At 42.7% G+C, this 71,718-nt stretch overlaps 3 protein-coding genes across 3 annotated transcripts in view; 1 reads left to right on the top strand and 2 right to left on the bottom strand.

Moving 5' to 3' along the window:
* Window positions 1-1,750, bottom strand: part of CNDP1 (carnosine dipeptidase 1) — an 11,758-nt gene extending 10,008 nt beyond the window's left edge. Inside the window, exons 1-2 of the mRNA XM_074897780.1 lie at window positions 1,673-1,750; window positions 707-850 (exon numbers count right to left, since the gene is read on the bottom strand). Coding sequence (XP_074753881.1) covers window positions 707-850; window positions 1,673-1,750 — 222 coding nt within the window. The remainder of the gene's footprint in view (window positions 1-706; window positions 851-1,672) is intronic.
* A 19,553-nt stretch (window positions 1,751-21,303) lies between these two features.
* CNDP2 (carnosine dipeptidase 2) lies at window positions 21,304-37,252 on the bottom strand. Its single transcript, XM_074897779.1, has 12 exons — window positions 37,209-37,252; window positions 34,657-34,746; window positions 33,563-33,706; window positions 30,962-31,124; window positions 29,352-29,440; window positions 28,265-28,465; window positions 27,658-27,742; window positions 25,959-26,119; window positions 23,837-24,001; window positions 23,160-23,301; window positions 22,421-22,568; window positions 21,304-21,982 (listed from the first exon to the last, which is right to left on the bottom strand). Exons 2-12 carry the CDS (start codon window positions 34,714-34,716, stop codon window positions 21,913-21,915), a joined length of 1,428 nt encoding a protein of 475 aa, XP_074753880.1. The 5' UTR covers window positions 34,717-34,746; window positions 37,209-37,252; the 3' UTR covers window positions 21,304-21,912.
* Window positions 37,253-55,369: 18,117 nt separating this feature from the next.
* Window positions 55,370-67,122, top strand: DIPK1C (divergent protein kinase domain 1C). Its single transcript, XM_074897777.1, has 4 exons — window positions 55,370-55,624; window positions 60,968-61,645; window positions 65,129-65,293; window positions 66,060-67,122. The coding sequence occupies exons 1-4, from the start codon at window positions 55,442-55,444 to the stop codon at window positions 66,273-66,275; spliced, it is 1,242 nt and encodes a 413-aa protein (XP_074753878.1). The 5' UTR covers window positions 55,370-55,441; the 3' UTR covers window positions 66,276-67,122.
* The last annotated feature ends 4,596 nt before the right edge of the window (window positions 67,123-71,718 follow it).

Raw genomic sequence — 71,718 nt, 5'->3', positions numbered from 1 at the left:
TGTACTGCAAAGTCCTTGTGCTAAGACTCACAATCCTCCCCAGAAGCCTCAGAGGAAAAGAGAATCACTATTAGTGAACTTGAATTCCTGTTAGAATAGAAATCTAATAGCCCAGGGCAGGAAAGAGCCTCCGGCTAGAGTAAGGTAAGTAAATAGAGACAAAGATTTCTCAGAGATTAACTCTTGCCTGTTGCTTTAAAACAGTCATTAAGAAAATATCTTGGAGTGTTGTTCAGAAGCTCCTAAAAACAAAGATGATGCCCAAGATAGCTATCCCTTTCTGTCTGGCAATATCTTCTTTGTAAAAGCTACTTCCTTCATATAGAGACTTTGGTGATGAATGATGCATTAACTAGCATGATTCATTATTCAGAAGAATGTAAAAACAAGCCCTGGTAAAAAAACTCAGACCTTTTACTTTTGCTGACTGCTTCACTCCAGTTAAAAGTGTCAAAATGTCCCTGCTATGCAGAGAACATCTATTTTCATTTGCATTGTCTGTGTGGTCTCCTAGGTCTGTACTCACACAATCTGAGGAAGGACTGATTTCAGCAGGTATCATGTAGCTGCAGGACTATAAATAAATTGTTATCTAGCTACCAAAAACATTGGTATGTTATAACATACATATACATATAGCACCGAATGTAATAGGTAGACCACATGTACAAACATGATGTTTTAAATGCAAGAATCAGAGAAGCACCTGATGTGACCCCAGGTTTACTGAATTAACAGTGGCTCCCAGTGCTGCAAGTCTGTCTGCTACCAAGGTCATCATTCGTATTACTTCTTTCCTGAGATCTGGTTGAACAGAATCGCTTTCCACAGCCACCCATTCCTTCAGGTCCTGCGCAGGAAGTAAAGGAGTGCAGTTTAATCACCCAGGATGCTGCAGTGTTTGCCTTTCAACATAAGTAGTGTCACATTGGAAAATGCTTTCATTTTTATCTCATCACAGAAATGTCATGGATGCTATAAGGCTTCAGAATTAAGAAGAATTGCTTAGATAGGTGCCCAGGTTTGAAAGTCTTAATTGTCTACACAGAGGGGGCACCCACACAGGCATCCACACTGTCAATCATAGACCTAAAACCTGGTGGAAGAGGAGGTAGACTAGATGCTGACCAGTTTGCATTGCAGAAATTGCATTAAGGACAAATTACTGCAGTGATCCTTGTGAGGATTCAGAAGTGCTCATAATTTTAAAACATAACCGATACTGACTGGACTAATTATGTTTCTGCCTTTTCACAGGGAACTGACAAAAATGAAAGCGTAAACCAGCATGGGACCAAGACACCTCTCCTTATCAAGTGCAAGCCTACAAAAATCAGTTCTGATATAAAGCAAGGGAGAGAGCATCCTATCTGGCTTTCTTCTCCCAGGAAGGTGCAATTTGGCTCAGTGGAGCCTCCCTCTGCACACACTCAAAGGATGCCCACAACCATTTGGTTTGTGGAAGTCCACACAAATCCCTTTTCCACCCAAAGGGTCTCCAGCACAGACTGTCCCCTTGCAGCCTTGCTTTGTGAAGCACACGTGACACATGTGATGCCAGACCTGGAACACAGCTCATTACCTTAGTGGCAAACACACATCTGGCCCATAGAGCACAGGCCTCCAAGTCACCAGTTCTGCACTTATCATTTCACTTCAATATAGTTCCTACCTCTATGAAATCACTTTGATGTACATCAATGTACTGGAAGATCTCTGTCTCCAACACTGAAGAGGCTGATGAGGACATTACTGCCTTAGAGAGTAGCACAGGGCTGAGATAGACGCTGTCTGAAAGTTAAGGACAAAATTTAATATGTTAGAGACGTCCTGAAATATGCACTTCATTTCAGTGCTAGAAAGCATAGACAGTTACAAAATTCTGAATCTATTTAAATCTCATTTAGGTTCTTCAAGCCAGGAGAAAGTATACCTGAACTATTTTATCACATAAAACCTTCAATCAACTCATAGTTTCTGAAAGAAAAGAAGTGAAAAAAATGACCAAAGAGTGAGCAACTTTGCAATTCCTGCTTTGTAAGTAAATTAAGGAAAGTTTTTTCTCAAGAAACATTTGTTGTATCAATTTTCAATACACAAACCTCAAATTGTGTGTTCAGGTAAGACAACCCCAGGGGAAGATTTGCAAATGCACACCAGTGACCCAGGGGACTCATCTTTCTTTTTCTTCATTTCCAGAAGGAGGGAGAAAAATGGATTAACTGACACACATTGCATATGTTACGTGAATAAGGGAGAACAATCCTGACACCAGAGAGCATTAAACAAATAACTTTTGTGGTTGAATAAGAACAGGGTCAGTACTGAAGCACTTGGTAAGTGCAGAAGTCATTTAGTACTTGCAAACCTCTCTGCCATCTTGTTTTTGACAAGATAAGCGAAGATTAAAAAAATGTAATATATTAAATCATGTTTTTCTGCCTTTCTGCAGTTTTCCTTTCCTGTTTCCTTGAAGTTCTTGCTGTAGTTTTGTGAATTGGTGTTAGCAGATTAATACTTGGATGGCTAAATACTTGGTTGGGCTAAAGTCAGAATATCTGCTGTATCAGGCTGTGCGACGGGATGGACTCCAAGGTCAAAACCCAACACTTTGATTCTAAAAATACTCTATACTGGTAACAAAATGTGCAGTGAAAGTCCGTCCATAATTCCTTTACTTTGATGCATTGCTAAGATGATAGGCTATGGTAATATTAATAATTTCAATTATGTTTTTCTGACAGAGAAGAAAGATTGAAAACCCAAGCTGATGAACAAGAGGAGGGAAACATTGTTCAATTTGGCTGGAGATTCTGGCTGTATGAAGGATGTGCCTCATTTCCCAACCTTCCATTAGAAACAAGGTTGCGTCCACATTACCTGTGACACAGGTCACTCTCTGAAGTAAAGCTTTGAGAAGGCCTGTGATACTAGATGTAATTCCCTGTGTCCAGTTCCTGACATCTGTTGACACTGGAAACACTGGTATTGGAAGAGGCCAAATGCCAGTTTTGCAGGACAGTGAAGTTGAAAAGCACTTCTATGGAGATGACTTAACTGAGACAAGAAAATCCAAATTTAGGTGGGATTTTTAGGATGGAGAATTTAAATATAGGCATATTATTTAAATAATGCTTGCTGGGAAAAAAACCCTTAAGTGATAATCAAAGTACCATTTCTCTCACTGCTTTTTCCATAAAAAGGTAAACCTTACCTCCAAAGAGGTGGATCTATTCAACCATACCCTTCAAATATTCACATCCTGAGTCAAAGCAGCAGCAATGTTAGTCTAAACCAAAAGGGATTATTACAGGAATTTTTGAAGCAAGCAAAAAAAATAATTTAAGACATTTCAAAAGAGACAAAGCACCTTCTGGGATTTAGCAACAAAGATGTGGTGGAGAAAGAGATGTTGGTGTTCGGTAGCTTAGGTGATAGTCATCTTTGCATAGAGCTTCAGCAGGTAAGGCCTAACAACAGGAGTTTTGCAACAAACACCCCAAACTTAAAATTCCCAGGCTGGTTATTTCTTCCAGCCTTGGACTGTGCAAGTGGCTGCAAACATTTGGCAGCCAAAGTCCATTTTACAGAGCACAATGGCACATAGGAAGGTGATCACAGACATAGTCATGAAGACTTCCTAGGCTGCACAAGGCAGACAAGACCAGGAGTCCCAGGCTGGGGTGGTGGTAGCTGTTCCCTGATGAACAGTTTCCTGACAGAGACGAGATGCTGGCGCTTACTGGGGCAGTGCCCAGGTAGGTACAGGGTGGCATTTGAGGTGAGACATTGCAGGTCATGTTCAAAAGGGGCCCAAGGTACAGGGAGATGATCAGCATTAGGTAAAAGCTCAACATGGAGGCCATTTATGTTGTTTACTTCTCTTTTTGTTGCTGTGTGCTTTTGGGGAACCAGGCAATAGCTCAACTTGTGTGATGTTGCTTGGTCTTGCTTTAGCCAACAGTGGATCCCAGGAAAGCAAAGTTTACTTTCATGCTGGTCCTTATTACAGACATAGTGTCTTCCACCTCTGAGCTGGGTCTCACAGAGGGGAGATGGTTCCTGCACAGGCTGAAGAGAGGACAGGACCCCCAGTGGGTACATTTGTGAGGGGCTCCAAAAGAGTGTAAGGCACTGCACCTCAGAAGAGAGTGATAGGAACAGGCATTGTACAGTGTGGTCATTCATTCAGAAGTGGGGTAAATCCTAGTCTTACCATGGGCATTGCCAAGAGACAGGTCAAGAGATGCCAGGTTGTAAGGATTTTAATCAGATAGATGTTCACCTAGAGAGACTTGAGGTCTGTTACCTTCATTTAGCCTGCTAGATGCCTCAGTTTCACATGTACTTTACTCATTCTTTCTATTTTGCCATTTCCAAACCTCAATTTGGAAAATTTTTTCAACAGAGGCCACTGAACGTGCTCTCATTTAACCTTACCACAGATATCCAGACAGGCTTCTCCAGGTTCAGTTACTTACAAAAAATACCTTTTGGGTATGCCACACTTGAACAAGGAGTATCATAACACAGGTCAGAACATGGCTGCTAGAGTAACCAAGCTCATGCAATGGATAAGTATCAGTGCCTCCATCATATATGATTTCCTCTCTTTCTGTTCAAATATTAAGTTTTGCTGAATTCTGTGCATTTTCACTCTAAAAGGAATAAGTGTATATATAGTTGGCACCTTATGGTGACTTGAAGCAACACATATTTCTTTTATTATTACATAAAGGTCAGAAATACAAAAGGGCTGCTTATACAGGGGATGCAGGCTGTGGGGACAGTATCTTCCTCTTTTTATCTGCCTTACATGCAAATGACCTGGAAAGATGCAGACAAGAGACATATGTCTTCAAGTCATGTTTCATTAGCTTTTAACTGTTTAAGAAAATGAAACAAGTTAACTAAAATGCTGTGAAGGAAAAGAAAAACATTTAAACAAGAAAAACATCCTAGGAATATTTGAAATAATTCTGTCATGTTTTCTAAACACAGATAGACTTCAGGAAAAGCTTATAGAGTATCACAAAGATAGTTGCTTTTATAAACAAAAATAAGCATGAACAGTGGCAAAGTTGGGAAAACAAATATGAGGAGATATGCAGTCCTGCAGATTAGTAGAGTGCACCAACTACTAATTCAAACAAGAAATTAGATAGCAGCTATGTTGTGCTGTACTTGAGGAAGGGAGGGGAGCAGCAGATGGAAATTAATGTTAATGCACTACTAATACACAGACAATGCTGCTTGAAAGCATTTGGATCGCCACTGGGAAAGGTTATGTAGAAAAGGGAGTTGGTTTAATAAAGCAGTAGAAAGATTTCAGGCAAGACTGAAATAACTATGTTACAAGGAGGGGAAAAAGTATTTGCAGAGATGATAAAGCCAGGGAGGGGGGGAAGTATCAAAGACTTCAGCGTTCAATTTCAAGTGATTTTATTTGATGTAATTTTAAAGAGCAGTTGCTGCTTTATAGAAAAACATAGAATGACTATTTTTAGAAATAACGTGTGACAGTCATGCAGTTTCTCTTCCTTCATTCCTTAGTATTTAGTAAGAACATTTTGTGTCTCGCTTCCTCCCATCTTATTAAGTACTGTTATAAGAAAACCTAGCATTCTTAGGCTGTGATTTTACAAGAAATACAAGTTGATTCTTTAACTCAGATGACTCTTTGATAAAATATCAACTAAACTTACAAACATTTGAGAAGCAGCTCCTGAACATGCTTTGCTGCCCTCCTTGCTGTTCCCGAATCATATGCTTCAAGTGCTTTCCTCCCTGCGATGGTGTATTTGAGGGGTGGGGTGGGGGAATGCCAATGAAAATTGAACATTGTGCAACCAACTGAGAGAAAAACAGAGAAGTTGCCTAGCTTGCAAGTAATATAAAGAACATTTTGACGTGAAAGGATATAAAGACATGTATGGCAGCAGGAGCTGATTTCCCAAACCAACGGTGGGCTCTATTGAAAGCAACAATCCCTCTAAGCAATCACCATCAATGAAGATAACCAAGATAACAGGGTTATTATTTAACTGCCTTTAGCATTCACTGATAAGTGGCCTACCTTTGGTGGAAGTAGACAATCAAGCTTCAGTCGCCTCCCCAGCTGACGTGGCAGTTCTTGAGCACAGCCCTGACCACGTGCAGCCACTGTTGTTGGAATGAGCAGGAGCTGCAGAGATCCAGACACCTGCAGGGGATGAACACCTGCTCACAGAGCCTGGCTGCATTTGAAGATGATTAAACAAATGGCATCAGGTCAAATAAACTGTGTAACAGCAATGAAAATGTTTGGTGGAAAGCATAGGTAATATCTGGCACTTGCTGGCAGATGGCACTGCAATGCCCAGTGCTGTTTCCAGCAATCAGATCTTGAAAAGTGTTGCAATATGAGCTGCCTTAAGGGTGTTTTAGAGAATGGCAATGACTAGCCCTGCCCTTGCTCAAGCTGACCCCTTAGAGGAAAAAGTGAGACCCTGTTTATCTCCTTTGCTGTAATACAGATGATATTAAAAAAGAAAGTCCTTACCTCTGTGTTCTTGTTTTGCAGCTGCCTTTATGACTGGTGATGAGAGTCTGAACTGGAAAGATCTCTTCTTCCACCTGCATAACAGGGACATTTTATCTCAGTTCACTGGTGTGTTCTGCAGTTATGAATTGTTACTTTTAAGTTAAAGATTAACCTTTGGTTTAGACACTTAAGTCTGCTTCTCTATCATATAACAATCCAAGCAGGATATCCAAATCACTACCACATCAAGGCCATGAGAAATTTTCCCATCTCCGTTTCTTCTTTTGTCCCTGGAATTCCCAGATTCTAGCAGGAATCCCATCATCAGAAAGCACTTCAGTGTTGCTGATGAGTGTTGATACTTTATAATAGTATTTTGGATGACTTAGAGGAGGTGGCTTTTGTTTGTTGCTTTGATTGAAAACTGGAAAAGAAAATAATACATTTCTGTTAAGGAGAAGAGTTTCTCCGAGGAAGTGCTATTTCAGTCTGTGCCCACTGAAGAAAAGTAATTCACTATTTAACCAAGAAAATTGTCTGAGCTTGGCCGCGCATTGGTTTGCAATCAGATAAACACTGGTATAAAAAGATCCTTCTTGGAAAGACAGCTACATTGTCTTTTGCTCTTTTCATAGCAAAAAGGTTAATAGGAAAGAACTATGGGAGGTACAGCTAAGTACCAAACTACATACACTAGTATGTAAGGCCGAGCTACGAATCTGTTTCATAATGACCTTAAAACACAATGAGTACCAAAAGGAAAATTAGAGTACAGATCAAGAATATTTTACTATATTCTGACTTGCTGGGATGGCATTCAACATCCACATCTAAGTGCATTGTACTCGCTTAGATGTGGATAGCTTCACCATCTTCTCACTGCCAGTTCTTCCATACCAGAGGGCCTCTGAACTTGCAGCAAATTTTAAGGCACTTGTGTTTGTGTACAAGCTTCTATCCTTATGGTCCTCTGTTTATTTTGAAAGAATGGCTATTCACGTGTTCAGATTCAGTAACAAGCATCAGTCTTCAAAGGAAGGTCAAGGTCCCGTCTCAGAGCCTTACAAAGACATTTTCTTTTACATATTTGTTCTTCATTTGATTAATATGTAAAAATTCATTTGCAAATGAAATGCAAAAATTGGGGAAAAATTAAATGTTTATTTGCATTTATTTAAAATAATTCTATTTTTACATTAATTCTGCCTTCCTTTATCCTAACATTAAATGTTTCACACGGGAGTTACTCCTGAATTACAATAGTATGAGTGAGTTTAGAAATAGGTCTACTAAATTTAGTCATTCAACTATTTGCTTATTTATCACTTTATACTACTGAGGAACTATACTATTGTAGAAAAAATTATTACTTTGTAGCTTATTATTTCATTGCTTCTTATTTCATAACCTACAACTTGGAACAAGGTTGAGAGTCCACAGTGTAAGAGATTTATTTTTTTATGGTCATTATTCCATTTATGGAGTAGCAACATTGTTTAGAAGTGCTTTTAAAATGCAGGCAGCTTTATCTCCTTAATAAAAACACTCTGATGGTAGCTTATTAACTACAAGAAATTAAAGATCCAAGTTGAATAGTTTAGCTGAGTGATGGCATGGACAACTCCTCTTTGGAATACAGTAAGTGTTTAAGTAGGAGAGAGATTAATTTCTGAAAAATAAGAACAGTACTAAACCAATAGGATAAAGAAAAAAAGCACCAATGTCTTTATTTTATCTTGTATTTCTATTACTACACCAGGGCAGTAGCTTCAGTGTGTTACAAAGCAATGGTACAAACAAGAGTAACTTTTGTTCATTGGCACTCCAGCAGAATTAGCATGTCTAAATTTTTTACTTAAAGTTATCTTAAATAATTACAATATTAAATGAGCAAATGAGTAAAAAATATGCTGTTAGGAGCAGTATTTCATTGACAGAGAAATGATATGATGGTTTTCAATGCTACCCATCACAACTACCTCTAGTTCAAGCCAGCTGTTTTTCATATCTTGAAGGTGTATTGCAGGGAAATGGGAACAATACTGTAATGTCATGATCAGTGGTGCCTGGTTATTATTGCAGTTTACTGTCATTTCTCAATATACTACCTTCATATAACTTACCATGGTCTCCTAGAAGTGTGGAAGGGAGGCCCCTTCACACAATTCCCAAAATACCTCTCCCCTGCAAGGATTTCTACTTCTGTTCCCTGTGCAGTAGCAGCAAGCCCTTCTGCCTCCTCACTCCTTCCCACTTCATGCTGCAGTTTGAAGAGTTTTTCCTAGCCATTATCTTTCAAGATAATCATAAGTGATGCCAAAACATGGGACCACAAGTTAAGCAGTAGTGCCTGCTACGAGGGCTTGTCAGACAATGGAGTGAGACTGCACTGAATTAGTAGTTGTTACCTGAATGTTGATAATCGCTCCTGGGTACATCAGTGGAAGGAGATTAATTTAGAAAAGGACCTTTTAGCCAGGCCAGAGATGGCGCAGCACTTCACAAGGGTTGGTGGCTACAGACTGTTCTCTGTATGGAGCAAGAATGCTCAGCACCTTCCAGGAGCAGGGCCACAGAGATTCAAGATGATTAGTAAAGGAAGAGCAGTAGCACAAAACCTTCTCACCTCCTAGTGGCTAATTCATCAGGCTTTCTGTATGCAGGTCTCCAAGCAGACAGACTAAGTGACACACCCTGGAGAGGAACAATCAAGTTCTTGCCCAGCACCTTTTCCAGTGCACTGCACTGAATGCTGAGATAGGAGACTGTCCTGTTTTTCCAAGAGCAAGATTGTAAATTCATTTTGCTTAATGATTAAGCAAAAGTATTTTCAGATATTAATCACACTGAAGCAATGGCAAGAGATTATTCCCATCTTGATATCCTTCAGACAGCTTTGTGCAGTCAAATAACAGCATTCCCTTAAGGGTCATTAGTGCCCTCCATGCAGGTGAGGTTTTCATCCGGCTGGTAACTCACAGTCATTCCCAAACAGACATCAGAGATTGGCTTTATGAGTTCACAGCGTGAAGTTGATACTAACCATGCAGTACTTTGTTTATGCAGCTCTTCACGCTACCTCCTCTCAATTTTCTGTGAGGTCCGGGAATCGGTAGAGGCATGTCAGGAGTCACTGAGGTGGTGGTGTGCACAGTGTCCCTCAAGGCACGTGTCTGCAGTACCACAAAGTTAACTCAGTTTGACACTTCACTGACTTCTGCTGAGTGTCCCAGGAGCAGCAGCCTCTGAAGAAAGGCTCATGAGTATTTTTCCATTGCAGCCTCCTGTTGAAGTGTGTTTGGAAGAAGGCCAAAGCAAGCAGAGAGGTTCTTCTCTTGACAAATATAAGGTGCTCTAAAAGAGCTTAAAAATAAAGGAACCCACTGTTTATACACACATGAATATACATATGTATAAACTATATATACACACACACACTAATGTTGCATCTTATAGCAACAGATGTTACCATTGGAAGGTCTTTGTGATTGTGACCTCCTTAAGGAGGAGTGTGGGGTATTTCATTGCACATCTCTTCTGTCAAAGTGCCACTGACTATATCAAGGAAAATGCACATGCTTTGAGAGCCCAGAGCAGATGCTCATTAAACTGAGGCTCTGCACCGTTCACGTGCTATGCAAGTCATGCCATCAACAGGCTGTTTTGTGAAAGATGTGATAGCGTCTCAACAAAAACAGAGGCAGATAATTACAAGACTGGCAGCTTTGGTTAGAAAACTAATTCTTATCCGGACATTTAAATGCCTGCACATAGGTGCTGAGCCTACTAACAACTGAAGTGAATCTGTAACTACTGGATCAGGCTCTTCAGCTGAGATGCTATAAACTTAATTACAACTTCTGTGGAAGATAGTTCTCCTACTCACTCTGCAAGGGTTTAGGCTTAAAATTCTTCCATAGACACAAGTATTCTTTGTTACAGTCTTTTCAAGTAGAGAAGTTTCTCATACGTTCAAAGGCCTTTCAACAAAAGTGTAGCATGTGCCTTGACATGGCTTAAAAGGCAATGATGGCCTCACATTTTTTGTACTGTAGGAATTCAAACATTTAGAGCTAATATTTTTACATCTCCTAACTTCTAAGCAAATGACAGCTCTGAAAATCACTGTTTTGGATATGTCATTAATCCCACACTCCAAGTGCCTAAATCCTTATACAAGTTATGAAATTTTATTTGAAATATTTGAGATAATTCATGAAAATGCATAAAGTTGTTATCCCCTCACTCACTGCACTTCAGAGGGAATTAAGTTTTAGGTTGAACTAAAAAAGAGAAACACAGGAAATCCCATGGTAATAATAATATTAAAAAATGCAATTAAGCTATTAGCTATGAAAGCTCAAATGCGCAAACAGCTGTTAGAAGAGCGGTTCCAACCTGTGCTCCTTTCTTCTTTCCTGGAAGCCAGTCTTTAAGTGGGACACAGCTTGACCAGGAAGAAAAATATCTTCTTCCCATTTGCAACAAACTATGTACCCTTTCCTGCAAGCTGGGAAGGGAATCGCATCTTGGATACACATTGCTGGGATGCATGCTTGAGTCACAAAATTCTTGTACTCAAGATGAGCAACACTATCACTGGCTTTGGTTTTCATCCATTTTTAATGAGGGTTTCCTGCTCAGGCCATTTCACTTACCTTTGAGAGAAGGTGCTGGACACTCCCTGACACTGAGTTGAATTTTAGGGCAGCCCTCAGTTTGCTCCCTTAGCTTGCAGAGGCACAGTGCATTGCTACAGGCACCACTCCCCACCACAGGGTGTCTGGGCTCCCCTCCAAGGCTCACCCTCAACTGATCATCAAAACCCCTCCCTAGTAGCAGAGCACTACTGGACAGCCTAACCAAACAACTCCAGGTTTTCGAAATCTGACTCTTAACCACAAGCCACACCAGTCTGATACACCGAAAGATTTTGTTTTGCATTATTTGCATGACCACACTGTATTCTGTGGTTGTTTCCTACATGCTGGGACATAGTTGATGGTACAGCCGGATATCCTTGATCTCATTCCATGACATGCAATTACATAGAAAATTTCCATAATGAAACATTTAGAATTTAGAGGTGTTTTTTTTTTTACTTCTCTATCTCGAGAAACCACAATATGTTTTGTGAGAGACAAATGTCTTGTTTTGCCTCTATCAGAATACAAACCAACTTTGTTTAGCAGGGTTTTTTTGTATTTCTTATGTCACAGGTCAATATCTTAGATTACAGAAAAGCACATAGGAACCAAAAAACATACTCTGATGTCCCCTTACCTTCCCTTGGTGCCTTCCCTCGTTAGGGCTACAAAGTTTAAGATACGTTTGTTTTCATGTTGATACTTTCTGGGAAACTGGATGGGCAAGTAGATTCATGCAACAAAAACCTACCTGAGCAGCACACACAACTTAGGTAATTTAGCACATGAGGACTGAAAATCATGGCATAATTAAATGAACCCAGTTTTCCTGTCACATCTAGAGAAGTACAAATGTATTTATGTCAGCCTTTGTTTCTCCACTCGCAGTAAGTCTGCTTTCATCTACCTGATCATTCACTATTGGGGTAAAGTTATTATTGAAAGTATTGCTAGAGGCAGCACATACCTCTGTTTCCAAAGCAGTAGTTACATAAAGAACTCATATAGAAGAATCTAACTTTGGAACATGATGGACTTCAGAAGTCTAAACCATCCATTTAGTATCTTGTGAGTTACTTCAGCTGAATACAAAGGTGTGTGAGATGTCATATTCTTCACTGGTGTGCAGCCTTTCCAGCAACATGTAAATACACCTTTCATCTACTTAGACTTGCACTTTCTTAGCTGGGAAGAGAGAAAATGCTCTGTAGAGATATTAGAAAGATAATGCAATTTGCACAGCTGAGACTTGAGGTGAATCCCGCAAGCAAAAAAAAAAAGAGTGTTTTTTTTTCCCCTCTCATAAATAGTCAGTTTTCAAAGTGCCACATTTCAAGGAGAAAAAAAGAAGTGCCAGCCTGAAGTAGTATGACTGATTCCTTTTGAATTATCTCAGCATGGTGTCATCTTATCTGAATATTTCTTTCATTCCTGTGACTAGTAATTGGACCTTAAACCGGATAACAGATTTAGTGGGATCAAGCTCTCAAATTCAGAGCACTGTGAAAACATAGAGAGTTTTTGATCTTTAAACTGAAAGATAAATGCATGTTATCCAGGTAATATGTGCCACTAAGTACTGAAATAAGGGGCTTAGAGTGGGCTTTTTGGTATTTAGTGTGTTCCTCTGCTAATAGTAAGATATGTCACTCTTTGCCCCTGCCAGTCTTGAAAACTCTGAATACTGGTAAATCTGAAAAAATGAGTGACAGACCAAGCTTATAAGTTTATGCAGCATTTGCCAATATACCTGTTTTACCTGAAGTAACCAATTCTCCTTCATCACAGACTATGAGAAAGAGGTTTTTATGCCATTCTGCTGTTCGTTAGTTTTGAGTTGCAGAATAACTTAGTAGGTATAAAGGACTCAGGATGATGCATTAATTTCTGTCAACACAGATAAAATTATATTTGGAACAGATTAATTACCATCTGTATTTTTGCATTATAATCTTATGGAAAGTGTATGAAATTAAAATTTACTGTCTTGCTCTGTTATAAAGCAAGCAAGTTTCTCAACATTTTAGTTTGAAATCACCCTATCCTCTACTTTTGATTTAGATCCAGACTTAAAGCAGGTTCTCAGATTCATAGACCACTTCGTCATTTTATCATCCCAAATTCTTGCATTCAGTAACTGAAAAAGAATAATAAACAGTGTGTCAGCACGTTAATTATTTTTGATGGGTGTAGACTCTAGTCATTCAAATTCAAAATCAAACAGGTGCATACATCTAAGTTTATGAACAGATTATCATGCACTTCTGGGTATATTGGCCTCACTTCTGTATTGCTGTCCATAAATATAAGTAGATGAAAGGACTGTTGTATTGCAGACTGTGTGCTGCTGAAAAAAAAAATCCTATTCCAGCCCCCTTTTTAATTTTAGTGCTAAGCCTAATTATTTTCATAATCTTTCTTCGACATCTGTAAGGTCTGCTGGTCTGTTAGTGGCAGGAATTGTGTCATTAAAACTTTCTTTCATATAAATCAAATTATTGGAAGGAGATAGAGGAGCATTTATTATTGAGATGCTCTCAGCTCCCTCTAATGAGGTCAAAGAAACTGAACTTGTTTTACATTTGGAACAGATAATGCTAATCAGCTGTTACTGAGCACAGCTTCAAGGTGACTGCTCTGTCCCAGTGAATGTGTCATATTTGCACATAGATAGATGTGGAACTACAATGCATTAAAAAATTGAATGTATCATCTTAAATTTTAATATTTTATGTGGATGACTTAATTACCTGTCACATCTTCTAGGAACACTTTCACAGAGTAGGAAATATAATACAACATAGTTTTCTGTTAATTTAATACTCAGTAAATCTGGTGCTCCTCATTTCCATAGAGAAAAAAACAACCCTCAAATGTTTTTGCTACTTTTTAGTGTATTTCTGTTTTAAACCAATTAATACATTAACTCATCTACAGTTAAAGACAACGTTGTATTCTCTGATTTCTCAAATCCCTTCCTCAAAAGTCCTATTCAGTTTTAAAAATAAGGTCTTCTGAACTGGTCTCAAGGTATTTAAAATCCATCTATGGGTGTGAGACAACTCCAAGTAAAACTTCCAAAAATTATATGCATCTCTACAAACTTACAAAAGTTCATAACCAGCCAAATTCCATTAAACATCATTTCCAGATCAGTGCAAAGGAACATTAGCAGAGTAAAGCCTGGAAGCTAATCAACTCCGGCTGACAATACCCTAGGATCATGTATTTACACATTCACTCACACCTTTCTCATGAAGACTTTTACTGTATTTCTGAAACCTGTCTGTCCAGTCTCTCCGCATTCAAGTTACCTTTATTCACATCTCTTTATACTGAAGTTGTTTGCAGACAACAGAATCGGTAACCAATGTGTGCCTGAGCTCCTGATGCAGTCTTCCCCCTTCTTGATTTAGTACCCCTGATTCCATCTGGTCAGAATTAAAACGGCCTTAAAATAATGACAAGCAGCACTGTGCCTCCTTGGACAAAAGTTTAGAATATGGTTGAAAATACATTACAGGATATTCCTGAAATACAAACAAGATTCAAAGCTGTGCAGAAATAAACCTTTGCTTTCTTTTTATTAATTCTCTCTGACAATCGATTTGTGAAAATGACATGCAGCCTATATTGTATTTTGAATTTATATTGTATTCTTACAGCTTTGAACTTGAGACCCACAGCTAAGTGTTCAGCATATACAATAGGAAAAGAGATTCACCTGGAAGTATTTCTGAATGGCTTTTTTTCTGAAGCCTTTGACTTCTGGCTTTTACACAAATTAAAAAGTAGTATGTTCCAGTGGACTTGCAGAAATAGCTGCTCTTCTGCTGGAATTTTTACAGGTTGCTATTCACTCAAATAGTAAAGAGGTTAATGGAGAGGAATTTGGAAACAGAAAGTTACCTTCTCCTACTGCATTTGGTGATATTATACTGTTGTGCCAACTTCCAAAATCTGAGAGCTATTGCAGTAGCAACTACAGAGTAAAGTTGAAATGAAAGGTCCACTGCCTGCTAGCATTTTCCATGTTAGCATTAGAACTACAGTAGTAATACAAAAAGCAGAAGAGATTCAGTTCAGACAACATGTAACTATCACAAAGTGAAAGCCTGGTCATATTCCTGGGAAACTCCATGAGTCCCCCTTGCAGGATTAGCTCCTCTTGTGTGGATGATTGGAAAAAGTAGCAGGAGACAGGGAGCAGAAAGAGCAGCAGTATTGGAGAATATGGGAGGCAACAAAGACCAGATATTCTGCACTCTGCATGTACTATTAAGAAGTCCATCAAAAGAAACAGAATTTTCACATTTAAAAGATTTCTAATGAGTCAGGAGTACACAGTTGACAACAGAAGAGGAAAAGATGTCAACCCATTACTAATACAGCAAGATAGTCTAAAACACCTTATCAAAGGCATATTTATAAATAAATAAATGCGATGCAGCATTCCAGCTTGCAAAAGTCTCTCAGCTGTTCTACTTTAACACTGTGGTTAGTTTAGTTATACTGTTGCTTTCCAAGCTACTGCAAGTCTAAGAAAGAGTTTAGTAGGTTTTCTTGAAATTAAGCAGCAGCACTATAGAATTATCCCTAATAGTATTTAAAAGAGTCCAAGAGAAGGCAGCATTTATTCTCAAGTCTCTAACCTTGACTCCACTATGCACCACATGGACATTAAATCCATTAAGTAGTTCAGAAACGTGAAATTTAATTTCATCATATATCTCAGCAGCTATCTTGTAATTCAGGTATTGGTTACAATTTTGCCTATATTAACAGCTCAGATTTGCAATTCCATTTACTTACTGTGTCCAAAAGAGTAAGAAAACAGTCCTCCAAAGAGTCACCTTTACATCAAGACATTCAGCATTTTTATATATATTAATAAAAACATATATAGAGACAGTAACAACAGCCTTCAAATGATCCTTCCTTAAATGCTATCCATACACTTTGCTTATGAATACTTTAAGGCTAGTCTTTCAGTACAACCAGTGCTGTAGGGCACACCTGTTCACAAGCAACAGCTAACACAGTAATGTCTCTGTATAGAGACTTTCTTGAGTATCTATAATAACTGAATGTATTTCACTTTCAAATAATATTTGTCACTTCGTGCTGTGGGTCAAGTTTGCGGTTAAAGACTTTAACTACATAGTTACTCTTACAGATATCTTGGTGGAGTTAGCTTTTACTTTTTGTGAAGAGACCACACAACCTCTGAGGATGCAATAGGTCTCACAATGCAAATGCAATGCATACAGAATGGCTGCTTTTCCAAAGGAGAACCTAGCACAGTAACTATGACAAAAGAAGCTGCTCAACTGTATTTGTTATCTTATTTTTCAGTCCGAAGGGCAGAAATATGAGGTCTATGGGCTGTGTCCATGACTGAGTAGAACATAAGCCTGCCCAGACAGGAGGACACTGCATACAAATGTGTCAGCATCAGCTGGCATATTTCACTGGCATGCATTTTAAGCAGTCCTAAGAAATCTCAGAATTGCTAAGGATATGCAAAATTAATATAAAGATGAATATTTAAAAGTACTAGAAAAACATATCTTAGCATTCAGGGTTTGTCACAACCTAACATCATGATGTAGAATGGTATGATCAAGCTAGTAAGGGACTAGAATCAAAATTATCCACTAAGCTTTCCTGTATAGCCTAAGCAGATTGTCTGAAGAGTGATTTAAATCCGCCGCATAACTTTATTGGTTATCAGGAATGTGATTTATTCAGATTGACTCCTCATAATGTAAAAGCATATTTAACACATGAATCTACTCTGGTTTAATTGAATGAGTTCAGATGACAATGAAAAAAATTTGTAATGTTTTTAAGCTAGTACTTTGACAGAATGAACAAACTTGCATACTGTATCTAGATTAGCTCTATGTTATCTCCACTCTTCACATTGCTTCAAGGTCAAGATAACAAAGCTGAAGTTCCTGAAGTTAAGACAGTCTATCATGTAACCTTAGGGAAAAATAAGTTCTGATTTAGTTAGTACATCCAAACTCATCATGTTAAACCAAAGTCTGTTTTGCAAATTAAAATCAGTTTCAAATTAGGCAACATTGTGCTCGATAAGCCTAAAATGTATTGCCACACAGTTGAAAACCAGGGCTGTGCTTTAATGTGCATGCTATTGTTTCCCAGTACAGCAAAAATAAAGTGACATTTTAAAAGGCAGTTAGGGCTTATTCATTTAAGGATAATAGCTTGTAATAACTCCAGCTGCTCTTTTAAGTGCATATTCCATATCAAGATGCACTGTCATGGATTTTGCTAAAACACAAGAAATCTAGTGAGCAATGAGGTATTACAAGCCACAAGTCTGCATTCTCAGTTTTGCAGTAGTTTCACCCTGTGGATGAGTGATTGTAAAATGCATGTTGGAGATCCCCCCCCTCCCCATTCTTGGAGTGGGAGAACTGGAAGTACAAGCCAACTGGACTTGTGAACAGCAGCATGCCACTGACCAAGGAATTTCCCCATTTCCTATCAGGAATCAAGCTATTATTTCATATTAGGAAACAAGACAGAAGAACGTATTTCGTTTTGTGGCATACAGCTATCCCTTTTTTTTCCCCCATCTGCCTATTTACGAAGCCACTTTCACTTCTGCAAGTAATCCTCCCAGCTCCCCAGAACTAGTTTCTGGAAAACCAATAGTGCTGGCTTAAGTTACTTAAAGGAAGGGAAAAAATAGCTAAGTGAGGACATACAATTCTTCTCTCATTTTTAACAAAACTCCAACTTACAAATAAAGCAGAGTTATGGAGTTCCATCAAGTTTAACTGGAAGGGAATCTGGACAAGAAAAGCGAAGTTATCTTGGGGTTCTGGGGCACAGAGGAGGTACAAAGGTGATCCAACTACTTCAATATTTGAAGTAGTTTAGCATACTTTGATGTAACTTAACTAAACAGAAGCTTACAAGCAAAAAATTCTCACCAATTTACAGCCACATGCCATTTGGGTTAGCTGACAGTAAACTGGGCTCCTACCTGGTTTACCCCTAAGAGACAAGCGGTAGACAAGTAAAACCTGGGCATGAAAAAGAGAACACCTTGAAGCAATAGCCTAAGCAGTAAATAAGCCTAAGCTAAGCAGGCATGTGTTAGTATCCCTGATAGGCCCAGCCAAGGTTCAGACACTTACCAGATTAGAGAAATTTGTAACCATGTTCTTTTTGACAGCCTTAATTATGCTCACTTATAAATAAAGCTGGCAGGAAAATTGGAGATTGTAGCTGTTCATATTTGTAAAGCTGTTCCAGGCATAACTCCACCCCAGAGAAGCTAAGATGACTGTAGACAAAAACCGTAACAAAAAATCTGCAAAACCAGTAAGAACATTTTGCCAGTGCTTACCACCGCACAGGAGGTACCTAGCACAGTGAACATACATAGCACCTACCTAGGCCAACCAAAGCCTTCTGAAACATCAGCACTTTTGCCCTCCTCCTGACAGTACTTCCCCCTCACCAGGGATTGGTCTGGCAGTCAAGTCAGCTCACTTAGGAGTCTTTTAATGAGCATCTATTGAGGGATATTAGTTATATGTGGGAATACAATGGAGCATTGTAAACATGTGCAAGTGACTTGCACCTGAGGTGTCGAAAACCACATAGATCATACTAATTGTTGTTTAGCTTTGTGTGCTTGAAGGGTAAAACATCTGCATTTAGAAAACATTGGCCTGTGAGAGACTGAGGCACCTTATCAAACATCCTTGAGATTCCTGCCCTGCTGTGGGAAAGATCAGGACACAGCGGAAAACTACGCCTGTGAAAATCCCCAATACATGCAGGCAAAAGCAGCAGGTTCAAGATCTTTTCTTTCTCCTCCTCCTGGCTAGCAAGGACCAAGCTCTGTAGTGCCTATATCCCCACTTGCCTGTGCGCTGCTGTGGTGATACCTCCAAGTTGTGAGGTAATGAGAATAAATTTACTCTTTGCATTTCATCTGTGATTTTATGCCTGTTCCTGCATCCTGCCCATGTCAGCTCACACAATATACAAGTTACATGTTAACTGGAGCTGGCCAAGCAATGCTATAAAGTGTGTGGAAAGGGTCAAGCAGCCTTTTTTACACCCAGCAGATGGTGCTGTGAGGTTCTGTGCTTCACCAATGCATTTTACTTTTCATGTTCAGATTCCACTTCATGTCAGACACTTCTGTATTGTACAATAGTGCTGCTGTTCAAGCAACATGAGCTAAGCAAACTCTTCATACAACGCACAAGCATTCACAGATGCAGCAAACCAGGTCATGCAACAGATACCATTTTTCTAGAAGTGTCCAAGGAATCAGGTCTGAGGCAGGCAGGCTACAGAAGAGCTGGCACCACTAGTCCTTTTTGCCCTGTATTGTTCACTCAGGCCAAGCACTACTGCTTTTGTGGTCACCTTAGGCAGGTACAAGAAAGGTTACAGCTAAACCAAGCTCCACTGTAGCAAGGTAACAGATACTGCTGATTTCCAACTTCAAAGTTATACAGCTAAACAACTCTGAAATCCCATTAAGTCTCATAAAGAACCCATTACTTTAGAAACTTGCTCCTGTGTGCATTTTGCTCAGGCCAAAGTGCCATTTTGATCTCCTTTACAGCACTCACCCCATGGCCAAATATTTCTGCTGTCTGTCCAACACGATCTGCTTCCCAGCTTCTTCTACAAACCCCTTAACACACTTTCTTCTCTTTTGGGCACCCTTCACACTTCTGCCATGCTGTACTTATTCAGGAAGTGCAGGATCTGATGCAGTGTCAAGTGCAGAACTTCAGCCAGTTAATTGAGCCTTAAGAAAGGAAGTAGGACAACTACAGACATACTCACTTTATGAACACAGCTCATGATGTTATCAGCTTTTCTCATGGCCAAATAAGCTTTTTCTTTACATTGTGAGAAACTAGTATTACCTCAGTCCAGGAACTAGATTTTTAAAGTTTTGATACTTTTCAAATCAATAGGTAGAATAATATAAGCTCAGCAAAAGCCAGGAAATTGTCTTTTTGTGTAAAGTTAACCCATTTAGAGAAGTCTGAGGTGTCAATTCAGTAACTGAGGAAGCTGCTTTACTAGGACTACCCTCTGTAACTAATTGATCTCAGCATACAAATGACCTTTAAATATTCAGACATGCCAGCCTTGTCCTATGTACAGGCTGTGTGTTGCAGCAGAGTAGTTCCACTGCCACTGAAAGGCAAGAACCTAGCAGCCCATTACCCAGTGTTTGTGCAGATGCTGGGTGCTAGGAAGGACTGGCACAGGCACATGACACAGGCCTCAGCCTGTACCCCAGCTGCAAGTGCAAAGTTTAATGGGACCAGATTATCTCCAGCCATCAACTTGCACAAGCCAAACAGAACAAAACAAACAAGGGAGAGAAGCTTTAGAAGCTACCCACAAGAATCCTCCCTGCTACCAACAGCCATCCACTATTAAGACTCCAGATCAAGTAACAGCAAAAATCAGGTGGACAAGACATTCCTGGCCCTCTGCCCCCCAAGGGAGGAAGCATCACATGCTGCTCCCCTGTTTGTCAGGCATTAGGACTGGACCAGGCTCTTGGGCTGTTCTCAGAGCAAAGCATCATCACTTGAAATACCTACCTAGCTTAGCCTGCTAGCACTGGTCAGGGAATCCAGAGACTGTGAGCCAATCTAGCCACACATTTAAGAGGGTTTTTTTTTGAAGAATACCAGAAGTGTTGGAGTTGAACATTTCCAAAAGATAGCTGGAAGCTGGATGTCAGTCAGTGGGTGAAATGAATGATGCTCTTCTCCCCACTTAGGCCTACAAATTACCCCCACTCCCTTGTAGTATCATCAGCTGTGCTACAGTGTGATGACTTGGCTTAGAGTCAAAATGAAACATTTTCTGAGATCATTTTCTCTCAGGAGAACAGGATTTAGCAACACCTGCTCCAAGTCAGCAATCTATTATGGAGCCAGAGCCTAAAGAATACAGATTTGGATTCCCAGAAAGTACAGTCTGTGTAGCCAGTGTTGCTCATCTGCCTCTACAGGCACAGAAACATTCCTCCCAAGTTACATGAAGTTGCTTTCCCTCCCAAGTCATTATTTCATCCTTAGAGACTAAGAGCCAAACTCTAGAGCATGATTATTTATTGTCCTTTTTAGGGAGTACAAAGGCAGCTTTACAAAAAGACAGCCAGTAGTCATTACCACAGTGAATTTTGTTATAACCCAGTTCACTGTAAATTGAAACCTGCAGGCAGGTATAAACTGTAAGAGACAAACTGCTTTTCCAAATTGCTTGGTTGGCAAGACAGATGCCTCACTACAACCTGAACACATTCCAGTACAGCCCCATGATCTGTCACTGACTACTTCAGGACATATCCAGGAATAAGATCCTTAACCTTAGTTGGCAGTTTTGCAACTGTGGCTGCTTAAACAGCTGTAAAGAAAGCATTCCTCCTGCTTTACAGGAAAAGTAGATGAATACAACAAACCAACTCTGATGTGATACAGAAGTGACAAAGATGCAATTCAGGACTGCTGGTCAGATAAAGAATAGTCTGTCATTTAAAGAAACATTTTTGGTACACCATGTTTTTTGCCAAGTGGAACTGTACACTTCCATCTCACCACCAAAGCAGTGGAGTGTTGGTGGAAAAGAGGAGTGATGTGGACTTGGTAACTGATGAAATTTTGTAAGAAAATTCAGACTTCTGATCCATAAACCAGAAGGTAAGGTGTCTTAGTCCTTCAGCTGAGAGACTTCATAGAGGTATGCACCAAGCATCTTCACCCCCTGGATGTAGTTGTACCTGGAAAGACAGCTTCTGTTAGCATTGTTTTCCTTTGAGCTGTAGTGCTACTATTTGGGCATTCTGCAGTATCAGCCCTATGCAGGCAAGAGATGTTATAGGCACTGCTGTTGTAAGCAACAGGTACTACTCCCAACCTCCCTAGAATCTCCCCTGGCACAAGAAATGTCATCTTTAGTGTAGGGAAAAATAGCCAAGCTTGGAGACCAAAGTATAAAAATTACTCCTGGTTTCAAGTGTATGAAGCTAGAAGCAGTAATTGGATCAAGATTCAGCTACAGACCAGTTACCCAAAGTACCACTTATTCTGCTAGGAAGTAATGATACTTCGACTTCTAGAAACTTAAAGAGCAAAAGCCCAATTCTTCTTGGTCCTCTTGATATGTGCCAAGACCCACAGTACAACTCAGCCTGGCACAGGGATAAATATTCTCTTACCTATTTAGCTTCTCATTTTGGGAGTGGGCACCATCATCTGCAGCTCCAACAGGAAGCAGCATGACATTCTTGCCTGTTGCTTCCTGAAAAGTAAGGGTAACAGGAATGCTTCCTCCCTCCCTCGTCAGGTCTGGTTCCACTCCAAAAACTAGAACAAAGTGACACTAGTCAGTTTGGAATTGTGTCTGTATTTACATCACAGATCCTTACTGCTGCTTAAGCAATCAAGTACCAACCACTACTGTACCATGTGCTGACCAAGTCTCACTGTTTTAATCAGCCAGACTGCAGAGGTTGCAGAATCACAGCATTTGCCCCCAGATGTAGTGCTGGAGCACTGCCACTTTCAGAGTTCAGTTACACAAATAACACTTCATCTGAAAGCCTGTTTGTACTCCAACACGTAAGTCAGATTTGCTCTAGCATAACTGAAAGAATGATGCAAGGATGACTAAATTTTGAGGACTTTGGCTAAGCAAGTGATCTGAACTACCAACAGTCTCAGCCTTACGCAAAAGCAACACCATACCAGTGGACTTGTTCCAGTATAATAGAAATGAACTTGATACTAAGTTTTTCCTTCCTATACCTCTAAGGATTGCACATGACATGCTTCCTTACTCAATGAGTCAAAGTTATGTAAGTGAGGAACACTAAATATCCTGCAAACAAACTCCTCAGTATTTCCTGAGGTGCAGGAACATAAGTCCTCCCAATGCCAAGTAGAAAACGCACTGACCTGTCTTCATGGCCCTCCTACCAGCCATGTAGTGGGGATGGTTGAAGTCTGACACCCAGGGTTTTCCACCATGGCCTAAGTATACCCTGAATTTGTTGGGGCTCTGCAGCTCTGCAAACTTTTTGCTCACATAGTCTTCAACCTATAAGAAAGATTGAACAGTCTTATGTACTGTTCACATTTGTATGAACACTGGTAAAGACAGTATACTAAATACATCTTTGGGACTTAGAGGTCACCACTACTGTGCAGCAATACTTTCTATTACTATTAACTCACATTATTCCTAAGTACCTCTGCTCTGAAGTCAGAATATCTCCTTGAGGAAAAAGTTAACAGTATACTGTAGAACAGTTAGACAACCACATCAAACTCTTATGCTTTTGAGTATGCACTTCTGTCAATTCAAGTGCCCTGCAATTAAATCAGCATTTAATTAACATCCTGAGCCCTCTGAGTTAGATAAAAGAAATTGACTAGCCAGGCCACAACAGTCCAGTGTGGGGCCATGAAGCAATTCCCTCAAATATCTGAGTTGAGGTGTAGAACAGGGAAGATAGTAGCAAAGTAAATAACTGGACCTGTTTTAGAAACCAGAAATACTTTTCCCCCAGGCATGAAGAACAGTAGTTTAGAGACACTAGTCGTTTTGTGACCCTCAATCCATCTCAACATACATGCTTTGTGACTTCTTCAGGAGTCATGTTTGGCACAAGCCGGATTGAGAACTTGCCAATCACTTTCCTAGGAATCACAGTCTTGGCTCCGGAGGCTGAGAATGCTCCTTCAATTCCATGGAGAGACAAGGAAGGGTACCTCCACCTATGCATAAGGATATCTCTCTGCAGCAAAGGGAAAGATGCAAGGTTACATCAAGTTGGACATCATTCCCCAAAGTAATAATTTCTTCAATCTAATAAGACTTAGAGAAACAGTGCTTTCTCCCCTGGACAAATGCAGCTCATTCAAGACCACTCAGCTATAAACAGAAGCTGTTATTCCTATTAAGCACATATTTTGATACAACAGTTGAATTAAGAGATTCCTTAAGATGCCTTAAGAGATTCAGTAGCACTAGTTTGGCTTTCTCCTAGTTCTGTGAACTTACAAGACACAACCAGTCTGCTGAGAAGGATACAAGTACCATTTATAAAGGAGCTCAGAGTGTGCAGGAAGTGCATTGGAAACTCTGGTCCCCACTGCCTCAAGGCAGGCAGGTGCCTTCAAAGTCACACGCTTATGAAGATCACAAGTTTTCTAAAAGCCTCACCACTGCGCAGATTGAGGCATACAGTGTGCTTCTGCTATTTATATCAGTTGTATTAAACTGACTGAACTCCAAGTTGATTAGTGAGCACTACTGCCTTTTTTCAGATAACACTTTTGTATTTCCTCTTCTTTTGCCTTGGACACAGCTGTTCAGTACACTGGATACTATAAATTGAAGACATTTGTGTCCTCTGTAGAGCTACAGTATCTCAAACCTGAACTTCACTGAAGAGAAAGAAGGGACTTCAAACTGCTAACACAAAGACCACAACACTTTCTTTTGTTCCAGGTACAACCTGCTTCTAATCTTCTAAAAGCACATTTGACTGTCACAGTTCAAGTCTCTCAAACACACTGTTTCTGACTTGGAGATTACAGCCTTCTCTCCTATCTTTCTCCTTAGCCTCAAGGCCCTTCTTGCATGCATGCAGCTTAGTAATAACTCCCTTGCTAAATTAAGCTAGGATTTCAGTTTAGCTAAGACTGAACAGCTTCAGTTCAGTATCATACATAGATAGGATCTTGCCAGCTCCTCCTTGTATACAAGCTGTATTTCATCCATTACTTTATAGGACAAGACTAAACAAGGAAGTCTGTGTGCTCCCAGATGATATAAGTCTGAGCATATAAAGACAAGGTTAAGGATCTAAAATTACTTATACCTACTTGAGTTGTCTGAGGTCTCCTCCCGACAGTACTAGGACAGAATACAGACCTGCACATGTAAATTTGTCCTTTACAACACTTGTTTCTGCTTTTTATAGTAAGAGATGTATTTACATCTCAAGTTTAATGCTTTGAAATTAGTCTGTAATACCTATACCTTGCAAGATTAAATGCTGTTAAAAGCATTCATTTGGAGAGCTCCCAAGATGAAGATTTGAGAAGTTCAGACATGACTTTACTGAACTTGAGCCTCTCTGAAGATTTGGGAAGCTGCCTAGTTCATGGCTACAAAATAGTCCTTGCTTGCCAAGTCTAGGAAGATGTTCAGTATGTCAGCCTTAAGTTCATCACAGCTAGATCTCAAGCTGTTTTCACACCAAATGACAAATCATCTCTATGAGCAACTACTTTATTTCTGATAACCCTCTGAACCTCCTGCATATATAGGAAATCAGATGCTTTGTGTCAATGTGGTATTTGACCTCTGGAAAAGTGCTAGCAGTTCTTATCTAGCATTAAGAAAACAGCATGAGATAAAGTTCTGTCCCAGTTTGAAATGCTACTTAGATACAGACTAAGAAACAAACTTAAAGTTGTCTAGACTTCTTGCATTAATCATTCCTAGGTGATTTCCAAGCACCTAACACCTTGCAGAGGAACTGTTAGTGTTAAGTATGCAGTCAACTGTACAGTAGGTGAAATTATCTTCAAGGCAATTTCACTATTTTGAAGACATCAGATGAATTCTCTGCCTACTAAATTACTTGCTAAATACACAAGTATCCACAGAAGCTTGTTTGTCTTCTACTAATATAAACAGCTTGAACTGACACGGGTAGCCAGCGCAGAGAAGGAGTACAGTACCTTTGTATCATGCAATAGTTTTCTTGCTCCTACATCTGTTGCATATTCTTCCAGGTCAAAATCAATCTTCTCATATAGTGCCAGCTCCTCATCAGTAACAGCTGCCACTGCTTCATTAATGCCTGGGATGAGGATTTTTCCTTTCTTGTCTACAAGAGAACCTGTAAACAAGAAGCACCTAATATTAGGATTCAACCAGAACAAGGTGTCATTGCTGCAAACACTTTCCATGGGAAACCCAATTCTTGGCCTTTTGAAAACTAAGTGTAGTGAAATGAAAGTCTGACCTCTACCTCCCAAGAGCCATCACCACTAAGCATGGGAGGCACTTACAGAATTTGCAGCTATCCAACATGTGCACTTCCTCATAATTATATATAATTCTTGTCCTGGGTTTCAGTGAGTGGCAGGGATTTTGGTAGCAGGGGAGGGGGCTACAGCTGTGGCCCCTGTGAGAAGCTTCTTGAAGCTCTCCTGGCTCCAAGTCAGACCCACTTCTGCACCAAGGCCAAGCCAGTTCACTACACCTCTGTGATAACATATTTAAGGGGAACCTGGGAGGATTTGGAGTTGTGAAGAGCAGTTGTATCATCTATGCAAACACCAAGGACAGTAGAAGAAAGGAGTAGGAAGTGGAGGGAGATGCACCAGTGCAGAGTCCCCATGTATCCTATGGTGAGACACCAGGGGCTGTCCCCCTGCCCCCACCCATGGAGGTCTGCAGTGGAGCAGATGCTGACCTGCAGCCTGTGGAGGGCCCCAGCCCAGAGCAGCTGACTGCCAGAGGGTGGCCAGGACCCTGTGGGGAGAAGCCCCTGCTGTTGTAGTTCAGTACTGGGAGGACTGCAACACACAGGACTGACAGACACCAGAGCAGCTTGGGAAATGCTGCAACCCATGGGAGTGACTCATGTCAGAGAATGTGTGGAGGACTGTCTCCCATGAGAGGGGAACCATGAGGGAACAGGGGAAGAATGCAACAAGTTCCCCCCACCCTAAGGAGGAAGTGGCAGGACTGACTGCACCCCCCATTCCCTGCCCACTGTACCTCTTGGAGGGAGAGAGATATCGGGAGCAAAGATAAGCTTAGGAAGAAGGGAGGGGTGGGGGGGAAGGTGTTTAAATGTGGTAATGCTTCTCACTGTCCTACTCTAAGTGTTGCTGTTGGTGTCTGAAATTTATGTTCTTTTTCTTCCCCTAAATAGTTTGCTTTTGCCCATGACCATAACGGGCAAGTCATCCCTTCCAGTCCTTATCTCAATTTCAGAGCCTTTTGCTTTATTTTCTCCTTCCCAGCACTGGGGGCAGGGGGCAGTGAGAAGTCACATGGTGCTCAGTTGCCCTTGGAGGTCAAACCACAATTCTACTGCTACACATTTGGCTGGCTGTTTGATGGCAAGATTCACAAGGAGATCACTATAGCATCCGTAAAAGTTTGCAGAAGAGAGCAGGTTTAATTAACATACAAGTGTGCAGCAAGATTTTAGGGGAAGTTAAGGGAGGTAGACAACTTCTTGGGAAGACCATCATATTTTTGTATGTAAGGCATCAGCCTTGCATACCTGGCAAGCACCATTTCACTGGTCAATGCTTTGCTAGTGTAAGCAGCCCTCAGGAACTCCCCTCACTGCAAACTCACTCATACTTTAATGGCTTAATCCCATTTCAAATGCATTCAGTGAAACCTGAATTTTCTTACCCATTAGAGTAATGAGATCTGTCATGGCCTCATGTACTGAACCACCATAAACTCCAGAGTGAAGGTCTTTATCACTACATTCCACCTGGTTTGAAGTGAATTAAGATTCAGGTTAATTTTAGCATGAAGATACTGTCAAATGCACAGAACAAACTTTTACCCTAGCTTTCTGCTGCATGTATTTTGAGAACGTATCAGTTTCAGAAGCCACACCACTCAGTTGTAGTACGTACATTAAAGCAGATATGCTTCTTAGTGCTCTGTGGAGTACAAGCCCTCAGTACTGACTGTCCCAACCTTGGGGACTTCAGTGGTGACATCTCTTCCTGCACTCAAGGAGCTATCTGGATGAACATATCTATGCCATGCAATAATCCTCCAGTGAAGATGCTGACTTATCTTGCTTCATACATCTGAAAGCTATCCTTCTCAACCAAGTATCATAGAGGAGGGTATAAGGAAGATATTTAGACAATTAGTAGAAATTCTACTTCGTCAGTTTCACCTTCTCTGAAGAAAAGCTATTGGCATGAAAAAGTTAGTTACCACTCTTCTCCAGTAGAAAATTCAGTTTAATACTGTTTTTGCAGTGTACTTCAGCACTTACCTCTATGAAGTAATAGCAGATACCCCTCAAGCCATAGGTGATACAAGGTTTCTTCTTGCCTAGCCAGTAGTTGTCAGAAATGCAAACATAATCCACATCTTTGAAGAAAGTATCTCGCTGAGCAAAAATTAGTTCATCAAGGCCTTCAGATCCTGATTCTTCCATACCCTCTAGGCAGAACTTAATATTAACTGGAAGGTCCTTTGAAAATGAAAAACAAGAACTGATCAATTATGGGAAAACACTGGACTCCAACAATCAGTAATTTTCATGTGTCATGTACAAAGCAGAAAAATGGACATGGGTGAGTTATTTCCATGACAGTGGAATTTGTTAATTATACACAGAATATTACAAAGTTGATGCCACTCACACCACCCTTCATTTGATGGAATTCAAACTCTTCAAAAAAGATCTAAGCTCTAGAACAACTTGTTCCCAGTCCTCTTAACTGTGGGAACACAGCAGATATCTGTTGCCAAAGGTAGGTCAGAAGGCTAGGAAAACCAATATAGCCACAGAAATTACATGCCACAGTAGAGTCAAAGCTACCTTGTCTATCCAGTCTACCATATTCTGTGCCTAGACAGCACCTGAGAACTGGTAGTTCTTCTCATAAGTAATAGCAACTTGTCTCACAAGATACAGCTGACACTGAACTATCTCCAGTTGCACTTTTTCTTGAACAGAAACAGCAAAGCTCCCAGTTAAGTGTTACTAAATTAACCTCTTCCTAGAGCTCAATGGCAGCAAGTATTAAGCTTTGCTAAAGGCCAAGCTAATCTGACATCCTTATATGAAACTGATCACATCTGATTATCCCTCCTGCTCCAGATGCTTGCATATGTGTTACCCATTTTGTTAAAGCAAAAATGTTTAAAGTGCTGACAAGTTACTCTTGCAGATGCTTGGCTTGCAAGTCAACTCAACCCTACTGGGACATCAGGGAATTTACAGCACTATTGCATCATTCCTCCAGTCAGCTGAATAAGCAGGCTTGCCTCACATGGGTTTGTAGCTTGGATAACATTTATTGCTAGACTCAGCTGGAGTATGAAAAGAAGCAGGATACATTTTGGGCACATACTTGGTTTGTTTGTTGATAAGCCTCCAAGGCATTCAGCCAGGCAAGCACTGGACCTTTGTCATCTGTTGATCCTCGCCCATACAGCTTTCCTGTAGAAACAAGATACAAATTAACTGGTGTGGAGAAAAATTAGCATAACACTTCAGTCATCTCTTGCCTGCAGAAAACATCTTTTTGGATAGGATTTCTAGCTCTGCTTGTATTAACTTTCTGATTCTTCTAAAGTAGCAGTTTCACATGCCACTTCATACACCCACACAAGTGGGACAGGTACAGGACAAACATTTCTCCCACTTTGAACCACTCTACCTCTTCCCCCCTGCTGTTCCCTGGTTGGGAGTGGGGCATAAGGCTGGAAAGGATGTAACTGCCTTGGACTATTCATTCCCATATTCTTCACAGTAATATAATTTTCCACAAACATATCAGTAAGGATATAGAAACAAGCTACCTCCTTTTAACAGAAGCCTATCTAGTATTAGCTTCAATAATTGTTTGTTTGAAGAGTAAGAATTTAGCAGCTAGTGACCAATCACTTCTTTGGATTCTCCAGATAAAAGTGAACCTCCCCAGAAAGGGCTTTAGTCAAAGACAAGTTTTATAGGCTACAGGGAAGTCCCAGGAAGTGTAGCACATAGGATCACAGCAGAGGCAGATAGTAATTGCAACTCAGAGCTCTGGTTACAACCCTGAAGCAGTAGGTGTAACCAGTGACAGAACAGGCCAGACAGCTTGCAAGGTAAGGAGCCATTGGTAAATGTGCCTCTTACACTACCAGGCTGCAGAGATAAACCCCAGCCTGAGGCAAGTCTAGCTCTTGCTATCAGATGAGATAAACCAACCTAGTAACTTGGACCAGGTGCTCAAGCAGAAGTACTAGTTATCACAGATACTTGTTTTCTTGGCAATGCTTAACGCTTATGCAACAAGAATGGTTAATATCCTTCTATTCATATGACCTTTGACACTCCCACTGAGCAAGGGAAACAAGGAAGAAGCTGACAGTAACAGTTTAAAATAGAAAAGTTTTAGTCTCTTCCTGGCTACTGGCAATGTGTTGTTTCAACAGGAGTTACTGCATGATTTCTTCCTCCCAGTTTGAGAGGGACACTTGTCTGGGCACTAGCTCCAGCTTGATTGTAGCACTGTACACAAACACAAGGTAAGCCAGAGAGGCTGCTGTACAACTGCCATCTCCAGGCATAAAGCAGCTGTGTTAAGTGTTTGTCTCCTGTAGTGGTTCCAAATCCCTGCAGTCTGACATGACCTTACAGACTGCAAGTTGTGAACAGCACAAGAAACTAGTTCTAGGAAGTTTTCTGGCAACAAATTGTTATCATGGAAGGCAGCAGTTAAGACTTTGCTGGAGCTACAAGGAAGATAACATCAAGTGTTATCAGAAAAGGAAAGAAGCTCTGAGAGCAGCTGAGATTTTGCAGCTCTACTTGTTTATTATTTCTCTCCTGCATATTTTATCTCAACATTATTAAACACCCATGTCTGTTCTTACTCTCCTTCGCCCTTTTAATCAAGGGTACAACTTTAATACAGTTGAGAAGTACCATACTTGTTAAGGAAGTGCTCATCAGTTTGAAGTCCACCACTCTTACCTTCTCTTTCTACCAGTGTGAAAGGCTCACTATCCCAGCCGTCCTCTAGTGCTGCTGGCTGAACGTCCAGATGACCATATACACACACTGTCTTTTTGCATGGATCTGAGCCAAGTGTCCCCAGAACAATTGGTGGTAGAGGGATCTCTGATCCATCAGGTAGCTAGAAAGGGGAGGCAAGAAGTTTTATTCAGATATGGAATGTCAGAGCAGCACTTTTTTGTCAGATGAATGAATGAATTATTTTTAACCTTACAGCAGCTATGAGATTAGGGGCACAGACAGCTAAACAAAACTACACTACTTAAACGGATTGCCAAAAGCAATGTGCCAATGAAGGCATGACAGGACCATGCCAGGAAGTTTCCCGACAAGTTCCAGTAATAGTCAAAGTGTTCCAAGCCACTCAGAACTGTTAGCTTTAAACTAACAATCCTACATTGGATTTTAGCAGAGCAAGCTGTCTGCATGCCAAACTGCCATATCTAATGCTGACCTAAGCATAAGTGATAAACTCCATTCAATATTGCCTTCTGCATTGCTTGTCACTGCACTTTCATCCTGTCCACAGTATACCTCTAGACAAAAATTTCCTGACAGTCATACCACTGAGTACAACATGTGCCTACACCCAGACAAGATCAGCATAACCACTGTATTTCTCTATACCAGCCTATGCTGTTAAGCAGAGGGCAGGGTAGTGCTGATGAACTTAGTTCAAGAGTTGAAGTTGGCTTAGTCCTTTGGAATAACCCAGAAGCAACTATCACATGCTATTCTCAAGTCAGCATGCATTCCCCTTCCAGTGAACACATACTCCTAGACACTGTTTAGCAGATCAAGATCAGCTTAGACTTCTTGCTCACGTGGGCACCAAGCTCCAATTTTTTATCAACAGGTTACACAGTCCTTGGCCAGCTGCAGGTCTAAGTGATTAAAGCATTACTGCAAGAAATTACACTTACAGTAATCAGTACACAGTATAAACTGCTGTACAGCAGTAAACTAAATTAGATCAGACAAGTTCACCAGTTTGTCCTCCACTGATACAGCTGCAAAGTACATAATACACTGACTAGTTTTGTCTATACTTAGCATGAAACTAAAGTTCACATTAATTCAGCTGCAATAGTTTTCTAAATAGGAATGTTACTTGTAATAAACCAGCTCTTGCCCCCACAAAGTTACACTGATGAAAGGAACAAGTTCACCTGAATTAACTGAAACCCTGTGATGGGATTTTAGGCTGTAGGTAGTAGCAGAGCTAGAATTATCCTACAAATTCCCTTCCAAGAGGGCACATGAAGTCAGCTGCTTCCCTGCTGGGACCTGTAGTACTACAGACAAATGAATTCCAGTCACCAAAAGCAAGAACTGCACAGGGGGTCCTGATACACATAGATTTCACCCAGCTGCCATTAGTACCAATTACGATGACAATCTTCCAAAGCTAGCAAACACTCCAGTACAACAGGATTTTGAATGCCACTATCCAAATGCTGGTCTAAATTTTGGAATGAGTCTTATTCTGGAAGAAGTAGTGACTAGGCTCTTCAAAGGAGAAGCACATCAAGTGGATGGTTCCCTAGGATGAGTTTATCATTGTAAGCACATACAATTCTCTGGTGAAAAGCAGTCCAGATAGCTAAAAATAAGGAGGGAACTCATCCCATTAAAGATCCTTCTGTATCTGGTAAGGGATAAGTGCAATCCTGTGACAAATGTAACACTTCTGGAAGAGCTGAAAAAGTCTTTTGGAAAACTTTTTGAAACTTCAGCCAGTATGTTTAAAGTCTAAGGTCCAACACCAGCCTTCTGTTAAAAGAGTAACATTTTTGTTTGCAGGTGCTCTCTGTTCATGTTCAGTTAGAAAAGTATTTAAAACGCATTTAATACACAGTTCCAAATGTAATACAACATGCTTAACTGATCTGGATCCCCAGATCTACTACAAACAAAGGTTTTAACAGGTAGCTCAGACCGTGGCAGGAAAGATATTATCCTACACCCCAACAGGCTACTGCCTTTCTAGGACACCACTTAGAAGACCCTTGTGTGGTGATCCTGACCAGAAGGCCATCAGACATCAAGGAATTAGTGATCCACATAGTTAGTCTGAGTATGCCCAAGCTTTTGCTGGACATAACCATGGGCTCCAGGATAAACTTATGCAGCTGACTGTAGCTTGCAGGCACTTCCCACTTGGTACTGGCAATTACACTACCTGCATGTCCTTGGCTTTATCTAAAAGTGTGGCAAGAAGTTCTCATGTAAATGCCCCCTTTGTTTGGCAGTGGAATCAAACAGCTTGAATGAAATGGGAGAACATTTCCATGAATGGGATCTGAAAGCATGCTGCACACCAATTCAATGCCTGCTAGATGCTGCACAGCTTGGGGTTGCCAGCATCTGAAGGGACATCTATAGCATCTTTTCTTTGTAGTGGTAGCTCTAATAAACAGCATTTTAAATGATACTTTATGGAAGCTAAGTGCATTTCTTACTGGATCATAAGCCAGCAGCTCCTAGAGCTAATCACCTGGTCTTCTAAAGAGACTTTTTCTAAGATGACAGCTGACTAAGCTGGAGATGCTCACATACCTTTTGTCTCCCAATATCCATAAGTTGGGTTGTGCCTCCCAGTCGCTCAATGTCCTTTGCAGCAACCTCCATCATGTGTCTGATTTCAGCCCTCTTCTCTGGCCATGCTGACACACTCTGGATTGCCACCCATTGAGCCAGCCGCTGCAGAAAGACAGAAAAGCTAAAGGTTTTACTACTTGAATTATGGCATGAGAGGCACTCTACAAAAACATCACCTTGCAATTCAACTAATACTGTTTCAGTCTATCTTAAACTTGAGGCAAATCAGCTCTGTTCTCTCCTTAGAGGAATACTCTAACCATTAATATATCACACTCAAAAGCTCTCTAAAACCTCATTTTCCCACAGCTGCCCCTGCAGTATAGCACAAAGTCCACAGATACATAAGGTTAAGCTTAAAAGTATGACAGTTTGTGCATATTGTGTCTTTCTGGTTGCCATTCTTTAAGTATCCAGAGACAGCTAATGTCTTTCAGGCTTCTCAGAAAGGCTGTCTTAGTTTTTTCCCCTGCATGAGAACACCAAAAACAACTGGCAGGAGTCAAGTTGAACACTTGGCATAGTTCTTGCCTGAGTTTACAGTGCTATACCACCGATTCCTTCACAGGTGAAGGGGATTGAAATACAAGGTGAAATTACATAGCAGGTTAATCAGCAAAATACAGAAGGTAACCCCTCCCTCTGTACCCCAACATGAACAGTTTCATATGAGAAAGCTTTATTCCTGCCTTGCTTATATTTTTCCTTTCCTATCTCAAAAAGGGAGAGAGTAGACACCTAGTTTGGCATTCAGGAACCAGTGTCAAACTTCTTTCACCTCTAAATCACTGCTTGCACTACCCAGTAATAGAGCATTTCCTAATATACCTACCATGCAGATTTAGGTCTGAACAGAACTATGCCTAAACTTCAGAAACAAAGTTTTCTGTCTTGACTCAAATCAGTCACACCTGCCGCCTGCTCCCTCCCTCTCCAGCTACTTGACATGACTATTATTGGGCATATTATATAGGTGTAACAAGCTTGAAGCTGACCACCTAACTTTTAACATCCAACAGCTGTCTGTGCTGCAGGACAAAAAGAAAACTTACCTGAATGTAGAGGTCTTGGTGTTCATCAATGTATTTAAAGAGGGTTTCAAGGGCAGACATCTTCTGAACAGAACAGTATTGCTGAAGATTCTGTGAAAGAAAAATAATTTAGCCATCACAGGTTTAAGAAGCAACAGCCAGTAATCAAGTAGCTGCAGAAGACTTGCACCTTTCAGCAGCTAATGCCACACATCAAGCTGCACTAATATGAAACTTGAGGCTGCTCCCTCTCATGAAGTCACAGTTAAGTGGATAAACAAAAGCATAGTTAATCACAATACCAGTTTCTGTCTCTCTCCCCTGAATAACTTTGGAAATTAAACTGAGCAAGCTTGTCTATAGATATGCTTCAGCCATGTCCTTCACTTTACTGCAGAATTACAGGCAAAATGTTACTCAAGTAAAACGCAACTTCAAAGAGTAGATTTAATTACAGGCATTCAACTGTGTACCATAGGCTTGAATGCCAGTAGCTAGGTCCAAGAAAGCACCACACTTGTGCTCTACAAAGGACTCTAAAAGCAGGCAACTTAAGAACCATGTTTTCTTCAGCTTTAAAGTCCCCAGCTGCCACTCAGCCTTCCCAAAGAAGGTCAGAGTGAAACCACAGCAGGCCATGAGCAAGCAGTCAGTGACTAGTTCAGTGCTACCACTTCCTTGTTGTCTTCTGATTTCAACTGAAATTCATGTTAAAAAATCCAAGACATCTCCCCCCCTCAGTTTTCTGTCCTCCTTACCAGTCCTAAGTCCATGTTAAGAACTGTCCACTCAACCAACAAGCTTAAACTTAGTTCTCAAGTTATAACTAGAGATACAGCACCTCCTCTAAGCCAGGAAATTAATGAGCTTTACAAATACACCTTTAAAATCCAAGTACCTGAACGATGAGAAAAACTCCAGTGCCCATGTAACAGACTGAACAAACGTGTTTAGCAGCAGCAACTGCTGTGATTCAGTATTTTGTTTAGTCAGCTTTATGCCTGATCCTTTAAGCCCTTCTTCCACTTCTGCATGGAAGTCACAAGACAAGTATGATAGTTGTTAAAACATCTGACTTTCTCTCAGGATTTCTTGAGCAGCTGACTACACAGCCAAAATGAATACTTTAAAACTGCAGGTTATCCCACACAACATACCACAACAAGCATATCCTACCACAATAAATCTACCAAAGTCTCACAACACATTCTCTTTCAAGCAGGGTTGTACTTACACAAATCATTAATGCTCGACATACAAAACCCCTTTAACTCACTGGTGATAGCTTCTATTTAATTTACAGCATCCATTAAGTTTAAATTCGGTTAATGAGTTTTAAGCACCAGTTAGAACAACCCCAAACTGCCAGACAGCTCAAGCATTCCCTTCGATAGTCATGAATGGTGAAAATTGAACACCTTCAAAAGGACTGTATAGACATAACCAAGTTAAAGCATTGCTTCTCACTGAAGCCTGGTTTCCTGAACAAAGCCACCATCCTCACATACAGTTAAGAGATCAGGTATGATTCACCTGGAGCTTTTCAGAGGAACCAGCACACAGGCATCAGTCCAGTGCAACTGACCCTCCCCTTCACTCAACCAGTTCCTATAGCAACATCAGGGCTCTAGCTTCAGAACACTGACAAAAAATACAACATGTTACAGAGGCTGATATTCTGTCCAACACAAACAAGATCTGAACTACTTGCTAAGTCCGGGACTACTTCAACTATCACCTTAAATATAAACACTCTTAGAAATTAGAGGCACATTGAATCAGTCAAGTCTCCCCCAGAAAGCTTCAAACTTGGAAAAGTAAATGTTGCTTACTGCATAACAGGAGGCTGGATACCACTTAACCTCCCCTCTTAAAATCCAGGGCTAGAATTTCCTGTAGGCCCCTCAAACTGGACAATTTAGTCACCCTGACCGTATGGAAAAGGCTCTGCAGTTTCACAGCACTCTAGCAGATGCATTATGAAATAACCCAAAGGACTACCAGTGCAGTATAACTGCACCCTCCTTATCCACAGCCAAGATTCATACCCCAGACGAGAGCATTAATCAAGTCAGGAGAGGCCCGCAGCCATCACAGAGCACTCACAGCCCTCCACAAGCTGCTCCAAGTAGCGGCATACAACCCCATGCCCGTATTACAGGCCCTGCTCTTCGGGGCTTGACTTAGGGATAAGGTTTTGCAGCAAAAGGGGAAGTTCACCGCAGCCCCCAGCGGCACGCCTCAGGGCGGGAGGGAGGGGACACACCGCAGGTTTCCGAAGGGCAAGGGGAGGCTCACAGGTGTGGGGAAGGGGGGACAGGGGCAGCTTCCCTCTGAGGAGCAGCCGCGGCCCTGCCGCGCCGCGGGAGAGCCGGCCGGGCCGAGATAAGGAGCCGGGCAGGCGCTTCCTACCGCGGGACACCGAGCAAGGCCCGGCGGAGCCGCCACGCACCCGGCACCCGCCGGCGCCTCCCCGGCAGGCCGCGGCGCGGCACGGCGGACCACCGCGCCACAACGCGAAGAGGGCGGGACGGCACCCGACCAGGCCGCACCCCCCCACCAACGCCACTCACTCGCCCCGCCGCGTCCCGGCTGCCTGGCACAAGGGCTGGCTGCAGCCGCGGCGCTTTAAATACCCCCGCGCCGGCCCCGCCCCCTCGGCGCACGCCGCGGTGGCCAATCCGCGGGCAAGGAGAGGGGCGGCCCGGCGGCCTCGCGAGCCCCGGGGCGGGGCTTGCTGAGAGACGGGGCGGGGCCGCGGCGCGGCCCTTCCTGCCGGGGGGGGGGGGGGGGGGGGGCGGGGGGGGGGGGGGGCGGGGGGGCTCTCTAGCGCCCCCCAGCGGCCGCGCCCTGTGGCGGGGACACACACGGACACACGGACACAGAGACAGACACACAGACACACACAGAGGTAACCGAGTGTTGATGACCCTCCCGCTCCCCAGTGCAACGGAATGAACAAGGGCGTCAACAATACAAGAGAAATATGTGAAATCATGTGGGAGATCATAAGGAGGAATGTAATACGGGAGAAATTTGGGAGATCTTGGCCGGTGCCTGGCTGGACAACTGAATCATTCCAACCAAAGATGGGAGCATCCTTCTGACTCCTTTACGTTTGTGGTTTAGATAGATTGAGATTGATTTGCATGGCAAAAATTGTTTAGGCAGATCAGGAAAGGAAAGTGTAACATGGCAGTAAGATGCAGAAGTGAAGTAAGATCACCTAGTGAAGAGCTTACCTTCCAACAGTGGTGGAAAAGCATAAAGTCATTCCAAGTGCAGAAAAATTAAAGTTTGGGTAAGGCTTGCTATTACCCTGTGCCTGACCTAAATGAAGCAAGACCTTAGAAGATGGGAACTGCTGAAGCTCTTTCTGTTCATGAGCAATTGAATAGCTCTGATACATGTAGCTGTTAACCATGTATGCATGTAATAATTTGGTTATTCATATTGTTTTATAGACATTCGTAAAAGAACAGTTAAAATGGTGGTTGGCCCCAGGCTGCAGTAAAAGCATGTTACCTGAATTACTGGGGGAGGTTCACTCCTCAGTGCCATAGATATTAGGAAACATGCTGATAAAATTTGCTGAGGGCATGGAGCTGGGAGATGGAGTTAGGACAGCGAAGGAAAATGGAACAACATGATAACCCTGAGAATCACAGAAGTAAAACCAGGATGAAATTCAGTAACTGAGAGCTCATGAGCTGGAAACGGGTGTGAAGGGAGCAAGGCATACTAGCTGGTCACAAGAGGTCCATGAGCTACCAGGAGGGATCTACATAATTTGGGAACTTGATGGGTGGTGCCTGAGGGGGTAAGTGCTAGGATCTTGCACAAGGCTGTGGTGAGTGTTGTCCTATGTGGATCTGCTCCAGTCACCCATGTATGATGAGCTGAAACTACAGCAGCAGGTCTCTGGAGGGCCTCTCAGATGGTCAAAGAAATGAAGAATCTCTGAGCATATGAATTTGGCTTAAGTAACCTACTGAAAAAACTGAGAAAAGACATGGTTGCAAGCACACTTTATGGTGGGGTTGATGGACAACGGAGTGGAAAATAGTTGCTGACAGTGGCTGTAAGGGTCTGAAGGCATCCCCTCCTCTGCAGGTTGGGCTGCCCTGGGATGCCTGGTGCCAGCCAGGGATGGAGCAGCAAGGGCTGCCTTGTCCCACTGGTGATAGTGGGGAGAGGCTCACAGGCCCGTGGAAGCTGCTTTTGCCTGAGATCCCACCCTCTCACAGCCCTGCCTGCCCTGGCCATGAGCCATATTGAGCTGGGGATTCACAGGCTGATGCTTGGCCCAGCCTCAGCCCGTGCCCAGGGAGGTGCCCAGTGCCCAGGGCTGGAGCTGTCCCGGTGTCCCCCGGCTGCCTGGCTCCTGGCTGGGGACTGGGATGAGTCCTGGCTGCCAGGCCCTGCCCTGACAGAGCCCCATAGGGACACTCCACCGCACCCAGCACCCCAGGCCCTGGGGAGCCTGTAGCATCACAACACCTGTCACTGCTCTGTGTATGTGGAAGAGCCAAATCTAATGCACATGGACAAATGGAGCTTAGACATTGGAATAAAATTTCTATCTAGCTTATATTAGCAAAAAACTTGCTCAGGAAAAATAGGAAACAAAAAGATATATTTTTTTTTAAATAGCAAAAGAAACTTCTTCTAACAAGCAGGTTGTTGCATTTATAAAAGGTATAATGTGACATGACATGGGATGATTCCTGATGGCCTCTTTCCATTCCCTAGTTCCTACATGCAAGTAATTTTTGGTACTTTTTTCCCACATCCAAAGCAAACCCCACAAACCAAAAATACAAGTCAAGGACACAAGCTGAAAAAAAATAAAAGCATTAGGGAATCATACAGTGAAAATATTGTGTACTGTTTTATCAGAGTTTTCTGCAAGGCTCTGTTGATCTAAAATCCACCAAGGTTTATGTGAAGAACAAACATGGAAACCACACAGTAGCTTACCCAAGTGAAAACAACAGCGAGTTTTTTGAAAGATAACAGACTCAATTGTCAGCTTTGAGGGCCTGGCAAATTGTCTTTAAGGAAATGCAGTTTTGCTTTACAAGGCTAGTAATTTGAAGGTGAATACATGCATACATCAAAATCCTTTGGGAACAGAGGAGAAAGGAAGGGTATAAAAAATTTATCTCATTATCTTCATTTATCAGAATTGCTTTAGGGACAGAGGGTGACAAAGTAAGGTACTTGATAAAGAAAATGTAAGAATGCTTGCCCTTCTCTGGTCCAGGGGAGGTATCTAAACATCTAAGCTGCTCTACTTCTTTTTTTTAATATGTTCTCTTTGAAATGGTTTTGTTCTAAAGAAATTGTTTGTAGATACTTGTGCCACTGCTTTTGAATTGAGGGGGTGTAGCGTGTATGAGGCAGCTGAAGCAATAGCAGCTGAATAGATGAGGGTCCTGAAACCCAAGGACTGGTCCGAGGACAGGACAACTCTGTGAATTAGCTTTACGGGATGGCTGCCACTGAGAGCTGTGGGTAGATACCACTGCCTTCATAGCTGAGGCCATTCTCACTGAAAAATTCCACACAAAACCATGAAATGGGACAGAAAGCTTCTATGGATGCTACAGTAAATGTACAAAGTCTCACTATCAGTTCTTCAATTCAAGCAGTGGTTGTGTCCCTATATGCAGGTGTATGGCATCTAAAAATCTCACATTGCTCAATTTCTTTGTCCTTTCTCCTGAGTGACATAAATATACAACAGTTAATTTACTGCGCTTCTGATGGGAAAAAATGAAAAACATAAAAACCTGTAAATTATTTGTCTTCAGCCTCATTATTGTATCTTGCCATTTCCTGCCTCATCTTCCCCTTTTCCTCTTTACTTTGTGTGGTTCTGCTTAGGTGGGTCAGAAGCCCAACTTTCTAAACATCAGCCACTCACGCTTCCATTAGGTGGGCTGCTAGATTGGAAGGAAAGATTATGTATACAGATTTGCAGAACCATGCAGCTTTGTTGGATTTATTTGCTTTCCTGCACACAATAGTTTTTGGACTGGTGAGAGTAAATTTCAAGCACTAGCATAGGCAGGTCACAATTGATGTTTAAGGAATTCCTCACTGATTGTTTGAATCCCTTCTAAACTAAAGTGTGTCCTGTTTATATCACACCCATAGACATGCACCTTATGGACATTTTGACTTCATTAACATTGTTTGCCTTAAATACACAATCTGGGTAATGACTTTAAAGCTTCAATATAACTTTTTTTTTTTTGCAGGGTCTTCCTTCCTTTCTTACTTTCAAATGCACAAGAAGGCAAAGTCTGTTAACTTCTGCAGATTGCACACAAGTGTGCAGTCAAGCTGGCATGTCCAGGGGATGGATTTACTGAGGTTTGAATTCTCTGTTTTTCCCAGGTGCTTCACAAGATAGGTGGGTGTTTCATACAAACAACCTGCATCACAGGCCTCATGAAATCAACTTAAGGTCCCAGAGCACCTTATGAGGTAGAAGAGCTTTGAAAGGTACATGTTAACCCTCTTCTTTTAGGACTGTGATCCTTGGAAATACCTCAGTACTACTGTGTTAAAAAACATACTTATCTTCCACTCTTCTGGAGCCTGAAAGCCCTTAAGATGTCACCAGTTTTTTTTATTGAATACACATAACTAGCTTTATGTCTGTAAGATTTATGTTTACTAACACCTTATACTAACCCTTGATGGGTTTTGTATCCTCTCTGCAGATGTGCACATTAACATGTAGACTCTGTGGGATGAACTCCATAGCCATCTGAGACACTTCAGGTTTTCTTCCAAATTATTTCCTTCCCTCCTTCTGCTACAAGAGAGAGATTAGAAATATTAAAAAACTGGAACAAATTAGATATGTACAAACTGGATTGACTGGTGGCAGCAGGCCACCAGGATGGTTAGATGAGCTGGAGAACAAGATGAATGGAGATGGCTAAGAGAGATGGGTTTGTTCAGCCTGAAGATGGGAAGGCCAAGTGGTATCAAATGACTGTCTACTATTAACTAAAGGAAGAGTATAGAGAAGAAGACAGATCACCCTCAGAGGTACACAGCAAAATGACAAGAGGCAATGACTGCGGCGGGCGGAGGAAGCAAGCAGCCAATTCAATGTGAATGATAGAGCAAGCTTCAACTTTATTGAAAGAAATCACCCCTTATATAAGCACTCTACAATAATCATGCATACTACTCACAAATCTATTGGATACATGTAAAAAGCTACATTATAATATCCCAGCCCCTTGTGGCATTTCAGATATGTCACAACATCTTCCCTCTTCTGGCCTGCCTTTTTTTTCCCGAGGTTGTTTTTACGATCAAGGCCATTGTGTACCTCAGTTTCTCTCTTTGTTAACATAACAGTCCTTTGTTAGGCATAACTGTACCCTGGGTTTTTTCCTTTGTTTACCTCAGATGGCTGCAATCAGCTCCTACAGAGACCCATGGCCTTGCTCTCTGCAAGCCGTTCTCCAACAAATGACCACAAGTTTCAGCAAGGGAAATGCTGAGTAGATATAAGGAAAAAAATTCTCAGGGTGGAAGTGACTGAGCACTGGAACAAGTTGTCCAAGAGGCTGTAGAGTTTCCACCGATGGAGATATTCACCAGGGAGCAGCGGGGCTTGACTGAGGTGACCCAGCAAGGGCGACCCAGCACAGGGACATAGTCCCTCAGCCTCTGAACATGGCAGGCAGAGCTGGGGGTGGATGACAGGGTCCATCCACAGCCCTAGACATGGAAAGCAATGAGCCAGGTCCAGGGTCCATCCAGAGTTCCGTCAGGAGCAAAAGGAGATATAGCCAAAGACTGGGCTGGAGGCAAAGGAGCAACATGGGTCCAAAGCCCATGCAAGGGAACAGGGACAGTACTGAAAACAAACAACAGTGTCCTGAAGCACTGCCAGCCCTGCCCATCCCTGACCACCATCAGGGCTCCAACCACCACCCCACCCTTGGCCAGGACCCCATCTCAGACCTCCAGAGCTGGCAACCCCTGCCCCAGCAGGGCTGCTCTCCAGCTCCCCATGGCCCTGCCCTGCCCAGCCACGAGTCCCCCAAGCCCAGCCCACCCCTGGGCCCACCTCCTGGCTTGGTCTCAGCCCATCCAGAGGGGTGGTGGGACAGGCCCTGCCTGGGGACAACCTGCCCTGCTAGACCACCTGGGGAGTCCCCACTGCTTCTGGCCCTGGGCCTATAGGAAGCCCCTGGACCACCTGGTGCTCTGACAGCGGGGTCACCAAGAGACAACCTATCTACAGACATAGGTCTAAGGTCCATGCAGGAGGCAGGGCCAGAGCTTTGGGCAGGGTGCTGGACTGGGTGATCTCCAAAAATCCCTCCCAACTAAAATTAATCTGTTATTACAAGAATCTACAGTCTGACCAGGCCTGAGCAAAGTGCCTTAGAAGGCTTGGAAGAGTAATCAGTTAAAATTTATTTTGGTTTTTTGGCGTCTTTGCACTGATACTGGAGGGAAAACTTGGGGTAAAGGGAGAATCTCAAGTGAAAATATGACACTATATGTTTTGTAATTTAACGGCAATTAATTTGAAATGTTTAAAGAGCTGTTGCAGCAAGCAAAAGGGGTCATTTCTCCAAAGTGAACAGAACAAGAACAGGTTTACATCACACCAAAAAAATTGAAACTGGGTATCCAGAAACGTTTTCTAACACTAAGGATTACAAAGCATTGTGTACTGGGTCTGGCTGGAATGGAGTTAATGTTCTTCACAGCAGTCTGTACAGTGCTAAGTTTTAGACTGGTGACCAAAACCAGTGTTGATAACACACCAGTGTTTTAGCTACTGCTGGCATAGTGTCGTACTCTGCCACCCCCAGTGTGCTGTGGGTGGGCAAGAGGCTGGTAGGGGACACAGCCAGTACAGCTGACCCCTGCTGACCAAAGGGACGTCCCATGCCATAGAACGTCATGCTCAGCAACAGAATTGGGGGGGAGTTCTTCCAGAGTTAACTGTTGCTCTGACACTCGCTGGACATTAGTCTGATGCTGGGAAGCAGTGAGTGATTGCCTTTGCATCGCTTGGATGGGGTTGTGGGTTTTTTCCTTCACATATTAAACTGTCTTCATTGACCCACAATTTTTTTTCTCACTTTTACTCTTCTGATTCTCTCCCCCATCCTGCTGGAGTGGAGGTATCAAGTGGCTGGCTTAGATGTTAGCTGGGATCAACCCACCAAACATTGAACTAGACTGCCTGGGGAAATTGTGGACTTTCCAATGTGAAGTATCGTAAAAGTCTTCAGTACAAATTAGACAAGAAACCATCAGCATAAGATATATTTAATTAAGCCTGTCTTGGGTGTGGGGATGAATTAAATGAGCTCTTGAGGTCTCTTTGAGTCATATTTTTCTATCTTTTGGTCTCTGTCTAGATGTCTTCTGAGATCAGTGACAGTGATCAGTTCACCTTTTCCACCTGTTCTGCAGCCATTAGCACTAGAAGCTGACTGAGGCAAGGAAGAAGAGATCTGAAATACAGTTCTGGCATTTAGGAGCTTCAAGAAAAACTAATTTTACCAGATGTTGGATAAAACTCTTCCCAGGAGTTTAGAGGGTAGTTTTCCTTTGTCAGATTTTTCCCCTCTCAGTTTTAATGATTTTTTTTTTCCAGAACATCATTCTTTTCATTAAGGCTTTGCTTTTCTTCCCCATTATTTTAGACAGATGCTCCACTCATGATGGCCACAATTCTGAAATAAGGCATGTGGAAGCAGTTTATTTTTCCGTGCAGAACCTTGTTGTGGGATAGAGGCCTGTCTAACTAAGATTGGTTCTTGCTCTGCTAGCCATTTTTCAGTGAAAAGATGACTACGCTTTCTGTGTGACTACTTCTCTCTCTGCCTTCTGATAACATCTATTTTTGGCCAAGTATGAAATCTTTCTTGGGAACAGAGCAGGCTACTATTTGTGTTGAACACAGCAGAAGGAGATAAAGTTTATGGGCCAAATCAAATGATGGAATTGCAGCCACTTCTGCTTGACTAAAGGTGAACAGAACTGTTTATACCTGGTAATGGCCTTGGCATTGACATTACAGCAATGTAAGTCTCACCTATTACCCCCGGCTTTTCAAAACCAAACCCCAAAAAATGTCGTAGGAAGAATATGGCATCAGAGCCCAAACTCATTTAGAGGAATAGCACTAAACTAAAAAAAAAATCAAAGTATCATTTATTGTCCCTCTTCTCCAGTCAGTACTATGGCTCTAGAAGTAACCTTGCTCTGAACTCCAAAAAGCAGGCTGCTTATGTGATGTATAATTGTAGAGTGCTGAATAGTTAAGGGTATTCATGGCCTTCCTAATCCACATATGCATGTGTGCCATATAGTAATTAGTGAGTTTGATCCTCACAAGCTTCCTGCAACAAAAGAAATACATTTTCTTTTTTAATAGGTAATTAATAAAAGTACAGGGCAGATTACACTTAACCTATGTAGAAAATGTTGACGTTTACATGGGAGAGCACAGTGTGGGGTGCCTGTGTGCTCAAGTCCCTGGCCAGGATCCTGCTGGAGTATGCTGTGTCCTTACACTGTACTCTGCACCCAGCTTTTGCTGTTGTGGACAAAGATGTGGACCCAGAGGAATGCTGCAGTTGAGACAAGAATTTAATCTAGAGTCCTGGTCCTGTGATCCTTCTTCCCATCTTTGCATAATGGGGTACCAATAGAAAATGGGGCCTGTGTGGCTCAGCAACCTGAGTCATAAATACTACAGGACCCTTCTCCCTCTCTTTGATCCTCCTCTTCCTCTGCCCCAGCATTTATTGGCTGCTCCTTTTGTCATCTCCAGTGTACTCTCAGTATACTGATCCTGGCAAGTGAAGAATTTATATTCCCAGGGCACATACCACCCTGTGGCTCCATCCAATCCGACTCAGAGACACCTGCATTGATCCCCCATGAGACCCCACAGGGTCAGGCCACTGTGCAGCAGACAGATGAACCTGCTTGAGCACAGCACTACAGCAGGGTGGCTCTGTGCTGCTGTGCTAGGTTGACTTTCTGGCTTGGCTGGCACAAGCTTGAGGAGCTCTGCTCTGTGCCCTGCAATGGTGGGTTTGATGCTCAGGATGCCCAGAATGCTCAGGGTTCTTTTCCTTCCTCAGTGATTCCTACAACCTCTTCCTGTCCCCAACCTCCTGGCTCAGTGGTTGATGCATCAAACCTTTCTGCAACTCTGGTAACCCCTATATCATTAAGGTTGTAACTTGTTGCAACTTCAGATCCTCCAGTGTCTTCACAAAGTACCAAAACTTGATTATTCTAAGCCTTCAGTAGTCACTAGTTGCCTAACTAAGCCAGTTCAGGACACAACAGATCTTGAAGTCTCTCATCTTAGGCACTAGATTCATCTGCAAACCATGAAAGCATAAAGCAGAATGCAAGGATCTCAGTTTCACTGCTGGCTAACTCTTCACTCCTCTTTTCCTGGCTTTAGACAAGGGGTTTTGCCCCTCCCTTTAAGTGTTGTCTTGCTGAGTCTGTACATTGTGTTGCAACCTGTGTTCTCTGTGTCCTTTCGTCAGGATGCAGCAGTGGCACGTTGGAAATGTTGCTGTCAGGAACCCAAAATAAACCTGAAGACTGGCTAACCTGTCTAGAGGGCTGGAGAGACTGTCTCAAATCAGAGAGAATGGCAGAGAGCCAGACAAAAAGAAACTTTTAAATTTGATGTGCAGATTGCCCAAATATCAATATGCTTCGGGTAGGACGTTCCCTATTGCACTGCCTTAATATTGCCCAGGAACAGGCGATGTTTCTATTTTGGGCATCTTAGGCTCAGAGAGGGCTGGTACTGTTCCCTCTTCTGATTTTGAGGCACAGATGAAAGAACAGTGGGAGATGCTGTTAGTAAATTTTTCTTCCCCAGCACTTTGGGGAACTGCTTCACAAACTGTGCAGCCAACGTATCTTGGAAAGTCACTGAACAGGCATGCCAAATGATTCCTTGTTTGCTGAAGTGTTAGTCCAGCAGTGCCAGAGCTCTAAAAGGAGTAAAAAAATTCACCTACACCCCTTTGTTCAATGTCTGTTCCTCTGCCGAAGAGTCACGAAAGCACTGTCTGCTTCTGCCTGCTTCTGCCTGCTTGTCCCGGTACTCTGCATTAATACAAGGCAACGGCTCAAATAGGAACGATGGGGTGTGTGTTACGTAACCAGCAAGTGTAACAGACAGGCAAGCAAAGGGTTAATAGCCCGGCTACATGTGATCTGACTGCAGATGAGAACCACAGCCCTTGGAGACTGCTTCAGTCCAACACTTTTTCTTTGGAAAGACCACAGAGCCCAAACGCCAAAACCTTTACCCTTTTGCAACTTAATCTCAACTACCCTGTATTTCATCCCAGCATTTCATCCCAACACCATGCCCAGTTTATCCACACTGAAGGCACATGGAACACACCGTGTGCGTGAGTAGATGTCATTTTCAATTTCTCCTTGAATACATTTTGGAGTGTTGGGAGACTTTATTTCGGTCTTTTATAAGTTGTTGATTTGCCAAAGAGAAAGAGAAATATTAAAGAGGCTTGGCCAGTGCTACATGCTTTCCTCAATGAAATGGAGCTTAAGTGCTTCCCCAGATGGAATTTTCCTCCAGGGTTGCAGCTCTGCAGGACTGCTCTTCAGTGTTTGTTGTGGTTTCACCGTGATTCCTTTCTCCATCCTTTGGTGGATCTCCCCTCTTCCCAGACTGAGGATCACATCCAGAATAATGCAATCCCTGTTTTTCATTTTGGGAGACTTGCTAAGTTCTTTTGGTAAGAACATATGTGTGTGCATCTGTATGGCATGGGCTGAAAGTACAATATGCAGGAAACAGGGAGTTGCAAGAACAAGGAATATTAAATATTGTCTAATAATAGCATCTCTGTGTATTCCTTCTTTTATGTACCTTAGTGTAAATAGTGTAAATCAAAAGTAATTACACTGATATTGGGTCAGAATTGAGGCCTCTTTCTTTTTTTTTTTTTTTTTTTTTTCAGAAGAAGCCTTTTGCTAAGGATGTGAAAGGGGCTCCTTCTACAACACATTGTCTTCTGAGGAGAGAGATGACTGACAGATGCTATTGGTGGTAGATAATTAGGGGTTAAGAAGGATAGAAGGGGTAAATCATCAAAGAATAAGGAGAAAATGTACGTAGGAAAGGGAATGGGATTGTACTGAAGAAAAATGACTGAAAACAGAAGACAAGGAAAACATGTCAGTTCAGAAAAAAATAAGAAAAGTAATGCCAAGTTAATTATAAGAAGTTCTGTAGCAAAAGCTTCATTACAAAAAGTAATTTTTCAAGCTTTTATGACTTTCTGCTTTTAAGAAAAAGGACAAAATTTTGGTTATCCATTGCACAAGTGTAGATAGGGAAAACTGTGTAGCTAACTTAAGCGGGGATTTTTGCAATTACACACCCTTAGAGCTGAAAGATACACTGCCAAAGTCAACTGAAAACCATGGGATAACTCCCACTAACTGCAGCGGCCATTGGCTCCAGCCCATAACAAATTCAGTTTGTTCAAAAGATGTGTTATTGCCTTATAAAGTATTTCTCAATCAATTTAGTTTCTCATAAAAAGACAGCTCACAAAAACCAATGTGGGCTGGTAGGAAGAGCTGACTCAATGCCAGATTTTAAAATAGTGCAGCAAGCAACTGAGAGGAATGTTACATCTCCTGAAAGACCCATCTACTGACTAAACCGTACACACCAGCTTGGCTTTGATGAGAAGCAAGTTCTCCTCTCTGTCCTTTTTGTGTGAAGAAGTGCATTGCAATGAAGGTACAAAAATTGTGCCTGTGGAAGAAACTGCAGAACTCCACTTCTGAGCTTCTCAGCCAAACAACTGTTCGAAGCAGGAGGCAGCGCCGTGCCACTTCTTGTTTATTATATTGGCTATTGATGCCTGTGTAACAATGATCTCCTCAGAAACGGGCCTGGCCACCAGAACCACTCAGGTTGCTGGAGGATGCTTCTGTGTAACGGGAGGAACATCATAGAGCAGCGGCGCCGCTGCATCACAGGATCCCACATTCAGATTTCTTCCTCGGGAGTAACACAGGGGAGTCAGTCGCACTAATGGGTGTTTAACCTTGATATAATTATGAGCAAATTGTTGTAAGCAGAACAGCAACTAAATTGTCTACTTTTCCCTAAACAAATGTCATATCACTTTGGATGTGTGCAAACTAACGTTACTTAAAAAAAAAGTAATTACTTGCAAAGAGTGATAGAATATTGAACATCACTAATGGATCGTTTTGCAGTTTGCTCTATGTCCATCCATTTATCATTCACAATGAGACTGCAGCTTCAAGGAAATAACTGAAAGTAATTAAGTTGTACAGAACTGATACTGAAAGTCATCCATGGTTCTGCTAAATCCTTTTTTTTTTTTTTTTTTTTTAATTTCAGATTTGGATTTTTAGAAGACAAATCAAGAAATGGATGTACCCACCTGTAAATGAGCTATGATCTATTGATTGTGATGGCTACATTTAATTTGATTTTTAAACACAGAGGACTACAGTACACAGCCCTTGAGCCAAAAGAACAAAGCAGAACAATCAGAAAAATGCTATAAATTCAGATTTGCTTATGTGAATGGAGAAAAGCAGCACAGGTTCTCTTTGGAAAGTCTGTTTATAGTTTACAAAACCTTTCATGTGCAATATCGAAAGTATCCACTTGGTGGTCACTGGTGCCTACAATGGAGATGCCTTTTCCATCTTCAAGAATTAGTTATTTGCTTTCCATTTCTCTTCGAGTAACAGAGCATAAGCAGACCTCTGGAAACACCTGGGCTGCATTTTAAAATCCATGGCATAAAAAGATTCAAGTGGGTGTGCCTTGGCTATCCTAGATCAGTCTGCCAGTGAAATAAATTTAAAATCAGCCTGGTGCAAATTCTTAGCATAAACTAATTTCAGAGAGCCTACAGCAATAGAGCTAGTCTGATTTTAATCTATATGACAACTTGGTAACTTTTCTGACAGTATCCAAGAAACTTAATCAATACACTGCAGTGTATATTCTAGTCATTGGATTAGAAAAGATGTCACTTAACTCTTACTCTTTTGAGCTACCACATGTCTAACTGATTGCAGCCCTGTGAATGCCATATGTATATTGTGTAAAATAATCTGCCTGTTTAAATTACTTCAGATCACTCATGTAAATAACAGCACAATGCAAGAAGCTACAGGGAAATAGCTTATTAGATCGTGTTTCTTTTTCTTTCTTTAGTACAACTTCAAAATATTTCTGGAATTGCTTCAGACTCTCATAAAGGGAAGCTACAAAGAGCCAGATTCAGTATTGATATAATGAGATCACTTGGCCTGAACATGGTGTGAAGAATAGAAACTGTATATAGCAAGACTGGAAAAGGATTGCAGCATATTCCCTTCTTTGTTCTTCCTTTCACACGCTGCAAACAGACATACAGCACACCACACAGTAGCAGATTCCATTGGAAAGCACCCTTTTAGGCTAGAAAAATTGTTCTCAAGTCACTGAATCCAATCCCAGGCAAAGACAACCCTGTTTACGTTTCCACTTATAAACTGATTAAGCTCCATTTTACAGCTACTTAAGCTATTTTTTCCTGTTGGTGACTGGTAGCACGAATAGACAAAGAATGCAGCAGAGAAGCAATAAGCGATGCTGTGTTGGGCATTATTTTTGATACGTGGACAAAAAATCCAGAATATTTCTACATCTTGATTGTTCCATCCAATCCAAAGAATTACAAGTAAACCGCAACCTGTCACAGTCATTGCCAAGGTATCTCACTGGCTTCTCCAGATGATACTGTTTCCAGATGAGAGGGAAAAGTTGGCATGAAGTTAATAAAGAGATCATTTGGAAGGGGGTATATGAGAAGAGCAGGACAATTAAAATTTGCAGTGTGGAATCTAGAAAGTGGTAAAAGGGAAGAAGAAAATCAATATCTTTGGCTTACATGAGCCTCAGAAATATCTGCTGCAAGTTAAAAGAGGACAAAATATATTACAAATTCTTTATTTTATATATATATATATATATGCACATATACATGGGAAAGCTTCTTCTCTCTAAACACTTTCTCTTGTTTAAATCAGTGAATTACTCTAGGCTTTTCCCTTGTCCACAAAGCTATAATCTGTATTTTATATTGTGCCATTTTTCTGCTTCTGGTTTGCAATGTGACCCAATAAACTCGCTGCACACTGATGCAATAAAACTTCCGTGAGTAGTTTGCAGCATATTCTTTTTGATTAATGACATAAATGAGAAAATACATTTGGATTCCTCTGGTAGTCTCGGTACTCTGCAGGGGAATTTCACTGCCTAAAGGACATGTTCAAACCTATGTCAAACCTTGTGATGTTTTTCAGTGTTTCCATTTTGCCACAGGAAATCAGAAAGAAATATATAGGTTAAAAAATATTTTCAAGGTAGATTTGAACAGCACTTGAAAGTTTCGTGAGCCTCTAGTAGGAAAACAGGAGATTCATGTGTGCCCTGTGAAAGATTAGCAGAAATGTACCCTATTTCCATAGACAACCTAGTCCTAATGACAAAGGTGATGAAATCAATCAAACAGAACAGTAATTCCTAATGAACTAGTTTTACATTTCATTATCTTGCGTGCCAAGGTAGTTCTTAATGACTGATTTTTTTTTTCTTTAAACTCTTATAACGAATTAAGTAATTAGGAAAATAAGAATTAACAGCCTAGTACAACTTGAGCCCATGCAACGCAGTTTGTATCTGAAGGCAATGAGAAATGTGTGGGCTCAGCAGCTCCTCAGGCTGAGGACTCCTCACGGTTCTGGCCTGAGGAGCTGTCAAGCCCACACGTAGGTAGACAGCAGAGGTGGACGCTATGCCGAGCTCCTCCACCTGCCTGTGCCAAGGCATCTCGTTCCTGACCACCGATGCCTGCGCTTATTCCAGCTCCAAACTGTCACCAGTGATGCGCAATGACGTGATGTGCCCAGCGTAGAGATGAAGAGGAGACAACCTGATGCTGTCATCATGTTCTAAACAGTAATTCAGATGCTGAAGCAATTTAATTGGTTAGGAACTAACAGAGTTAGTCCAGGATTATTTTTACTGCCACTGATGTTGCTTGCTTTAATTCAGGTTTTACTAATTATTTTCCATCAATCTTAATTCTCACTTAAAATGAAAATAGGTATATAGTTTCCTTTAGGAATATAGGAATGCAATGTGAAATAGTTACATTTTAATATATGCAGGAATCGAAGTTTCTCTGATGCAGAGGTTTTTTTCAAAGGAAAATTGCTATGGAACAGAGAGACACCTAGATACATATTTTACAGAGGTTGGACTAGAATTAACTCTGAACTAACAGTCTAGAGAACCTTGAAGTTTAGGGAAGTCTAAAACTAAATTTGAATTTTTCAGCTAGCAAGACATTATTAGGGGCCGAACCCCCCGATCCTAAAGAACCTGGGCTTTTATTTTTTACTGAATCCAAATTTTCTGGGTCAATTCTTTATCTGTTCTGAAGATGTCTCTGTATATGTGTGCATGTATACAGGTGCATACATGAAGGTATGTGTACGCACACATATACATTTTTACCAGACTTGTCCAGCTTTCCACTCCCACTGAAGTCAGTGGGATCTCTGAAAGTTCAGAGACTGAACAACTAGATAGAAACCCTATCCCTTGTCTGAACGCTATACTGAAATCTTTTGGGAAGACAGGGCTTTATTCCCTGAAAATGCCTTCTGTGGGATTTACCATAACATCAAACTGGCAAACAATCTAGTGTGAGTGTCAAGCAACTTGCATTTGCTTCATTAGATTCCTTTCACCTTGTACTTTTATTTTTTATTAAAACTATTTCAAAATTTATTAAAACTATATTTTAAAATATTTTTTCTTAGTCGATTTCTTCTCATTCCATAATTTGAAAGCAGCAGACACCTGTATATTAAAGGTAGAAAAATTGCTATGTGTACCAGCTGCTCCCAAAACAAAGGGAAGGATGTGGGCTCCTTATACATCCCAAAATCCAGTGAATTTTAACTGGTACCTTGGGAGGAAATAAAAAGTGCACTCAGAAACCTACAGGTGCTGCCTGCAGTGCTAACTACCCTTATCCAACTTTCAAGGAAGCAGTGGAGGAATATGGCTGGGGTGAAAATGGGGACAGGACTGGCCCTTTCAACAACCGTTTCCATTTATTATATATATATGTATATATACAGAATTTCATGGACATAAAATAATAATACATAACATCCTTTGGGGAATGCTGACACACAGAGAAGTCAAGGTCCACACTTTAAAAAAATAACGCTTTGGTAGTGCCCAAACTATTCTATTACCCAGACAGTTTAGGACCAAGTGGTAGGGAAAAACTCTGTTTCCCTCACCATCTGCGTCCCTTTTCAATGTGGGACGCATCTCTCTCCGTCTCAGGATTGTCCCAGACATCGGTATGGCAGATCTGCATTTTTTCCTCCTAGGTGGCAGCAGCAGCAGCTGGTTGGTGATGGTTGGCTGTGTTCAAGCCGCCTGCAGAGGAACGGCAAAGCAGCTCTCCCTCTTGCCCTTCCCCAGTTATTGTCCTAGGAATTTCCAAATGAACACCCAAAACTAGTCAGAGACAGCTTCTGAAAGTACTTGGTGTCAGACCGAGAAATAGAATTAAAAGTTTTCAGCTCCTAGTTGCCCACTCGGTCTGTCCTGCTTGCTATGCTCCCAAGAAACAGATTGTATCACCAGTGCATCAATAGGAAGCTTCCTCTCAGTAAAAGGATCCGTGTGTGTGTGTGTGTGTAAGTAAACGTAAAAAGGATGGCCAAAGACAGCCGCAGCAGGTCAATAAATGAGATGGCAGGGAGAGAGAGCAAAACACACTGACAATAGAAGACGTGGCTAGTGATAATGATTCTGCTTCTGAGACTCCTTAGAGGCGAGAGTGGTTTTGCTCTTCTTGCATTCCCTTCCCCAGTGCCAGTCTCTAGAAAGCTATAGTACTTTCAGCAATATTTTTCTCTTTCCATTTTCTTTTCTGACATAGTCATCTACTTTGAAGCTGTATTCCAAGCTCTGCTCTGCCATGCAGGAGAGAACTGTATGGACCATGAAGAAGGTGTGGATAGCAGCAAGTTTGCTGCAGCTGTGCTCTTCCCCTCGCTGTTCTGAGAGGTAAAGTTCGATCATGTCGATAGACATGTCTTTTTAATGACTTCTACAGGGAGATATTTTTCATTACATTGGACATGATGGTACAGGACATCTATCCCTGAACCCAGCTCTCCAACAGTGAAATTTCCCTTTTTAACCTTAAATAAATTTACTAACAGAATGTGCACCAGAGCAACTTACACAAGATGCACATTAAAATAAGTCTATTGAATTATTCTGCAGTTCTCCATCCATGGGCGAGATTCTGCTATTCTTACTCATTTGGGTAAGTAATTTACCCTCTGAGTGCTTTCATTAATTGCAATTCATCTTCCTGCTACGGGATTGCAAGTAGCCCCAGGTAGCCCTCCACACGAGGGAAAGAAAATTAATCTGATCCTTTTTTGTCATATCTGGTAGTAAACCTGAATCAGACACCCTTATTATGTTGGGCTGTACTTTAGAATATGAATTTTCCCATTGAAAACTGTGATGGTGAGATGTTATCAAGTGGAAGTCAAGGGAGAAAAAGTGAACGCGGCGGTGTAAACAAAGACAGTCAACATCTGCACTTGGACTGAGGAAAGGCCGCCAGGGTCCTCCTTGCTGCGCAGGAACAAAAATCTGGGTCTTTGGCCCCTTAGAAACGTTAACAAAGTCCAATGTATCAGAGCCCGTCGCACGGAGCCGAGTCCTCCTCAGACGAGGCACAGGCACAGATAGTCACTCTGCCAGGGGGCTGGGAGGCCGTTTATCCCCCCAGCACCCCTGGCCCCAGGACACCCTGCCCTGTGCGGGGAAGGTGTCCAGGGGCCGCCCCGCTGGTTTTCCCCGCTGGCAGCCGAGGGCGCCGGGGCGCGGGGCAGGAGCCAGCCGGGGGGGCTCTGCGAGCGGCCGGACAGTCAAGGGGTAACCCACCACGGGGGGGCCCGGGGGCTGCCTTAGTGAAAGGGCACCTGAGTGCCTTCTCTCTCTTCCCCCTTTAGCCCCGGGCGGATAAATCTGGAGAAGTCACTCCAGAAGAAACAACTTTTTTTTTTTTTTTTTTTTTTCTTACACACATACACACACACACACCCCCCGCATTGGACAGGAGGCGAAGCTTTCATCATAAGGAACCGTCCATCTCCAGGCTGCTTCTTTCAAAGTGTCGGGCAGCCGCATGGGTGGCGGGGGGTTCCCCCGGCAGCCTCCGTCACCCTTCAAAACCCCTTTTATTCTCGGGTGAGAAACTCCGAGGAGGAAGGAGGGAGGGAGAGAAGGGGGGGCGCGGGCAGGAGCCGCCAAGTGACTGCAGGGGCCGCTTGGCACAGGGGAGAGCAGACAAAAGCCGGCGGAACTACGTGGCTTAAATTCAAAAGGGGCGCTCGGGGCGCTCTCAGGGCAGCCCCGGCCCGGGGAGGCGGCCGGCAGGGGCGGGAGCGGGGCCGGGGCCGCGGCGGGCAGCCCGGCCGCGGGGGGGCCGGGGGTGGGAGGCGGCGGGGCTTCGGCGATGGGCGCCGGCGGGGAGCGGGACAAGCCTGCGGGGGGGGGAGCGCGGAGCCCCCGGCCGCCGCCGCTCGCTCGGGGCCGCAGCGGCTGAAGCGGCCGCCCGAGGCCAGCCCGGGCGCGACGATGAGGGGCATCCCGGGCTTAACGCGGCTGCGGCTCAAAATCTGGCGGCGATGCACCCTGGTGCTCCTCCTCCTCTGGGCTGCCTGCTGGATGGTGGTGAGCGCCCTGCTGTTCCTCCTCCACAGGAGCGTCTTCTCCGAGCGCTGCACCGACGAGAAAAGCCGCCGGATCCTGGCGAGGCTGGTACGTGCCCCGGCGGGACGCGGGGCATCCCCCGGGGGCTGCCCGGCAGGTTGAGGCACCGGGAGCCCGCCAGGGCCGCCACCAGCCCCGCACCGCCCTTCGCCCCCGCCGCCGGGGCGCTCCTGCCCGGCTCCGTCCCGCCGGAGCTGCCGCATCACCGGCGCGTCCCCGCCGCGCCCGCCCGGGGGGGGCTGCCGCTGGCCCCGGCCCTGCCCGGGAGGGAAGGCGGGAGGGCGGGAGGGCGGGAGGCTGCCCGCCTGCCTCTCTGCCTGCCCGCCTGCCTTCCCGGGGCGAGGGCAGGTGCAGGCAGCGGGCCGGGGGGGCGCTTCCCGGGCGCCTCGGAAAGGGCAGCTGGGCAGCCCGCACGCTGCGAAGCCGGGGGGTGGGGGGTGGGAGCCTCCCTCCGGGTTTTGTGGTGTTTGGTTTAGGGTTGGGGTTTTTTTTTTAGTCGAAGAGATGTTTGGACAAAAGTCGTCTTTCAGAAATGCCACGCAGCTTGTAACGCCTCCTGTACATCTGGCGGGAGCTGGCATTTAAGATGTGGTTATTCAAAATTCAAGAAAGGGTTTGAGAATATTCGTTAAAATCTCCCTTTAAAAGGAAAATAATAAAAATAAACAGAATTTTCTAGGAAACACTTCGAGAGGAGGAGCATCTTGAGTTAATGATTTGAGTTTAATTTTGCTTCTTAATTAAGGTATTTGTAGTGCCAATGGTTAGGTAGGAATGGAGGAATCCTGATGGAATTTCAATAATCTATTACTGCAGCAAGCAATCTCGTAATCATAGATTTCCCCTAAATTCTGTATCATAAAAGAAGAGAAACTATAGACGGTGCTCCCACCAGCCTGTGGCATTGAGGTGCAGTTTCTTTACCCCAGCAGTCAGCTTGAAGTAGAGCTGATCCGGGGATTGCAGCTGAAAGAATGAATCCTGCCCACCCCTTCCGTGGCTGGTAAGAGCGCGGAGGTGTGGAGGTGCAAGGAGCAGCCAAGCTCAGGGAGGTCCAGGCCCTTGCCATCACACTCGCCAGTAAACAGATGGACAGAGACTTGTTGCTGTTCTTCAGTTTGGAGAGCGTTAGGCATGACTTCAAAAGCCCTGGCAGGGATCAGATTTCAGGCGCAAGCTTGGGAATTTGTCTCTATCACTGTGTGATAGCTCAGTTTCAGACCCTCCTTCCAGAGGAAGAGTCACTGAGATTGCTGTGCTCATCTGTTTCCATAGGTGAGTCTTCAACAGTATCCTTACGGTTTGCAAGCAACAGGTTTCTCAGACCATGTTAGAAAGGGATCGTCCTTCTGGTGGAATGATTAGAAAATAAGCTCACCTTCCCCAGCCCTGAAATAAGTCTTTATACACCTTCTGAGCACGGCATGGATGTCACAGTTATAGATGGTGCAAATGATCTACGAAATCATCTGATAGCTTGAGTCTCACGGCTTTTATTAAGCGAAATTCAACTTCCAAGAAAAACTGTTTTACTAGTCATCGGTCATATTTTCAGCAGGAGATAAGATGAGCTATTTTAAGTAAGTGGGTGAAAATTTCATGGTTGTATATACCCTTGCGATAGTATTTCTGAAGGTTTCTTTCCTTCTTCCGAGTAAAATGTACATCTGTGCAGATGTGTACCGCTCTGGGAAGGCTGAAGTAGCACTGGGCGTTTTGCAGAGAGCAACTTTAACTTCCAAAAAACCACTTACTCTTTTCTAACGCTGGTGTCACCTTCATTTACACTGAACACACTAAATCATAGCAATCAATTTCTGTTTTCTCTGGAGAAATCAGTTAATTTTGATGCCTTCCAGAATCTTGCTCAGTATTTCATTTACACAGGAGAAGTACTTGATAACAAGGCAGGACTCAGTCTCAGACCTGATCCACACAGAAGTGATGGTGGTGCAGCAAAAGTTATTTAAATTTATATAAATCCTTAGCGGGGTTTACATTAATTTAAACTTTTACATGAATTTAAAGCCAGATTTTTTAACATCTTGATAAGTGTGCTAAGGATATTAAAAATTATGTAGGAAATTTTAAGCAAAAACAGATGAGCAAGTCCAAACCATGCTTGTGTTTGCACTTTTGTGTAGTATAGCTGCATTTCTATAAGGCTTTTGGCTTAGTATCACTTTCATATTTTAGTTTAAAAAATCTGGCACTGAGTGGCATTCAAAAGGCCCTTGTTAGGTAGATTTAAAACTGTCTCATTGACAGATCTCAAAATGCAGTGATTAAGACAGGGATGGCAGCGTCGAGGACCATTTCTGGAAGATTTATTCGGGGAATTGATCAGCAGTCATCATGATGATATAAAATCTTGTATGGTAAACTTTGCAGTTAGTGCAAAGGTTCCTGGATTGGTAAATAATAAACAGACCATCTTTTCAGTGCAGGGTAATGTGAATCACCTGGTTAAATGTTTGCAGTCTACCAAAATGTGTTTTAATCCAGTAAAATGCAAGCTAGGACACTGGGGAGCACAAGTGTACAAGCCATGCCAACAGAAGACTGTCTTGTAAAACTGTATGACTTTGAAAGGACGAAAGGGTCAAATAATTGCTTCAACATGAACTACCAGTGCAGACTGTGCCTGAAAGGCTGACATAATCTCCGAAAGTCTCAAAAAGGTGAATTAGGGAAGGGCTGTTGGCTGTCTTTGCGGCACTGCACAACAACATTCAGTTCTGAAGTCTGTGCTTCTAAGTTTGGCAGAGGAGAAAATGGAGAGGAGAAACAGGGAGGAAATAAAAACACAAAAATATCCAGGGACTGAAAAAGGAAGTATTATAGTGAGAGGGCTGGGGAGCTAAGCTTACCTAGTGCACTATGCTTATGGCGAAACATAAACCACTAAAAGTTGGAGTAAGGGGGGTGGCTAGTGAGGATGTGAAGGTGCAGTCTGGCTTTGCTGACCTTCTAGGTTATGATGAACAGGAAACAAGATTTTTAAAGCCACTCACAACTCACTACGTTCTGTGAGTAGAGAGACACCTTGAGAATTGCTCAAACTTGATTGCTTATTTGAGGAAACCTTTCTGAAATCCTTGCTTGCATTTGGTGACCAGCAGAGACTGTTACTTCTGGAAGGCTGATCTGTATTTCATCGCAGTGAGACCAGGAACTCCTTTCACAGATCCCAGTTTGCAAAACACTGCACAAGTTCTGTGTAAGAATCCGATTCAGAGACTGTTTGTCAGATACTAGGTTAATAATCAAAGATTTATGGGTTCAACTGGAACAGCAGACAAGTCCTAAACAGCAACCAGGTTCAGAAATGACTCATGTCCTATGTCTGGGAAATGTGAGACTGTTTTTTCCACAACTACTTTTTCTCATTAGTGCCATTAAGAATGATGTCATGACAACACAAGAAAATAAGCTGCATGTTCACATGTCTGACTGCAGGTCTTGTGGGCATGTCTTCTTCTAGATGCAAGAGGTCCATGCATATAGACCCTCTAAGAGTGAAAAGTAAAATTGTCCACAGCGGCAAGTGTTCACCCATGTGGACCTAATTACAGGACTAAGTCCTGTATTCTCTTACTATAACAGAAGAAGTGTTAGGTTGGGGTCCTCTTCACAGGAGAACAATGATTTTAAATGTGGTTATACTTACATTCCAAAGACTCCCAAAATTCCTTCTGTTTGTAATCTTCTCTCTAAATTTCTTAGAGTTCCAGATGGTAAGAACTGCTAAACTACTTCTGTAAGAAAATTACATTTCATACTTAAAAAGGGGAAATAAATTTATATTACATTCATAGGAGTAGATTTTCAAAAGCAAGAACATTGATCGGCGTGTTCTGAAGTCTGCAGACAGCCCACTGAGTCTGCTTGACCATCCTAATGTGGATGTGGATGCAGATGTGTGTGTTTCACACATGTACATCCCCCTGGACTCAAGGTCAGGACATTCATGCCAGAGTTTGCCTACCTGGCTCTCCTTGGTGGTACTGAATGTTCTCATTTGGGCTCTGAGAACATCAGAGTATAAATAAATTTTATGCCTGTCTGAACTGACCTCAGAGAGCTGTTTTAGTTAATTTATCACCATTCCTGGATTTTGGACTTAATCCTGCACCCATTCCCCAGTGTGTTGTTTAAGGCTTGACTCTGAACCTTGCCTGGCATCAGAACGTATTCTTCTGGTGCACACCTTAGAGATTGTCCTAAGAAAACACATCACTTTATCATCATGTTTCTTATGTGTGTAACAGCAAGTCACAAATGAGGTGGGGGTCAGGCAGCCATTGCAAGTAGTCCACATGCAGGGGGAGCTGCCAACTTGTTTAAATGAGGGTTCAAATGCCAGAAAGCAATGAAGAAGGCTAACACTGACAAGCCGCCTCCCAGATGTTTGGCTTTCTCCACCACCACAGTTTATTCCCCTTTCACTGGAAACCTCTGAGCATCCCCTCTACTGATTTGCCCAAAGCGGTCCCTGCAGCTGCACTTCTGAATGCCCATAGGAGTATATCAACTGCCTACACTTCTGGAAATTATGGTATGGAAACAATTATGGGTTGAAGGAAGGGATGGTGAGGGAATCCTTGCAGTTCTTGTAAGAATTTGCAGGGACCGCTTAACTATCAAGCAGCAGTTCCCATGTTTCCACCAGCTGATTTTTTTTTCCAATTAAAAAAAAATGCATTTAAGCAATTCATATTAAAATGTCACTTCTGATAATTACATGTGAAACCTGAAAAAGTAATTTTGTGCTACAGCATTTACATATTAAAAACTCTGAAAGTTCTTGGTTCAAGAGGCATTGAGTGCAACCTCTGTGTTTCCTGGTAGTGCAGAAGTAGGTTCTTAGAGCTTCGTTCAGGGCATGGTTGAAACATGCAGGGCTGCAGGATCTCCCAGCAATCCAGCTACCCAGGGATTTTCCTGTAGTTTAAGTGGAGTTGTCTCAGTTATGCTGTGTTGAACCTTCCTGAGAAGTCTTGCATTATAGTGGAAGTTGTCTCCTGTGCCTTAAAGTGTTGCAGCCCAGAAGCTCATGTAGCGCAGCCAAGTGTGTTCAAAGCTTGTCTCACTGAATTCATATAAGGCAGAAACTTAAGAGTAGCAGGTCATCTAGTCCATTTTTTTGCCCCTCAAAAGCCTGTCCTTTACTATCCCAAGAATCCCTGTTTTGAAGCAAACCTCCTACTAGTAAGAGGTCTCTAGAGACTTCTGAAAAACCATTGAATCATCCAACAGCTGTAGAAGGTGTGTGCTTGCAGTACCACAACTGCCACAAGCCTCTCGAGCTTAGGACTGTTGCTGATTCTTTGCCTTTTTTCTAAGTGGTACGTATGGTCCTGCTGTGAATATTCTGCTCTTTCACTCCAGTGTCTCGACTACAGCAGTGGAGCCCTGACTGGTGACCTCTGTGAAGATCTGTGTGTGGCACAGAAGCTGGTGTACAAACACTGCCTTTACTATGACAGAGGTAAGAAGGTCATCCAGGCTGACTGGAGAGGCCAGCCCATCATCCTGAAATCCAAAAAGGAAATGTTCTCCAGCTACCAGCATCTCACTATGCTAGAGGAGGTGGAAACACAGGATATTCCTGAAACAGAGCTTCTGCTGATGGTAGCCTTGGAGGTCAAAAATGTCCTGGGGCTAGAGCTTTCTAACAATACCATGGGGCCCCTGTGGACAAGGAAGAAGGGGCCACGTTGGAAAGCACAGGTGGCCAGCATGTGGTCCTTGATCCAGCAAGAAGAATATATCTACTTCAGTTTGCTGCAGGACTTCAGCAAACACGTGCTACGAATTATTGGCACTTGTGGACACTTTTATGCTGTGGAGTATCTCACAGCTGGACATGCCTGGCACAAAACTCTTTTTCCCTTGGAAAGCATGGTCGGTCCCTCCCTTGCTGGCCACAGAAGCAGGGTGAGAGCCATCATTGACATTGCACTCAGCTTTCTGGACATGGTACAGCATTTTGATAATGATTTCTCTCACCGACTTCACCTGTGTGACATCAAACCAGAAAACTTCGCTATCAGGCATGATCTCACGGTAAGTTGGGTCTTTAGGGTGGTGTTGCAGCAATTTGAGGTCAAATTCTAATCTGAAAGTGGCTGTGTAAAAAAGACACTTCCCTCCTTGTACAGCTTTTGGCCAAGTTTTTGCAAAACCAATGCATTTATAGGTGACAGGCGAGATTCTCTACTGCTTTTCCTCTTTGTAATACGTGTAGCCATGTTTCAGAGCACTAAATCCTGCTGCTTGTTTTGAGAGCTGCTTGCTCGGTTCTGATTTGTTTCACCTCCTTAAAGGCACTGGTACCGACAGGGTCTCTTGGATGTGGTGAGGGATACCTCCTGAAGGCAAGGAGATCCCAAAAGCTGTAAATGAAGCTGTAATTTGAGTCATGGCAACTATTTCTGGTACTGATGCTGAAAGGAAAAAGTCTTTGAATTTGAAAGCTAAGCCTGAATTCTCTTGCCTGACACAAGAGGAACTCCCCACATCCAAACACTCGTTTTTGCATCTTAGTGTTCAGTTTATCAGGTCTGGAAGTGATCCAGGGACAGCGACATGAAACTCCCTGCTACTGTTACTCTTTGACTTTTCATTGTAACTCAGCTTAGACCTGAATAGCTATGTGTGTTTTCTAGGTAGTGATGTAGCTCAGCATCACATTGCTGCATGTGTCTTGCATTCATTCTTCGGACAGAAATTCCACTGGTTTTGGTGGGAATTGTGTGTAGAGACTGGAGGCACAGTGCGGTGAGTAAGTGTTTGAACCAGGCTCACAATTTGCAGTGACGTCAGTGGGGTTTCTGCACTCCGAGTGAATATAGAGCATTTTCAGGGACTTTAATGCTATTTTCAGTACTCAGCCAGTGTTAATATAACACTTGCATCTTCAGAGTACTAGACAACCATTGCCTAAACATATAGCCATTAAGAGCAATTAGAGTGCTTCCCCTTCACCCTTCCCTTCCCTTCCATTGTTTATTCAGGTGCAATACAGCAGCTGAACAGGGAATGGTTGAGCAGCTACAGCAAGAAACTTAAAACAAGCGTACCAGTATTTAGTCAAAGTGAGGGATGGCAGGGAATCCTCAAGGCAATTGTCGTACATTACTTACTGCTCGTTGGTATCTCCCGTTTGAATCCCACCCCACTGGGCTGAGACATACACACAGTCAGAAAGCTGCGGGGCAGTAAGGGGGATGGGACAGAGAGAGCTGATCGGTGAGGAAAGAAAGAGAATGAGAAGCAGAAACTCTAGGTGGTTTTACCAACCAATTCCAGAATGGGGACATGGCAAGGCAGCCTCTTTTTTGTCCCTCGTGTTTGCTTTAAGCAACCTTTTCACTTATTTCTTTCTTGTACCCTGTATAGGCTAATAACAACCTCCCATAATAGTACCACCATTCCTCATCCCAGTAACAAGACTGCTAATGCCCACAAAAATGTGCCGGGAGTGCAACAGTTTTACTTTGAGGATTATTTTGAAATGGTGGGGATAAGCCTCCAGCCCTCACTCCAGCCTTCACATGCAGCACGGAGCAGGGAGATCACTGCCTGGTAGATCAGCCAGGGGTATTTTAAGCCACCATGGAGCTATATAAGGGGCAGAGTTGAAAGGAGGTCTAGGTGAATATACAGTGCCCTGGGACAGGTCCTTATTTTATCATCATGTCTGAGAGAACTAGAAAGGCTACAGCACCTTAAACGACTTTAAATCTGGTCAGGAGCCAAGCTGGGTCCTTCCTGCATTTCCTTAGATACCCTCACCATCCTTTACAATCCTAACAAACCCCACCAAATAGTAGCTGTTTATAGGTAGAATGTCACCTAGATCTGTCTTCACAGGGCCTGGCTGGATGCCCACACATTTTTGTAATAGATGAACTTCAGTGAAACCACTGAGCCCTTTGGCAGCCACACGTTTGGGAACCACGGCTGTTTTTCCTAGAAGAACATTTGCTCAGATAAATTGTCAAAGGTGCTCAGTGCTGGCAGAAACCCCACCTGGGAGCTGGTGCTGCAACCCTAGGGCTGGGGAAACCCTGCACCACTTCCACTGTCTCTTCTCCAAAAAAGTGAACAGCAAAACTGCAGAAAGCTTAAGGAAGTAAAGAAGAAGAGAAAACAAATTTGCCTGTCCAAACGTGTGCAGTTCCTTAGGCTACGTCATCATTATCAGGCTCTCCAAAAAGCTTCAAAATACCTGAGTTTTTAAGCTATGGCTCATCTCTTTAAGATTTTTCCCTGGGGAAAAAGGAGTAGAATAAAATGAAGATTAGACTGTGTTCTTTCTTTTGCTTGTGGAAGGTTTATTTTGTCTTCTACCAGAGCAGACACCTTTAGTTGCTGGAGTTGACTGAGCTGCTGCTCCAGCCATACAGTTCAGCTTCCCCTGTTATCTGGGAGGTCGAATCTTAAAAATGAGACTTTCGTTTGAGGCCAAGTAACTCTGCTTTGCCCAGGTCCCAGATGTTTCCCTCCAGGAAAATGTGTGTCAGCTGCTGCAGAGGAGAGAGTCTCTGACCCTGACTGTCAAGTGTTAAGTGCAGCTCTGAACATACACTGATGCTGCAGCCGCAGCGCGGAAGGCAGGCTGTGTTCGCTGTGGTCACTCGCTGTCTCATGTCAAGCAGCTGCCATCCCATTTCTGGCTTCCTGTCTTTCCCTGTTCATTGCTGTGGTTTTTTCAAGTGGAGTATCCATGGGTGGAGTGACACTGGCAGAAACTGAGACTACAGCCTTCACTCCCAACCTGTCATGGACAACAGGTCTGCATACCTCTTTGTGCTGTGTATTCACTATTTTGCAAGCTTTGTGTCAGGGCGAGCAAATTGATTGACTCCTTCAGTCCTTGCTTTTTCTGCTGAGACCTACTGCTGTCTGGACTCTGCTATGGACCAATTTCTGGACAAGCATAACAAGAACCATGCACAATAAATGAGTCAAGCCATAGCAAACGGGACTGGGCAAAGCCAAAGACTTTCAGCAACCTCAGGGATGTCTTGCTACAGCTGGACAGACCTGAACCCACTATATGTGATGGCAGCTTTGCAGGAGCTGTACCAGGTGCAGGGCCTTCTCCACAGTGATAAAGTCGGGGGTTTAGTCTGAATGGTGAATTTGAAATGATACTGTCTGGCCTGTGGATAATTTTGCACCATCATATAATTAAAAAGTGGAGGTGCCATCTGCATAAGCTAACAAGCAGATCAATCTTCAAGTTGGATACTCTCAGATTAAGGCAAATCAATCCAGTTGCCACCAGGAATGCATATTGTCCACAAATAATTTTCCCTTTCCTGGTGTCGTAAGCATTGACTGGTTTTGTTTAAAAAGCGGTGTTTGTAAGATTACTGCAATTCAGTTAAGTGAAATAAAGCCCTTTTATTGTGATCCCAGTTCCCCGCTGGCAGATGCTCTCAGCACAGCATTTCCAAAAGCAAGCAGCAAAGAACACTTGCCCAGCCCTGTCCCACAAGCTGTGCTGTGCCAGTTCTGATGGGCTGTTTTGATCCACAGGTGGTGGCCATTGATGTGGATATGGCATTTTTTGAACCCAAAATGAGGGACATCCTTGAACAGAACTGCACAGGAGACGAAGACTGTAATTTTTTTGATTGCTTTTCAAAATGCAATCTGAAAAACAGAAAATGTGGAGCACAGAGAGCCAATAACAACTTGCAAGTGAGTAGACACAGCGGATGCTTTATGAATCCATTTCTTTTAAAATCACATTGACTGTAAAATGCATGGTATGTACTAGGAAGACTGTAAGATGAAGGCAGTCAGGTTTTTAAATGTGGCCACCTAAGTGCCAGTCCTGTTCAGAGATCCCGTCCTGGGGCACACAAACACATCTTTATATTCACTAGTGTTTATTGTCGTGTTTTTGTGTAGCTGTTATGTCAATGCCCCAGGTAGGAGAGTGAGGGAAGTGAGGGCAGGGGATTAGCATTACTGCCTCCACTAAGGGCAAAGTTAGCGCTGTCCATGTTCAAGCAGTGGTGGGGCTGTGGCTGCAATTCTCCACTTTACAGACGTTGTACATGGATGCAGTGGAAAGGAGGGTCCATGGGGTTATTGGCCCTGGGATGAGGTGTCTTATGTGTCACCCTGTCTCTTATATGTCTCACTCTGAGACTTGGGCTGATGGGAGGCACTAGCGCAGCAGAGAGGCTGCGGGGGAGTGTAGTTCCGTGGCCTTTGGCCTGCTGCTCCCACCCGCTCACCCTCAGCACTGGTTATACAGAAGTGCAAGAGCAGTCTGAGAAGAAGGGAGGGTCCTCAGCCAGAGCGTAGCTTTTGTGGGTGCTCCTTTTCTATACCTTTCTCTTTGAATGGTTTGAGGCATTTTTGATTCAGATGACATTTTGCTGCAATCCTAGGGAAGCAGCAGGGCATTAGTTATAGCTCCTGAAAGACAACAATCTGCTCTTTTTCCTTTTCTCAGGTAATTTGTGACAAAATATTCCGTCGCTGGTTTTCCCCAAGTCTCAGAGGACCCTTGGTTTCTCTCCCCCTGCAGCTGCAGCTGCAGAAGGCTGTGCAGGAGTGTGCCCAGCCGGGGCAGGGGGAGACTACAGGACACCAGAGGACTCTGAGATCTCTCTCCGAGTTATACCACCTGCTTCGGGTCACTCAGCGAGAGCTGCAAAGGGCAGAGTAGACACAAAAGGCAGAACTGCAGAGGCCACATCCCAGCCACTGCTAAGGGATGCTGTGTATGAGGCAGTCTGTGTTTTTTTTCTTTCTCTCCCATCCCTCCTACCCATTGTATTACATTTACAGCACAGAGATTGCTTTTCTCCTGTACAAATGAAATTCATGGTTGCAAGTGCAGCACATCCTGTTAATATCCTTTCGAGTGTGAAATTGTTTTACATTACCTGGATTCTGTTCTTGCTTATTTTCATGAGCTAGCGCTAGCCCTCTCCATCAGCATTCAGCACATCGTTTGCTTACCAAGAGCTGTAGTGGCTGCTCAGATAGCATCTGTCTGAGTGCAGTGCTCAGAGTGAGGATGCATTTACAGAAGAAAAATGCAAGCGCAGAAAAACTAATATGGTAATTAATATTGGGTGTGGATAAGTACATGCATGGTGTTTCTTTGAATTTCTCTGTAGAATGAGATTTTCTTAAAGTAGGGACGGAGTGCTCTGTCTGAAAAAACAATCTCAAATAGGGAAGCGTATGGTCACATGAAAGAAGAGTTGCTATTGTACAAAGCAGTCCTTTCTGATGTCCCCAAATGCATTTTCTCTGGTGTGTTGCACTACCTGTGCCATAGCTAACTTTCTGGGGAGAAATTATATGAAGGTACTTAGGACTTTTCTAGAGCAAAATAATTATACCCTTGTGGAGTTCCCATGTGGGCACTCATATCCCGCAGTGGAGAGGTATGAATAATGCCACTGAATTTTCCCATGTGAACAAGCCCTCAGGCACTTGTACATCAGAGCACTTGATAAGAAGCACTCCTTTGCCAGAGATCAGAATTACCCAGGAATGCCAACAATCTGTCCTTTGCGCTGAACAGAAAAATACCCGATCCAGAGTTTTCTCACACAGTATTTTTTTAATGAATAAAAGGAAATTTTTAATAAGAATGCATTATCTTGCAATCAGTTGCATAAATAAATATACCTAGATTAACTTAAAATCATTATCTTTGCCTTTCAAATGTGTAGCTGTGGCTGGAGGATCTAACATACAGGTTCGGAAGACATTGCATGTGTTTAGGCCCAGTGTTGGGCTTGTTTTGGCATGAAGGCATTAAAAATTTCACAAACAGAAAACCCAACAGCCTATGACAGCCCTCAGCTCAGAAGGACTCTTCAATATTAAGACTGACAATACTGGGTTGTGGATGTGAGAGACGTAACAACAACCTAATCTTTTTAGTCTTTATATCCCTCAGCCTTATGATGGCCCTGAAGCCTGTGAGCACTAATTATACATAAACTTTCTATTTCTGGAGTGGTTAAAGACTGCCTGTGACCAGAAAAATGCGAGCTGATTAGGAGACCTTAACACTCACCCAAAGCTAGCTCAAATTTTCAGACTTTTGCTAGGTTTTTTTTCTATTCCTTGCAATAAACTATCACAATTTTTAAAATCATGCAAGCCCTCAAGAAGCTCATAGAGAAGGCAAGGTTGGCTGCCTTTCTTGGGGCTGTGCTGAAGACAAACTGCTGCTAAGTCAGAGCTACAGTTTAAGAGCTCCGGACTAAGTTGTGCTCAGTCCATGCTTGTCCTCTAACCAGGGAGACAGAAAATGTTTCAATACTTTAAGATCATCCTTTGCAAAAGTAGGACTAAGAAGAAACCCAAATTCCATAATAAGCCCTGTTACAAAGCTGGGAAATTGATAGAGAAGAAAATAATTAAGGATAGAATCCGATTATGGTAAAGGGTTGGGGACAGACAAAGTACCAGGTCGAGAAAATGAGGAAAAAGAGGTGAAAGAGAAAGAGGAAAAATGAAGTAAAAAATATGGCCCACTTTGTGAAAATATGATTGATGAAGTAAGAATGAATAAACTGGCATTTAGCCTGAGGAAGTAGAGACTGAAGCATGGTAACGCTCTTCAGAAACAGAAAGAGGCTGAGAAAAAGAATAGAACTGCCCAGTCCAGCATTCCTTGGTGTATGTGATGAGCACTGAGTTTAAACTGTTGTAAAGAAAATTCAGGGTAGACATGTTACGGGCTTTCTAATAGTAAAGAACAGTGGATATATGGCACAGATCATTTGGGAAAACTTCAGCCTTCATAAGCTGTGATTTTTAACTACAGGCAAGAGTGCCTGTCAGGAATGATGTACATGCAGTTACATTGATGATCCTGTCTTGAGGTAGCCTTTTATCTCCAAGTCCCCTGATTCTGTTAGTACCAGCTTATATTTGTGCTCTTGCGAGTCCCTCACAACAAAATCCACCCTTCTGAGACACGGGGATAGGTGCAAAACCTTAGAGATGCAAATCCGTGGGGTTCCCTGGGAAGGGAAAACACAGAGCTCTCCAACTGTGCAAATGATGCTACAGAGCCTGGTGGTGTGATCGGGGTTCGTGTGTCCCCCACATGACCTCCCTACTGAAGGCCCTGATCCTTGCTAGGTTGGGAGTGACTCGGCATATACCCCAAATGCTGCTGGGGAACCTGAAGATTTTATACATTACCGCTCTCCTGTTTCCCTGGTCCCATTAATTCTTGCCTCCTTCTCAAGTCCAGAGGGCACCACTGGGGAAAAGCAAGAATCACTCAGACACTCGGTGCTTTGCAGCAGTGTTACACTCCACCATGGCAGGCCTCCCCTTCCCATTTTCAGGTTTGCATTTCAAACAGGTTAAATTTCTGTTGGATGTGATGTTTCAGTTTTAAAATAGATGGAAAAAAACACAGCAAAATGAAAACCGGTGGCAGCCAAACTCTGGTGGAATGTCACTGCTCCGAAGGTCCTTCTCCTTGGCAGGATTTAGGAAGGGAAACTGCCTTTGACAGATTTCTCCAAAGCCCCCAGGGCCTGGCTGCAGCCACCTCCACCTGTCAGGGACCTGCTTCCCCCCACCACACACTTTCTCAGGTCATTATGTTTCACTTCTTCTTTTCAGGATACAGAGAATAATCCTCAGAAACCTCTCAAGAGCAACACAAATGGGTTATTTGTACTTGGCTCACTTGGCTGTGAGATTGCATATCACTGATGCAGCCAGCTCTGGCTGGCATTGATACACCTTCACTGGCGAGTGGAAAGGCAAGCTGAATCTGAGTGTCTGTGTCACACAGGGCATGATCCTTCACTGCCCTCCATGCACTATGTAAGGTCACTCAAACCTGGGAAAGGGGAGAGAAAAATACTACCAGTGAAGCAAATGAAATATTCCAATTTATTTAGCACAGGTAGCAGTGATCAAAACAGAATAAAATAGTAGTTGTGCCTTTATCTCTCTGGGACAGAAAGAAAAGAAAATGAAGAAACTGGTTTAGTTGCCATTTACCTTGAGACAAGTGCAAACTGCAGTCATTTGAGCATGTATTATTTTACACCTGCATTTTTTGGTGGAAATACCTATCCAGGTGTTTGACAAGGAGAACCAGGCTCACATGGCCTGGTGCTCCCTTCTGACAAAGCCCTTTTCATACTGCCTTAGCAGTACTGACCACCAAAAATATCTCTGGCATAAAGAGATACTTAGCTGGCACAGACTTCAGAGGGCACAGCCAGGTCAGACGGGTGTTGACTGAGAGTCCTGCGTGCTGTTGAACCAGGGCTGTTGGCACCATTTGTTGCCAATACAACAGCCAGCAGCAATAGCTGGGAAATTCGGCAGTGATGTATTCCTGGACTATGGTCCATAATTATATCACACACTACAAGAGTTCTGTGTTTCGTTTTGTTTGTTTGTTTGTTTTTTAACACCAAAACTCTCAATTTAAAATGCTTTTTTAAGTCAGCTTTGAAAATATCTAGCATACTCCATTTTGACCGTTTCTATCCGGAAAAAATTGCAAGTTATTTTCTCAACTTTAGTTAATTCATACTGAAAAAGCTTTTGCTTTGCAAAACCAAAAAGACAAAGATTGAAATGAATCGCAATTTAAAACCCAGTGTTTTATCTGGTCTACGCAGTGAAGCTGGTTAGTACCTTCAGCATTTTCTGGTGTTTACTTTACATCCCAATTCAGATGAGAAATTTTATGAGAGCTCAAAATCTTTTGCAGAGACTTTCACCTAGCCCCAGCAGTCAGATCCAGAAAAGAGGAGGTCCACATATAGTTTTTGAAGTCACCTTTGCTTCCCACTTCATTTTTGCATACTGGTTGTGCTGTTAACTTGGGCTGCAGCGGTTTCTGCTTGCTTCCTCTCACTTTCAGGTATCTCCAAAGCACCTGCCTACCAGCATCTCTGTTTGTTATCTAGTTCATCTCAGCTTTGTGAAATCACAAACTACATAAGACTGTTCATGCTGTTCATCCTCTCCATATAAAAGATTACTCCTGTTATATAGGTTCACTAATAGCAGTTGGCACTGGGAATGGCCACTTAATCCAAGAAGGCTGTTCCCTTGATCAATTGATCTCAGCCCCATCTCTGCTTGGTCAGTCTATTCCTGATTCCTTTTCTCCTTATAAAAGTGGCACTACCTCTTGATTCATTTCTACCACTTGCTGCATTAGTGCCTTACTCAGCAACTTTCTCCCCATATTTATGGCTCTCTGTGAAACAGAAATGGCATTAAGTCATTGTTTATTCCTTCTTTACATCTCGGTTAGCAGCATGTGCTTTCAACTCTGCGATAATCTAAATACACTGTCTATTCCCACATTTTACAATAGGTGAGTCGAGTTGGAGGTCTACTTCATAATCTTTATGAAAGATAAATTCAACCCTTTGCTCAAAATTTTCACAGAACTACTTCTAAAATGCAGATTTTTCTCCATTTGGCATTCTATGGTCTGCAAAAGCAGCTGCAAGCAACAGTCCTGCACTGGAGTGATGTGAAACAAAGCAAACTCCTTGCTCCAGACAATTTACATGGTCTCCCTCGTGTTTTGATGGTGACTTTAATTCAAAACACTAATGAAAATGGCACAGACGATGAGAAGACTTACCATATCTTAAAACACCTTCCCCCACCCCTCCCTTCTTCCCAGGCTCAGTTTTTCTCCTGGTATCTCTACCTCCTTCCCCAGCAGTGCGGGGGCAGGAGATGGGGGTGCAGTCAGTCCTGCCGCTTCTTTCTTCAAGGTGGGAGGAAGCACTCCGCTGTAGTCTTCCCTCTGCTCCACATGGCATCCCTCCCACGGGAGACAGTCCTCCACCATGAGTCCCCCCCACAGGATGCATTCCTCTTGAGATGCTCTGTCATGGGTCACACAGCGGCAGTTTCTTCTCCCCTCAGAGTCCTAGGGGTCCTCCAGAGGCCACAGGCAAAATCTCTCCTCCTCTGGTGACCTCCATGGGTGTCAGGGAGGTGGCCCTGCCATCTCACCACATGATACAGGGGAGCTTCGTGCTCCAGCACACCTCCCCCCTCCCTCCTCTTTCCTCTCACTGACCTCGATGTTCACACAGGTGTCCTTCTTGTAACTCGTCCTCAAAGTCTCACCC

Source organism: Athene noctua, chromosome 2 (assembly GCF_965140245.1).
Source record: "Athene noctua chromosome 2, bAthNoc1.hap1.1, whole genome shotgun sequence".
Classification (NCBI taxonomy): domain Eukaryota; kingdom Metazoa; phylum Chordata; class Aves; order Strigiformes; family Strigidae; genus Athene; species Athene noctua.
Note: the sequence above shows the minus strand (reverse complement) of the source record. Positions and strands in the feature narration are given on the sequence as shown.

Bases quoted from the DNA above. Each gene is read 5' to 3' on its own strand.
- CNDP2 (XM_074897779.1), bottom strand. From the start codon at position 34,716: ATGTCTGCCCTTGAAACCCTCTTTAAATACATTGATGAACACCAAGAC. The intron at 26,120-27,657 runs GTAAGAAAATTC...TCTTGTTTACAG, and splicing joins AGATCTCATTACTCTAATGG to GTTCTCTTGTAGACAAGAAA. The intron at 23,302-23,836 runs GTATGTTGAGAT...TCTTTCTTATAG, and splicing joins CTGAAGAAGTCACAAAGCAT to GTTGAAGACTATGTGAGCAA.
- DIPK1C (XM_074897777.1), top strand. From the start codon at position 55,442: ATGAGGGGCATCCCGGGCTTAACGCGGCTGCGGCTCAAAATCTGGCGG. The intron at 61,646-65,128 runs GTAAGTTGGGTC...TTTGATCCACAG, and splicing joins CTATCAGGCATGATCTCACG to GTGGTGGCCATTGATGTGGA. The intron at 65,294-66,059 runs GTGAGTAGACAC...TCCTTTTCTCAG, and splicing joins GAGCCAATAACAACTTGCAA to GTAATTTGTGACAAAATATT.